Source organism: Scomber scombrus, chromosome 20 (assembly GCF_963691925.1).
Source record: "Scomber scombrus chromosome 20, fScoSco1.1, whole genome shotgun sequence".
Lineage (NCBI taxonomy): Eukaryota > Metazoa > Chordata > Actinopteri > Scombriformes > Scombridae > Scomber > Scomber scombrus.
In genome coordinates, this window is record NC_084989.1 from 12,615,600 (window position 1) to 12,687,688 (window position 72,089).

Here is a 72,089-nt window from a genome sequence, read left to right on the forward strand (position 1 = left end):
GGCACTGATTGATCTAATGTAAATGGGTAGTACCAATATAATTCAGTAGTTACTCAGTGTTGAATTTGGTGCCTAACCCTATTCAGGGGTGAATGTGCTGTCATCCCTGATGCACTGAGGATAGAACTCACCCACTGTTTAAACTCTTCTCATCTTGCTGTGGAAGAACACCTATGGAGGGCTAGAGAGTGTGACTACTGGCAGGGCATGAACGACCAGATCAAGATGTCTTTAGCTAAGTGTGACATCTGCAGGCCAGTGGACAATAAACAACAAAAAGAAACACTACTCTCAAATGAAATGCTGAGCAGACAATGGACAAAGGTGGGCAGAGATCTGTTTTTGTTTGACAACCTCAACACTGTAAATTATTATTCAAACTTTTGGGAAATAAACTACATGTCAGATACAAAGTTCACTACAGTGATTCATGCTCAAATGGTTATATGCAATTTTCAGGAATATTTACTTAGCCAGTGCTTTTGAAATGCTGAACTGTGAGCTGTGCAGGAATACTAGCGGAGACAGGAAGTATAACATTGGGATGTTATAACTGTTCTGAAGAGAGAAATAGCTCAAAAAGAGAAAGGATGTTACAATATTAACTAATGTTTAAATATATATTGCAGTAGCAAACCTAAGTATTATTTGCAACACGGACCTAAGTTGTTGTTGTAAGTTGAATAAAACTACTTACCCAGTTGGGTAGAAATAATTAATTTTGTAGTCCTCATGTGTGTAAAAGGAATATAATTTAACAAACTCAAAGACACAACAGTTGGAGAAATTATTTAGATGGCAGCCGTGTATCATTTTCTGAGAAGTCTGACCCACAGGACTGAAACACTGCATTTACAGTTTGAGTGCAATTCCATATCAGTGCAAATGTCTGTTAGTACTATACTGCCATCCAGAAATGGAGTCCTCACACCAAACCTCAAAAAACATAAAGCCCTCGAAGTGGCCTTTCACTTCTCACCTTGAATATCATGGTAATTCAAGCAGAGAAAAATATGACTAATTCATCTGGACACACTAGGTCCCACTGATTTCTGTGAGACATTAAACTGTCATTTCAACATTTAAATCTGCTTTCACTGTTGCTGAAATGTGAGTTAAACAGACTCATTGTGAGAGAAGTATGACTGGAAACACTCAAGATTTCCATCTTTCAAGGGCTGCAGTAAAACCCACAAATCATATCTCATTATTACTGTATTTTTTCGGTTTAAAAGCCATGTGACACATACAATTCTGTGCCCCTTTCACAGCCTTGTAACCATCCAACCATGCAGTCACTCTCCATCTTTTGAAGTATCCCATACCTTTTCTCTGGCAGGTAGGAGTGGAAAGGAGACAAATCTTAGCCCAGCTTGTTTTCTCTGGAGGAATACAGTGGAGATTTATTAAAAAAAGTGGTAGATCTATAAAACCTTTAATGCTGTCAGAGTGTTGTGTTTTACTCTCTCAAATGAATTGAGCAGTTAAAGTTACTTTGTGGGATGATTTCCCTAATGGCTTTTCTGGATAAGGTGCGTCCCATGTGGCTGTGACATTCTGGTTTTAAATCTAGTTTGGGACGGAGATTATGCAATATATCATTCTGCTGTTTTGCTTCCAGCTAGTCCTGTCTCTATATATTGCATCCATCATTAACATGTAAAAGGAAATTTACAGAGTGCATTTGAAGCAATATAACTCTACTGAAAGTTAGATTATATGTACTGTATCTGCAGTAATTACAATAACATAAGATGCAACAGTTTCCATTATTTATTCATTCACCCTATTTTCTCTGCTGAGATTCTGGCTTTGAGAAGTCAAAGATCAAAACGTAAATGTTAAGTATTGCTGATCTCACTGCCTAAGTTTTGCTTTTGACAACTGTTAGAAAGCACCTGCTGTGAGCGTGTGAAATCATCAGTTTTTCTATCACATTTGATTTAGACTTAATCTCACAGGAAGCTGAGTGGATGAAAAAGAAAATCAACTTCATATCATTCCCCTTGTTTTAATGGAGAGGTTTTCAAACTGGGAGGTGAGAGTTGAAGAAAATATATTGCATGAAGTGGAAGAGACAGGTGCATGTCGGTGGTCAGAAAACAACAGGAAGTTAGTTATAGTTTTGCCTGCTGATTTGGCAACGTGGTCAGCAGTTGCAGCAGTGGCTGTGGCTCTGGGACAAAGCATAAGGAGGCAATTGAGGTAGCTTTGCCATTAAACCTCTCGTTTCATGTAATCATAACATGTTTGTAGAATATTAGCTTATTATAAGGATTGACCTCAGTCACATTCTTTTGGAGCCAGTGATGTGCAAAATGAGAAGCAAGTGTGATGTTTGTGAGTATGTCAATCACCTATTCATTATTAATTAGACAGTGATGATGTTAACTCCACAGCTCAAAGATGCATGCTTTCTTGAGTCTACAGCAGTGTTTCAAATCTATTAGAAACCATAAATAAATACATGTCAGTTTCTGTGGTTGAAATCAGAATCTGTAGTGCTCTAGTGGCGACCAAACAACCATGTAGTTGGGCTCCTTCACTCTCTCCCCTAGAGTTTGGACAGTAACTAAGTTCTTGCACAATGTATCCCAAAACTAATGAGAAGACTCTTAGCTTTCATGACTTGTCCATAGATCCAAGGAGGCTGAATGGCTATAAAATACTTCAGGAGCTTGGGGTTAACTTGCACAATGTGCATGAAAGCACCTTACAGGATTTTTCACCGCAGAATCCCTACTAGTACTTCCCTTGCCCTCATAGAGTCATAGTTAGCACTTCATTTCTCTGGCTGTAGTCTTGAGATTGTGAACTCCAAGCAGTGGAAAAAAATGTCTCTCTACACTTGGCTGGTGTTAATGGGTTCAGGCTACTCAGGGAAAACAGACCTCTCTAATCCTCCATGGATACAGCCATGTCAATAAAACCCTCTGCCATTTAATACCTCTCTTTGTAATGGTGAAATACTGCAGAGATACACAGCCAAACGAGAAACTTTAAAAGACCATTTTATTTTCAGTTGAGACAGCGTTTCTAGCCTTTTTTTTTTTTTTTTTTTTTTTACAAGTCAACAGAATTGAAATTGGCATCAAATAAACAAACACTGAAGGGCTGTGTATGGATCTCTTTGTTTCTGGTAGAAGGGATATTACCATGCAATTTTCCCCCTCTCTTTTCCATCGATGCATTAACTTTGAAAACCCACTGTGTGTAATTACAGAACTGTCTCAGAGATGATATGCATAGAATTGACCTTTGGCATTGCACAAACCCATTCACCAAGCAATTTTGCTTATGCCATGCCACCATATTCAACATTTAGAGGCCATTATGCTCATAAAGATACAGTTTTATGATTTGATTTTGTTATTCCTATTGATTCGCGTCTCATTTATTCTTGGATGATATTTTGTCACACAGAAATTGATCATTTATTCATTTTCTTTCCACAACAGTATATCATTTTGGGAAAGTGCTCAGCAGTAAAGAGAAAGCCAGGTTTCTGGGAAGCAGTTTTGAATGTGACTTATATTGCAGTTGTCTCCCTTTTCATTTTCTTCTCAATGCTTTGTTTTCTTCTCAAAATCCAGTACTGGACACCTCCTGTTCTCCAGTTATGATCTACACCTCTCAGGCATCTACAAAGTACATTTTTATGGGCAATATTGTAAGGGAATATTTCAGTGGCTCTCAGCCAAGGCCACCAAACATAATCAATGATAATGGTATACAGTAAAATGTGAGCTCCCTTGGTTGCTTTTGAATGCTGTGCGGTTTTGGTGGATTGCTCATTTCGAAACAAGTGTTTCTCATTATGCTGAGTATTGTGCTTGGCAAGGAGGCCACAAAAATCCTGCCAATGTAAAATCTGCTTTCCAGTGCCTGCTTAGAATACCATATATAGTTTCACCTGTTATCCTGCTCAATTCACAGAGATAATCCACTCAGTCAGCATGTTTTCACGTCTTTGTTTTTAGAAGTGTGTTATGGCTGATATTCTATGAATCAAAGTATTTCATGCAGTTAATTTAATTTCAATGCCGATTTTAAAGTGCAGTTTTTGCTGTTTTTTAAAGGTAATATTCCGATCATAATCCTCTGAGCTCCCTGGTGTGTCCCCTGTGACCTCGATGATTTGTTGGTAGCACCATCTGACCTTACTTTGCACTTTGGAGCAAAAGGAGCCATGCATGGAACAGCAGGTAGAAATGCTGAAAAGGGCCTGACTGTATTAACAATAACGAGATAAATTACTGTAACATTAAAATCAATCTAATCACATTCTATGCTTGCTAAAAAGCCATTAAAGCTCCTCTTACTCTGCACAACTAATAACTGTAGCAGCAGGGTGTGCATTCATTTTAAGCGATTTAAAAAAATCACACTGTGAGCTTGAAGTTGGGTTTGAAATGCAGTCAGCTTCAATGTTATATGCTCTGTTCCCAGCTTAATGTATTTTCTGGCAGCCATCTTGAAAATAGCATGTTGGTTTGTAACAGAGATGTGGAATTTGTGACACACTGATGAGAGTATTCAAGGTTTGACCCATCTTTGTAAATGGAATGTCTCTTTGAAGATATGTGGGCTTTTAAAGGACTATTCTATTCGGTCTATGTTGCAGACTAAAAAAGGACCCAAAACATTAAAGATATCTGCTCATGCACAACAACCAGGAGAACAATAACAGCGAAAATCAAATCACACAGAAAATGGGCATCCAAAAGTTTGTTTTAAAATCTTCACACTGTCAGAGAAAAATTCCCTTCAGGAGAAAATTTTTGCAAATAACAGAAGATTCATTGTTTTTCTCTGTTGGGTCACTGTCTTGGAGGATAAACTGTTTGGTGAAGCACTGACTGTGACTCAGATGATTTTGATTAATTCAGTTCTTGACATGAGTTTTCCACCCTGATCTTTAATTCCTAATTCCTAAGATTTTGTGTGCATATTCACTTCTAACATTTGAACAGAAAATAGAATCCAATTATAGGATTATAACAAAAAGGAGCACATTTACCAGTGAGATCAAGCAAAGGCCAACTGGCAACAGAACAGTCTGTTCTGCATGCATGCTTGTGCTAGTGTGCAGGTATAGCCATACCTGCTGATGTTAGGGTTAGCTTTAGTTAATTTATCTGTGATTTCGGACAATTACCTTTTGGGTAGAACCAAATTCAACAACTGGTCATTTTTACTATGTTTGTGTCCATCTTGCATATTCAGCAATGGCATGTCAGATTGGCTGTATACGATTTAAACTGGGACACCACTTAAAATTACACCACTCTATATTTTGTGGGTTTTTTTCTCCAGTGTTGGGCAATCCAGCCTCTTTCTATGAAACAAAAACTAAAACATCATGTGATTCCACCAAAAACCGAATCGTCAGCAGAAACTTTACAAACACTGATCACTGTGGATATCAGATGTTTCAGATTGCACAATACATTTTTTAAACCATGATACAGAAAGTGCTATTTTGGTATTGAAACTGAGCATGAATATGAGATCATATTGTCATAATTAGTTATATAGCAATTTACAGTCACAGTAGTATGCAAAATAACCAAGCTCCCATTTAAATGATCTCTATTTAAATCTATTATGGTGTTCTGTACATGTCATGCAAGCTACTGGCATGTAGTAAGAAAGTCACTATAAAGCAGCAATCATTTTAAAATACCATTCACCGAGAGTTCAGGGTCGTGGATATCTCAGGAAGTTGGATCATTTTGCTGATGTTTCCTCTGTCTGCTCACATCAAAGTAAATGCCTGGAATAATCATTTCTGCTTTGCTTGATGTCCCTATGTTACCACTAAAACCACGCCAAAAATGGGGACAAGCTAGACTGTTATACTTGTTATTCTCCATAAAAGCAACCATAGGACCATTAAGTATTTCTTACTTTTGCTCTTCCTGTTTGCTTTGAAATGCTTTTTCAAAATGTTCCAAGGTACAAGCCAAGTAATAGCTACACTACCTGAATAGGACCAAGTGAACCTAAAAAAATTGACTTAAAGGACCAATGTGTAAGATTTAGTGGCATCTAGTGGAATGTACTTGGCATAAATTGAATATTATATACATATATATGTTATAACTAGTCTATAATCCCATTGAAATAAGTATTATTGTGTTTACATTACCTTAGAGTGAGGCCTTAATATCTACGTAGGGAGTGGGCCCCCTTATACAAAGCCTGCCATGTTTCTACAGTAGCCTAGAGTGGACAAATAAAACACTTAAGAGAGAAAGAGAGAGAGAGAGCCTTTTTGCATTTTTTGCAAGTTTCATGGGAGGGTGGGGGCATGGGTATTCATTTGGTTGCAGTCTGCAACCTCACCACTAGATGCCACTAAATCCTTTTTTGAGGGGCTGGTGCTACTTCCCTCTGCCTTTCATCTTTGAGAAATGTGCTTAAAAAGAACAACACAAAATGCCTCTATGCACCACACAGAGGCCTCAAGTAGTGGCAACGTAATGACATGACCTACTAACTAACTTTGATTGATTGAACCCAGACCTCTGCCACAGTGGCCAAGTGCTTTTCCTTAAATGTCATCAATGAAGTCACACAGTCAGAGAGCTATATTAATAGACTTAAATGATTGGTTTTGATAAAGTTTTGATTAAAACCTGAATTTTTCATCAAATGTTTGAAAAGGGCCGACCAGCAATGTAACTTGTAATAATGTGTCTTGAATAAGATTATCAATACATGATATGGTGTCAAAGTCATCAGTAATAGTTTGCTTACTACCATGCCTACTACATGCTGGATTACATATGATGCTTTCTATCATTTTCTTTTATTATTATGCCATCATGATGTTGGATGCCTATGTTAAACATGGTCAAAGGCCCAAAACTTAAGGGTGGACATACAGTATGTAGATATGCTCTATGACAGTCAAAAGCCAGGGTTTCGGCTGAATGCTTTCTCTGTAATGTTATCTCTTTCTCCCTGTGATGACATCAGATTGTTTACACATACCCACAAACAGCTGTCCATTCCGTAGCTTTTGTTGCTAAGGTTGTTACAAAGTGCTCCACAGGCTGTCCACTTTATATATTTCAGATCAAATTTGGGCTTGAACATATAAATGTATGCATAAATGTATTTGAGAAATTTCCTGAGGGAAGTTGCTTACGCAGCCTGTCAAAGTCTGCCAAAAGGCAGTTCCCGGGAGCTGGCCAATCAGAAGAGATTGGAATTACTGGGAGGGAGATCTGAAAGCATGAGGAGCAAAAACAGAGATTTTTAACTGTAAATCATGCAAAGGTATATCAGTAGAGCCCCAGAATAAATATAAACCAGTAAATGTGCATGGTATATCCTCTTTAATGTTGATCAAACAGATCAAACAGCCATTGTGGTCCCAAACAAGCACATGCCACAATCAAATCATCTTTTTAGTTTATCCTCTGTCAATGTGTCTGGATAATTTTAGATTATTATAGCCTCCCTTTGCTTTAGTTGATGATAGGTGTTATGTAACACTTTTGATTCCCTGCATAGAAAGTCAGGCCTTATTGCCTGAAGGGCTCAGGGGGGAGTAAGTATTTTCAAAGAAAGTAGAGAGCTCAGTATTTACATTAGGATATCTGACTATAGGGCCTTGGCAGTATCCAACCCCCTCAATGGTTTGTTCACTCTGATATACACAGCAGGTGGAGCAACCTTTGCCGACCTCCAGGGTGAGACAGAATATACATTAGAGCAACATTAATCAGTGACAGCATTGACGCATGCACTGATAAACACTCACAGACACCAACCTTACTTATGGTCTTTTCTCTGTTTATTATTCAAACAAAAAACTTTCTCAGTATTTTATTTTTAAATTCAATTCTAACACTTTTAATTGCAGTTAATCTGATGACAAGTAAAACATTCTTCAGCTCTCCTGAAATTGTCCTCTTTAATCACATCATGTCAAATTTGCAGTCTTTCCATGCAGACAATGACGAGCTGAAGAAGTTGGAAAAATAATTCTTCCCATCAGATACCCACTGAGATCACTGTGGTTAAATTAGCATGGCAATGGCAAACCCATCATAGACAGAAAATTCATTAAGACAATAAAAACCGGATGGTGTGTTTGACTTGGCCACTTCTGGCCAATTGAACAGAGATTTATAATGCAGCAAGTTCTATCCAAACGGCATTGGGTATCATCTCTCCTGCGCAGCAGTGTTTATGTAGGCCAAGTTTAAATATTTGAGAAGCACATGTGGGGATGAATGGTGGCAAAGGATGTCATCATAAAGCTGTGAAGGGCGAGCTGGCGGGGGGTCATTTTAACAGTAGTGTCAACATCATGAGATCCCACCCCATGTCGACTCAGCAAACAGTATATCGCAGACACTCTGAAAGGCCGTGACGGCTGCTTTCTGGAAAGGCCCAGTGGTTTTCTCAGAACACCTTTTGATGGTGCCAAAAATGTTTGGATATCTTCCCTTGTTGATTCTGAGAAGTGTATCCAAAGTAATCACAAGAGAAGTGAGGTATAAGAGTATAGGGTTGAGGTCTGATGAAACAATGCTCATTGGACAATAGTGACAAAGCTGCTATTGACATTGTAAGACCAAAACAGCTGCTGCTCCATTCACTGAGGTAGTTCATCTTGCCACTTCATTCCTACGTCTACAGTATCCTTACGTAATGTCACTGTAGACAGGAACAAATGAAGCGCATCATCTTCTCCAACATCTTTTCAATTTTTCTCGACCAGTCAGAGGGCAAAGCAAATTGTCTATTATTAGTTTTGCAGATGTAATGGAAGATATTAGATTATATATCACTAAAACATTGTTCCTCTTTTCTCATTGCTTCACTATGTCTCTGAATTAAATCAGTTTCCCTTCCACTCACGACATCACCTGCAGTATCCTCCAATCTTTCTGCCATCTCCCATCTTTCCCCAAATCTACCACTTCTCCAGCTCACAGCCTCTGATTGCAAGATGCGTCCGTGGAAGTTTCCATGCTCCCACTCACCCAGTTGCCGGGACAAGAGCCACATCAAGCAGGCTTAGCTGTCAGGTACTGCTGCGTGGGCTTCTGTTTACCCAGCCTGCCTGTCTGTGGAAATCCTGTGTCTCACACATCACCACTCCACTGTCCACTTGTGTCTTGCTGTCTATATGCAAAGGGTTAGTATCCAGCAAGATTTTTTTCATATTCTTCTCAAAGGATCTGCTTAGCATTGTAAAGGTCCTCATTTGAGTCTTTTGTCCAAATTGTTTCAATGTCTCATTCAGGTGACCCCTTGACCCTTCCCTTCTCACTTGCATCCCCAAGCATATTTCCATCCATCACTCCCAGCCACCCTCAAACTCTCTCTGCTTTCTGTTTGTCTTTCTGTGGGCATGCATGTCTGCTGGGGGTTTCCATGCGAGTCTCCCTTTTCAAGTTTCCCTAAACACACTTTGACACACCTGCACTACTCCACCCAGCCCTTCTGACGTAGACACTCCCTAATGGGAATACCAGAGGAAAAGTTAAAGGGAAAGAGAGAGAGTAAGGAAGGAAGAGAGAGAGAGTCTGTGATGCCTTAGACGCAGTCCATTTTGTTTATTTGAATGGCAGCAAAGAGACTGCATACAGCTCTGTGTTAGTGGTCTGACCCGATGCCAGCCAACATCTCTAACGTGCACCTGGGGGGTTTAAAGACGCTCTAAATGGGAATACAAATAATCTGCCCGTTGGCCTACGTGTTGCAGCACAACAGAAGCTTTGGTACAGAGGTGACTCAACACTACCGCTACATCATCAAAGACGTCAGCAACAGAACTGTGTCTCATTGATCATGCAGTAGCATTTATCATAGAATCAATGACACTGTTAAAGTGATGACCTATGGTTTAGCCACATGTAGGAGTCAATAGGCAACTTCGGGAGGGGACTCAGTTAAAGCTTTTAAACATGACCTAGACTGCAACTCCATCCTATACTTCACCTCATGTAGCCTCCTACACAAAGGTGGCTGTAAGACAATTATAAGCATTACTATTCTTCACAAGGGGCTTGTCAGAGTAGCAATCAGCATCTGAAAACAAACCAAACCATAACCTTTTATGATGTCTAAAATGGGAGGGCTCCAACAACTGTCCAAATTTTTGTTCTTGTTTGTACATTTCACATCTCGCTCTTCAGTATGATGGCAAGCTTTTAAGGGCTTTTCCTTAAAGTGTTGCCAGTGGGAACAGGTGTAAACACTTTTAACTCCAGACAAGTTCGGACAACACATCCAAATATGGGGTATTTTTTCTTTGGTTCCCAGCATATCTTTTTAGCTTCATAGATCCAACTAGCCACATTTTTCATTATCATATTCAAGCTCAAAGTAGGGTCATACCACCTATCAACTGTCTCACAGTTATGGATTTCATAGAACTTGTGTCTGAAATCAACGTATTAATAAAAATAAACGAAGTGTGCATTTATTATTAGAGTTTGGAACATCCCCAGTGTTTGAACACATTATAATAAACCGACAATGCAACACGATATTGACTCTTCAACAAAGAAAAAAAAATCACCATTGTTTAGTTGTCTGAGTGGAGAACGTTGTCCACTTATTGTGAACCACCTGTTGGTTTTTAAACAACTGAATAGCAAGATGTCAGAAACAATCATGTGAGAAATTCGTGACCATGTCCGGCTCCAACAGGAGGATTATTTTGTCAGCTGGATGAATCGCTTTTGGCCACTGCCACAGCTCTAATATAAAGCAGCCCTCACGAAAATTAATTAATCCAAAGGACTACATTGCTTAAACAGCATGCAGAAAGTCTTCCATTTTGTGACGAGTAGACATTTTCTTTGCTTTGAAACATATAGAAGCTGCCCCCTTTCTTTTAAGTTGTTGAGGTTATTTCAATCTCCCTACAACAGTTGAATGTTGTTTGAGGAAGCACTGCCCCCTTGTGGAGGCAAATATGCATGTTAAGTTATTTCTCACCAGGAAAGAAAATGCATTTTCAAGATCTCATTTTATGGCGTTTATGGTATTTCCCCCTTTTCAGTGGTGCACTGTATAGTGTTAAGAAAAGAATTGCTCTTGGGAAAAAACAACAGACAACTATAGGGTTTTTTATCAAATTAATAGAGGCTTGAGTTCATGTTTGTTGTTTCTATTGTGTCAGTCAAAGATTTTAGTTTCTCTGTAATGCAGTTATATCAATGTTCTCATTTATTCATCTTTGAAATAGTAATCCAAAGATTTATCAAGATATCAAAAGTCCAAAAACATTTTGTTTATAACCTGGTACAGAAATACTTTTAATATAGGTCACCAAATACTTTTGGTTGCCATTTGCAAGAGTATGATTTTCCTGAGGTAACACACTAGTATGAGCTTATGGTTCTTTGACAGCTCAGCTCACATGTGGCTTTAACACGTGTGAGGCATTTCTTTGACAGCTACACTACCCAGCCCCTCTGGACACTGGAAACAAAGACCAGACTTGAAAGGTCTTGCATGTGTCTGTTTTATGTGTGGCTGAGCTCACGTGAGGAGGAGTTTAAATCAAAGCTGAGCATATGTTAAATGTCAGTGTTGGCCTGGAGGTTTTGACTGGGCAAACAAATTACTGTGGATGTTGACTTACATCCAGACCCTGGAAAATGTGATTAAGACATTGTCGATGTTTGATATATACCTGTATGATATATGATGAGGTTATTAAATGATGCAGAGTTGTGAATTTATACCTGTGTGATATATGATCATATGATGAGCTTATGAAATGATGCTGAGTTATGAATATTTAATGCCATTCTCAATTACATTTGATTAACAGGAAACACTGGGGATTGTTTGGGAGCAGTTTAATTTCAGAGAGATGCTGGATATGATAGTCTGGAGAAGTAAATGAGATCTGAAAAGCATTCATTCAACTACGGTTGCATAGAGACTCTGTCTTATAATGCGCCATAAGTCATACAGTAAAACATGTGTGCAGAAGTGATGATGGGGGTACTTACAAAGCAAATAAGAATTTGTGAGTTTTTGTCAAATGCTGGGAAGATCAGTATGTTATATGCTGGCAGACTTGGTCACAGAGAGCAGACTGTGGACTTCTAGCATACTTGTTTTTAATTTCCTAACATTCAAATATTGACAACAATGAAACAACAAAGAAAAAAGCACACATCAGACCAAAGATCAGCTATTAGGCTCTTACTATGGTGTTTTAAGTTTACATAAATATGTATTTAAGGACCATATTGGGGGTTTTTTGCACATTTTAGCCCATTTACCATTAATGAGGCCTAACATTATAGCCAGCAACTTCAATTTCTTCCATTTTCATCACAATTAATAAATATGTTGCTTCCTTCTTCCAGTGAGCGATTATTTTCCATTCATTTCATTACATAATGAAAATCTTGCACTTTTTTATGTTTTTAAGTTATGTTATACAGTAGATTATTAGACACATCAGAGGAAAATAGTACATTCATGTGTAATTTAAGGGATTGTAAAAACAAACTTACGAGCTGGAAAATGGCCAGAACAATTTTCCTAGACTTTTAATGCAAAATAAATTCACATTTCTGACCACTTATGGTTCCATACTTGCATGCTTGTCATACTAGCTACCGCAGTGTGGCTTTCAAATGCTGTTTGAAAGCTGACTCTTAACTTATAGCGCTCTAACAACAAACCAGATATAGTACATTTAAGTTATTAAAAATGGGAAAAACCTGTCAAAATGTCCATATTGGTCCTTTCAACTCAATACTTTGGTGTGTAATGCAGATGTCACATAGTGAGTATAACTAAAAGTGCATTTTGTGCAACCAGCAGCTAGGAGAACATAGATAGCACATTGCTTTGCAAATTAAGGTTTGTTTCAATTACATTACTTATTTCTAGTAAATGATCAAGTGTATTTTAATTTTAGACAATTGAAATGTGCTGTGATGAAGGCAATATTTATCTTGGTTTTGATCCCTGACTGCCTCCCACCCCCACAATTCAGTTCCAAACCACTTGAATGATTTCTCAGCTTCCTCAGCTAAAGACACTCAGCCTCTTCTTCATGTAAAGAAAAGCAAGGTAAGTTGCCCCCCCCAAAATGCTTATCAACAGTGTGGTACCAAAAATAACTGGTGCATTCTTCCTGGCCACACGGAACGCCACAGGAAGCACAGCTGAGATCAGGATGTTGTTGACATGGCCCAGAACCCTCCTGAAGGCCGGTCGCTGCACTACTCGCTCATAGTATGTTTCCAGGTTGACACGGTTACCGTTGCCCCAGTAGCGGCGAGAGAGGCCGAGGAACTTGAGGCGGTGTAAGGTGACAGCCAGAGAGACATCAGCCATGCTGAAGAATTCTCCACACAGCCAGGACTGACTGCCTTCCTCTACAAGAGCCAGAAGATAGAGGAGGAGACATGGAGGATGTCAGAATGACAAATAAATGCAAGATGCTGAACTGTGTACTATGAATGAGAATCACCACTGTAGCAATGTGGGCTGACTGGCAATTATAAGAAATATAATCATTTCTACCACTGTGTTAATGCTATCAATGGTACAATGGTTGCTAAGTGACATGTTGCTGTGGCTACCTGGTGTTTCTTCCACCCTCCTCTGCAGCTCTGTCTCTACCTGGTCCATCACACTCTCCAATTCATCCAGAAGCTTCTTCAGGTACTTCATGTTGTCATGGTCAAACAACTTGGACTACAGAAACATTTACATATAGAAAATGCGTTAATTGCAAATTGACTAAACATAACAGAAGGTGAGAGCAGTACAGAAGCTGTGAGTTTAAGGGAAAACAATTAAAGTTCAAGGCTTATCTGTAAACTGCATAACATATAAAATGGTTGTAATGCCTTAATTTAATGCCTTTTAAGGCAGATATTTTTCCACAAAATAACTTCCATACACATAATACCTAATACTGCACTCTTCTGTATTTACAAAGAAAATGTGCTCTAGGTTTGTCCATTTAAACTAGTTTGTTTAAGATAATAAACTTTATTTTGACCTATAGACCATCATTTATAGAGGTTAAATATATTTCTGTTTTGCTAAGTGTCTGTCTATCCATCTACTATAAATACTTTAATTTAAATCAATGTGATACATTAAGTTACACTTTAAAGCTAACTAGCTAGCTAGCTAACACTCAATATAGCCCTCTTTCATTGGCTGTCTCTCTGTGGTGTGACTAAACCTGCAGCCTTTATGGGAATTGTACATTTCTATGGAAGGATACTTTCTTTTAAAGATCTTACTAAGTTTTGAACAAATATGTAGTAGTTGTCAAAACAAGTAGTCACAATAATGTTTGGCTTATTTAGCACCCTGCTAACTTGAATTACTTACTTTTAAGCGCCTCTGTTTTGCAACGTAAGCATCTTTAAGCTCAGGGTTCTGCTCTGCCAATTTCTTCAGCTCTGACTCTGTGTTTCCTATTTGTGCTGTCACACAAAAACATAGCAGCATGATAGAGACAAACAAGGACACCAGGGTTTTCAATATTACAAACCTTGATACATTTCATATTAATATCCGAATGTGTCGGTGTGTGGGTCACATTTTCTACAGGAGACCAACTACCCTCCTCCAAAACAGACAGTCTCACATTAACAGTAAGTATAAGGATGAGAGGTGTTTAACTTAATTATAGAATGGGCCAAATTGTGGGATAGCAACCCACATGATGAGGTAAGAGACTGACAAGTATCAAGCACACAGGGGGCTCAAGTAAACCATGCACCATAGAATAGAACATTTGAGTAGGTAGAGGAAGATTTAAGTATCAAGTAACAGGGTGTTCTGCATAGCCTTCTTGGCATCAAGTGACCCCCATGTGGGAAGTTTCCAACACTTTGTTTAATCCGTGCCTACAACATTTTTGTTGTGTAGGTAAAAGGAGGTCCTATCCATTTCTAGATGTGATTTCTGGTAAATGTATGTGTACATACTACTACTGGAGTGCATCTCAGTGTATCTTACTTCGTATGCTTGTGGCAGCATATGCTGGTATGTGGGAGTCCACAGTGATCTCAGGGTGGAGGATGCAGCCGTGGGTGTAGGCATCCATTTGTAGTGAATCCAACAGCTCTCTGTAGTGCTGCACTCTGTGATAGTATGTACTGCCCTCTTCAGGTATCAGCTTGGGAGTGCCTTCTGGAGGAAAACAATTCATATAAAGGAAGGAACAATGGTGTAAGGTGTCACTTTGTTTCCTCAAAAATGTTTTCCTTTCAAATAAAACAGACAATAGAGAATAAGTGTGAGAGAAAGTGTTGTATGTAAGTTTGTCTTGGATAGAATACACTGGAGTTAGGGTTAGGAAAAGGATAGTTATGTTTCTTAGTGTTGTATAATATAAACATTTTATCAGAGGTTTTTCAAACATGTTATTTTTCAGTAGCGTAGAGTGTTCCATGCTTACCACATTGTATCTCCTTTTAAGCCACTTGGAGGACAAAAAAGCTATCATGGATCAAAGCAAACCAAGAGAAAATGGAAAATAAAATTTAAAAAAATTAAAGAAAGAAATTATTGAAACATTAACAAATTTGCAAAACAAAATTTACAACAAGCATAAAATTCAACAAAAACTGCTGAAAAATGAAGACAATCTAACAAAACAAAAAATGAAATGTGAGTGTTTGGGGCTGCAGGTCTGTGAAATACTGGCAGCCTTTATTTAGTCTTACCATCACTGAAGTTCTGCTCCAGGTAATCCATGATCTGTGTTGGGTCACAGATGACGTTATCATTGTGCACTAAGACCGGCACCTCGCCAGCTGGATTCAGCCGCATGAACCAAGGCTCGTTGTGTTCACTGAGTGGTAGGCTGACGTCATACTCCTCACAGTGCAAACTTTTCTCTGCAATGGCCAGACGCACCTGCAAAGCAACAACTGTGACTGTCAACAGAAGATTAAGGGATGCCTATAAATACTGTGTTGATAAAGGCCATCTAATATCATAGTTACTGACTTACAGAAGATTAATTTACCAGCACATTTCTGGGCACCAAGTCTGCATGTTTTGCTCTCTTGAAACTATTCAGTCTGAACAATTTTTAACTTTTTCCCTTTAACAAAATTTGGATGCTCATGTATTTAATGTTGTTGGATTTGCTCCTTTTGTACATTAAACATCACAGCTAATGAGTTCACAATACTGCCACTTTAACCTTGGCTAGCTTGGCTTAAGCCAAGAGACGCATTTTTCTGTCACCGCCTCCGGAAAATGTTGTCCCATGGAGAAGAATTTATTTGATCTATATTCATGTTTACCACAGACATTATGGCAAAGAGCAGGTGGATTCTGCAAGGTTACATTCTGCATTGGACAAGTACAACAACAACACCCATCACAAATACAACACAGTGGACAAAAATTAAAATATACAGTATATCAATACTATACATGTGTTTTACAAAGTTCAGGGCCAGGTTTTCAGAAAGAAACCCCAATGTTGATGCTTTCCCCTCCCGGTATTTTCAACAGAAATGCAGGTACTGCCCAGTGGTATCAAGGATGTCTGAAGATCTATTCTAATCCTGAGAAACCTTTCAACACCAGATGAATCTTAATAGATATCTCATCAACCCTCTGAGGAGAAGGAGCTGTCCACTGAAATATGGTGCTGAAACATTGGAATAACACTGTTCTGATAAACAACTGATGTTGATAGTTAAACAAACTATATTCCCTTAATAAAATACTTTGAGGGTGTGTTGTGAATCATATTTGAGACATAGGACATTAAGCTAAAGATACAATACAATCAACATTAAGAGACACATTTTACAGATGTCTAATCAAACCTCTAACGGGGAGGAGGAGAAGCAGTCCTTTCAAGTGTGGTGCTGAAAGGCAGAGATACTTCCGGTATAGTGCATCAATGTAAACAAACTATTCCCTTGATGTATGCTGTAGAGATAATGTGTTGAATATATGTGCTTTTAATCAAGACAAATGGTGAAGGAGTTACTGAGTTTAAATCCAGTATGAGTTTTAACAAATGTCGAACCAAGTCTCTGATGAGGAGCTGTCTACAGCACTGTGGTGCTGAAGCGTAATGACACTCACCTTCTGTGAGTTGAAAGACTGCGTCCAGTGATAAAGCGTCAGTTTAGATTCGCTTTGTTTGGCGACTGTGTCACATTGTTGTTGCTCATCTTGCATCGATTCCGTCTCTAAAAGAGCTGCTTTCTCATCTACGGATTCAGAGCTGTTTTCAGAAGCCATTTTATCTGTAAGTATTTTAGGGGACAAGTGAGGGCAGCATACCATATCACAGTCAAGAAATGCACCCCCTGCTGGCTCGGAGGGTAACATTGGTACGCAGTTGGGTTGACATCAGATGACTGCAAAGGCCATAGCATATGATTCTCATCATTTGTATACTCATCAAACCATTCATTGACCCCTCGTGCCCTATGGGTGCGGGCATTGTATTTATTTGAAGTGACCCTTCCCTGTAAGTGGACAAGCATACCCATACCATGTCAGCGAAATGCCCTCACACAGCATAACAGAGCAACCACATCCCCTCACTGTAGGGGTAAAGCATTCAGACCTGTACCGGTTTTTCTTTTAATTTATCACCTATCTGTAGTCTACTACTACTAGTAGGTGTAGTAGTATTAGTAGTAGTAGCAATAGTTGTTGTAGCAGTAGTACAATATATCCTAGTCATAGTCATATTCATCATTCAAATTTCCTAAATATGTATAACTGCAGTATGGTCAAAGCCGGTTGCAAAAAGTTTACAGTAAATGTGTAATAATTAACATTTGTAAGAAAAAAAAGCCACGAATGGTTCTTATATTGCTTCATTATATATTGTACACAATACAGTACAAAACTATAAGGTGTATAACTATTTTACAGTCATGCAATAAGTACATTTGTGCAGCAGAGGTCACTATCATCTATTCGTTTGTTGTGTGGGCTGCAGTAATGTACACCAGGTTTTTGTAGTTGGTACTGATTCAAAAAGTGAGAGCTGACATAAAAAGCCACCGTCTTTGTAGTACTAATTCTTAATAATTGAGGGGTGCTTCCTTCTTAGTATTGTAAATGGGAGAGAATGGTTTCTCATACAACCATGGAATCATGTTTGCAGCCAACGTAAAGAAAAACTGATTTAGCTGTCATAAATAGTTACAATTATAAAATACTACAAGAATACAAACGCAAAACTACAAGCCCTTGAAGACATATCAGTGTTCGGGTGTAAAATCAGAAAATCAGACACCTACGACAGAAACGTGGGTATTTAATATGAATATGAAATATTTAGGGTCAATATTATGGGGAATAATGTTCAATTTTCTATATTCACAGAATCAACTTGTATAGGAGCAATGTAATATAAAAGCTGTAGCAACAAATTAAAGCGTGAGTAATTATACTTTTGATAGCCACAGGCGCCCTATAAAGCCTCCTGGGTATTTTGAGAAAATTCAACTGCAGGAATTTACACATGTGTAAGGTGAGGCGCGTCTTTCAAATGTACAGTGTGGTTTTTCATCTTTTCATTTGGGGGGGGGGGCAGAGTGGGAGGTGCCTTTGGCGTGACGTTTCGATTGGCCCAGTGTCTATCTTCGGCAGGGACTCGACGCCTCTCTCTCTCTCCCTCTGTGATCAGTGGGTGAGAGGGGGGAGACGAGCAACACACAACGAAGAACCCGGCGTGCGCCTCCGGTAAATGACGCCCACCATTCATACCTCTACACTTACCATTACGCATGCCTTTTGCATTATATGTCAATGTCTGGAAGTAACAGCCTACTATCCTGACCCTCCAATGTATATGTACCTCTAGTCACCATCCTGTTGGCTCATCCTTTCCAACACACCACCGGTCCTGGATCCCCCAACCTCGGTCCTGGAGACGCCTGAGTCTACAGCAGCGCACGATCTGCTTTATTTCCAGCCTATATCTGAATGACGGGCGGAAGGTTTGACTTCGACGACGGTGGCACGTACTGCGGGGGGTGGGAGGATGGCAAAGCCCACGGACACGGCATCTGTACCGGACCCAAGGGCCAGGGCGAGTACGCCGGATCCTGGTCCCACGGCTTTGAGATAGTAGGGGTGTACACCTGGCCCAGCGGGAATACCTACAAGGGCTACTGGTCCCAGGGAAAGAGGCATGGTCTCGGTGTGGAGAACAAGGGAAAGTGGATCTACCGCGGAGAGTGGAGTCATGGTTTTAAGGGTCGGTACGGCATTCGGCAGAGCCACAACACACCTGCAAGATACGATGGTACCTGGAGCAACGGGCTGCAAGATGGATATGGGATCGAAACCTATGGCGATGGGGGTAAGAAAACCGCGTCTTATAAATTTGGCCCAATGTTTGTTTCTTACGTGTGTGTCGCTTTAATGGCTGTGACTAGTGATGTGTTATGTAGCCTGTGTGTGTGTGTGTGTGTGTGTGTGTGTGTGTGTGTGTGTGTGTGTGTGTGTGTGTGTGTGTGTGTGTGTGTGTGTGTGTGTGTGTGTGTGTGTGTGTGTGAGGATGCTCAGACTAAAACTGAGGGAGGCTAATGGAAACGCATCAGTGCATGAATCTCCATCTGTTATGATCTGAGTTGAAGCTGAGATTGCGCACTGCGCACCGTGGTCAAGTGCATCATTATTACTTATTACCATGGTTGTGTTAACTTTTTCGAGGCCGTTCAAAATAATGCTTCCTCTTTTACTCCAAGGCGCATCTCATCTGGCAACTACTGGTTGCTTCTCATATGACAGTGGGAGGAGAGTGACTCCTGTTGCCTGTTCAGTGGCACCATGCCCTGTCTAAAGCAGTTTTGAAATCAGAGCAAATCATTCTGTTTGGAGCCAATTATAGCCAGACTATCACCTAAGTCTCTGTCATTCTCACATTTGAACCTTCGCTGCAATAACACATCACTTGAAGATTGTCAGTACGTGTGTCACTGTTTACAATGATAATACACTTGTTTAATACACATTCTTAGAAAAGTTCTGCTTTTGGTAGCAGTTCTGCAAAGTGCCAATAGACTGACACTTGTTTTTAGAAAAAACTGGTGCATTACAGTGGAAACAAGTCAAAGTGCATTTAAACATTGGATGAATCGTCCAATTTCTAAATGACCTTATGAAGTGCTCTAAATACACACAAATCTATCTATGTAGTCACACACACTCTTGGATTTGTTGAAAGTGAGAGGTTAGTGCAAGGCTTCTGTCAGAGCTTTTATGTCACTAATCAGTGCTGCGTTAACAGATTGAGTTTGTCTAGAGAACTGTGTGATCAGGGACAGTGAACATCAAACAGACAAGTGTTTGCAAGCGGCAGTGGAAGTAAGCAGTTCTTTCTGGTTATAAAACAAGTCGCAGGGTGATTTGTGAGCATCATCTCCACTAACCAAGGCCTTATGGTGCGGAATAAATGCCTCACATATGATGGTTACAGAGGGCCGGGCTTGGGAAATCAGCTGATCCTAGAGGATCTACAGAACATCTGGCCATCTGACCCTGCAACATCCTGATAACTTGATCTGCAGGGTCACCGAATTGAACTGCAGCGCAGAGTCAGCCTGTTAATCTCACACTGTTTATCCATCTAAATTCCTGCCCAGGCTAGTATATCATTTCCCTCAGAATCTGACCATTATGGCTTATTTCATTGTCTGATGCAAGTGCTGGATCAACAAGCCTTTCTTATTATTAGGATCACGATTGTAATATGATGCTCTGAAGAATCTACAGTAGGCCAGCACATGCTGATTGGGCTCAGCAGCGCCAAATGGGATTAATGAAGTATTCCTCTCATTATGTGACTCATAGGGACTCCCTGTTGTCAGAGACAAGCAGATAGTGGTGAATGTGCCTACTGTCAGTGGGGGTATCACTACCTTAATCAAATCTCCGTGATTGAGTTAGTTATGCTCACAGTCCCAGATCTGAGGGGAAGGAGAGAAAACATTTCATTAGCTGACATACTCAGCACCCCTTAAGCAAGGCTCCTCTGTGTTCCCATAGGTAATGCTGCTTTAAGGACTGTTTTAAGTACAGATATGCAGATGCAAGGTTCACAGAGAAAATGCTAACACCAAATAACACCATGATAAGACTAACTATTAAATATCAACCAAAGGTTTTATTATTAAAAACTAACTGTAAATAAGATTTTAGAGCCATTGCTAAAATATAATAAGACCACGTCTGATTGTGCTTTATCAAACCCGCCAGTGCCTTATCAAACCAGCCAGTGTTAACTGTCTCCTCCTGGAACTGATTGCTAATGTTTCTCAGAAAATGAAGCATAATTCAGTATACCCAAGTAATGCTTTGAAACATGGATTTTCACCGTCTTAAGCACCTAAAAATAGAAAGTAGCATAACTTTTAATCTGTTTTTGGAAAAATATTTGCTGTTTATAACTGTTGTATTTCTGACTTACAGCTTTCACGTCTTTTACCATCTAACGTACTTACCTCTAATTTTGATAAACACAGTAAAACACAGTTCCGTATAGGATCTGATTTATACAGTAGTTATGACTGGTATGACTAATTTCCCCATGTCTACCTGTTTCTCAGGTACCTATCAAGGCCAGTGGATGGGTGGGATGCGGCATGGCTACGGCGTACGTCAGAGTGTTCCTTATGGCATGGCCACCGTTATCCGCTCTCCACTTCGTACATCTTTGGCCTCCCTGCGCTCTGAGCAGAGCAACGGCACAGTGCTTCAGGACCTCTCATCTCCTGCAGACACGCCAACAGGCAGCCGTGGTGGCTTTGTCCTTAACTTCCACTCAGACAGCGAGGTTGTCACCGGCAAGAAGAAGGGCCTGTTCCGCCGGGGTTCACTCTTCGGCAGCCTTAGGCAGTTGCGCAAGTCTGACTCTCGGACCTCAATCTCCAGCAAGCGCAGCTCTGCACGCAGTGATGCCACCATGAGCCGCATCAGCTCTAGTGATGCCAACTCTACCATATCCATTGGTGACGGAGAGCTGCCAGATGAGGACCTACTTCAGGAGGACCATGTGGATGCCACCACGACCGAGACCTACATGGGCGAATGGAAGAACGACAAACGCAATGGATTTGGTGTTTCAGAGAGATCCAATGGGATGAAGTATGAGGGAGAATGGCTTAACAACAAGCGCCATGGTTACGGGTGCACAGTTTTCCCAGATGGCACCAAAGAAGAAGGGAAGTACAAAAATAACGTGCTGGTGCGTGGAATAAGGAAGCAATTGATTCCTCTTAAGAACCCCAAAACGAAAGAGAAGGTGGATCGGGCCGTGGAGGGGGCACAGAGGGCAGGAGCCATTGCCAGGAGTAAAGTGGAAATAGCATCTTCCAGGTAGCGTGTGTATGTGTGTTCATTCATGCTTCTGTATGTGCGTGCAGGTATCCACTGTGTAAAACACAAAAGAGACATGGCTCTTTACAACTAGTGAACATCCTCAGGAGTTTACTTTCTGTTGTAGCCCATGGTAGAGTGAGACAGTAGCCTGTTTGACAAATATTTTCTGGTCTGATTCAAGGCTCAGTCCTGTGTAAGTGGAGTCCCATGATAACGGCTACGACCTTTATACATCGTCAACAGTCAAGGCTTTTGTGTAGCCAGTGTGATCATCCCTGGAAAAGGTTCTGTTTCTATTCTCTGCCCATATCTTTCATTCCCAGGGAGAGGGGTCAGGCATCTTGTCTGTGTGTGTGTGTGTGTGTGTGTGTGTGTGTGTGTGTGTGTGTGTGTGTGTGTGTGTGTGTGTGTGTGTGTGTGTGTGTGTGTGTGTGTGTGTGTGTGTGTGTGTGTGTGTGTGTGTGTGTGTGTGTTGGTCGGACAGTATGTGAGAGAGATTTGTGTGTCTGTTTTATGTTTATGTGCATGAGCAATATAGCCATACCTGCACCTGTGCCAAGTGCGTCTCGTGTGCCCAACAACGATACCTGCTCCCCCTGCCAAGTATTGCTCTGATGTGGCATCTGCTCTTTAACAGGTGGATGAGATGTGACCTTTTCATTTAAAGTCTCCCCCCGACTGGGACACAGTTCAGGGTATGCAGCGCTTTGACATCCTCTGGTTTCATTGCATCAGGGAATTATTAGGCTGAAGACTGAGTGGATGTGTACAAGATGTAAAAAGGTCTCCAAGCAATCACACTTGTTTTGATTTCTCAAGAAGTGCACTTAAATGTGCATGTATGAACACAGGAATGATTTGCAACAATTTTCAATACTCTAAATCACAGGTGTCTCACACAGACAAACACACTCATCACAATGAAAATGGTCATACTCACATGCAAAAATTAGTAATTCTATCAAAGAATTAAAATATATGTAATGACCTATAATTTAAGTAAACTCCTGCTGGGCACAGTTGCACATAGGCACAGCCGTGGTTTGTGCTAAATGCTAACGTCACCTTGCTAACATGTTCACAATGACCATACGAACATGCTGATGTTTACCAGATATAATGTTTACCATGTTAATTATTTTAGTTTAGCATGTTAGCACGAAAACATTAGCAAATTAGCACTAAAAGAATAATTAGCATATATATATATATATATATATATATATATATATATATATATATATATATATATATATATATATATATCATTTTATATTTAAAACAGAATAATTCCTTTCCGGCAAGCACAGAGAAAAAACGCTTTATTCTGCAGATATTAAGGATATAAGATGATTACATAAGGTGGATTTAACCTGCTGATATTAAAACACCTGCATATGTTTGTTTTATTTCACAGAGAAGACCCATGATATTAAATGTCTGTGTCTGGGAGATTGGGGAAAAGAGAAAAAAAGATAATGAGCCATCTCATCTCCTCTACAGCCGTGCATTAGAGCAACAATTTACACTTGAAGGAAGCACGTGACCTCATGTGTAGCGCCAAAGCAACAACAGTAAAAGCATTCAAGCTGATACAAAGTGTTTATTGCAGCAAACAAGGTCCCCTGTCCCTTGTACTGAATTAAGTGATCAAATTACTGCCTGGTACGTGCTGCTCAATTATGTGCTGATAACCTCAAAACAAGATCCTGACTGAAAAGAAGAAAATGTTATCATGTCCATTCAGTTAAGAGTGAGGCTGTGCTATAAACAGCCAGAATGGTAGACTGTGACAGTTGTAAGCAGGTTATGTAAGTCTCATTATACAGTGCATGGCAAAAGATGCACTCGTATCGATCCAGCTCCAGTCACATGACTCTCTGTCTTTGAATGTAGAGCATACCCGGTGGATCCACAGGGACTGAGGGGAGGGAGACAGAGACAAAAAGACAGAGAGTGAAAATGAATTGAAGTGAGAGAGCCAGGACATAAATGTTGATTAAATAAGAAGTAAGATGTGGCAGGTTTGCTGACCGTACAAAAGCTTTCTGAGGAGTCTTGAGTGGGCGAAAATGAAAGGAAAGCGGAAAAACGGACACAGAGGGGACACACCTACCCCTCCCCTGTGAAATACAGTAACTACAGAAGAGCTATCCCATCAGCCTGGTGGGAAGGGTGGAGCTGATGACCTCATGCCTGTGATAAGCCAATCGATAGAGAGCTAGTGTGATGCAGTGGAGTGGAGTTCTGTGTTTGTCCGTGACCCCCCATTCACAGTTATTTTGTCACCCTTATCTATGCTAAATGGACACACATCACATTCAACACGCTCTTGTGTCCGTTTGTGTAAGTGGGTGTGTGGTTATATGTGTGGTGGGGTTGTGTCAGAAGCCTGTGAGCTGAGATAAGTGAAAAATGTGTGCTGTTGAAATGTTTTCAGCTTCATAATGCTTATTCCACCAAGCCTTTTTTTGTTACAGACCAGCAGTTTATGTATCCTAGTGGCTGAGTTTTGTGTGAGTATATGTAATGTTACACTGTCATGACCTTTGGTACATGTCAAACCCCACCCTTAACTTTCCCATCACTCCCCATGCTATCTTATAAAAGCAGGATTGGGATAAAGTAACCTTACTTTAGCTACAACCAACAGTACTTGCATATTAGTCTAATTTTTTTACGTTTTAGTTTATTCCCAAGTTAAGCTGATTTAGCGCGCTTACTCTACAATGCTAAGAATGTTTTCCTTTTAAAAACGCCAAAACAAACATACTGAAAGCCAACCAGTGAATGGAGGCCAAGTGTGTGTTTCTATTTGATAGCACTGTTTGCTCTGCAGGCTCTAGTGAAAGGTTAACCAACACCTAATATGCAGGTCCTCCCAAACCGGAACGATATTTATGTGATGCTTTTTTTTCCTCCCGCAGTAGCAATCAGCAAAATGCTGAGACTGATAATATCCTGGAATGATTTAGGTGTTTATTAGCATTATATTTTTACCTCTGCCAAGGAAGTTGTTTCTGGCCTGTTTTATTTTCACTTTTATTAATACATTAGACATTTATTGGACAGATTTGGATTTGTCAGATTGATGGCAATTCAGATCTGCATATGTAATTTAAAGTAGAAGTTTTGCACATTTGAGTGTAGGTGGACAAGTTGCTGTTTTTGTGAATTTAAAAAAGTGTACATACTTTCATTGGAATAGGACAGTGGGGTATTTTTATGAACCAAAACAATTAAAGTGCTAATAACAAAGGTTTGTGAAAGTACAGAATATTTCGAATGACAGAAAATGTGTTGTGCTACTCTCACACACACAAAGCTTTTCTCCAATATTGCAATATTTTTACTCAAAATATTTTGCTTCTTTACTCGATATAGGAATCTATCAACTGTGCATATTAGAAAAAATACATGTTAATGTGTATCCATTTACTCTCTCTCTCGCTCGCTATCTGTTTCTCTCACTGGACACACACACACACACACACACACACACACAGACACACACATACTTCAACATATATGCATCCACTCAATCAGAGCCCACCTCTCTTCAGAAACACCTCACACACACACACACTGTTATACAAACCCATACAGTGTGCATGCGGTGTGTGCTACTCTGCTAGTGTGTCAGCAGTGAGTACTGACTAAATAAGGCAAGGCATCAGTTGGCTTATCAGCACCAGCCAGGAATATATACCCATCCCACCACTGATATAGCAGCCCGCCATCTCACTCACACTATCATCTCTCCTAAATGCGCGTGTGTGTGTGTGCATGTGTGCGTGTAAAATGGGAGGGAAAGATTTAAAGAGAATGAGAGAAACTGTTTGTTTGGATACAAGAGACAAGATAAGGTTGCTACCATTTGGCAAGAGAACAGAGAAAGTGTGTGTAGCTTATGTGTTGCGTTTGTGTCCAGGGGTTTTTGTTTATCACCTGCTGTGTGATGACCTCAGCCACTCACCACCTGCCCTTTTTAGAGAGAGTTATAGATCAGGCTGTTTCAACATGTGAACAAAATAATCCCAACGCTCAGTACATCATGTTTTCCATCTCTGCGTCGATGACTTCTTCTGCTCCAAATAGGTGCAATTGGCTTCATTTTGTGTGCATGTTTTTGATCTTAATGCTTGGTGCCACTTCATAAGTGGTGCCACACATCTTTCAAAAGCATGCATCATAGAGTGACAAATTGTACAGTAGCAATGAGGTACAAAGTGTACAGTAACTAAAGGAAGTAGTGCCAGTTGCCTGAATGATGACTTTGAGTAAAGCAAGCCACATCATACAGTATATTTATCCCCCGACATGTACCACTCACCCTGTCTCATATTTATGGCAATGTAATGGTGTGAGCTAATACAACATTTATTGCTGACAGAATCAAATGCCTACACACACACACACACACACAAAGTATAAAATAACCAGCCACGTGCCTGATATTATCAGTAACATTAATAACCATAGTCATTGCCAGTTAATACATATGAAAGAGCTATAAATAATGTAGCTGATGCAACAGCACATGCGTCATGAGCCAGTCCAGCAGTTTTCAAATGACCCAAAGTACAATTAACTACAACATGTATTGTAGTCTTATTCTGTACTATATATTATTCACATAATTAATATATAAAGTCATATTTAGTAGCCTGAACTGATAGATGAAACCATGAATGCAGTTTAGATATGTGATATAAGAGAAGGCAGATGCACAATCCATCTGAGTCTTTATTGTCCTGTTATAGGCTGGATTAATATAACATGAATGAAATCATTATCTCAAAATGAATACAGATATATTCGAATTTTGATATATTTCTCCAGTGACTTTAATAATCAAAGTGAATTTACTCATCATGAGGGGTGCTACTCTGTGAAAACAGTCATATAATGTTTAATGTAGGTCTGAGTGGAGATTTTGAAATCTGAAAAAACAACCCTTATGAACCCGTTCTCTCAGACTAGACTTGAGATTTGAGATTTACAAACAGAAAGCCTGCATCACAAATTAAACACATATGAGAGACAAAAAGTCAGAATATCACAGCCTCTGCTGCTTTGATTTCAACCTTTTTGTCTTTATTCTGGTCCTGTGTCTCTCAACTTTACAGAAGTCCAAGATTAAATCACAACAATACCCACTTAAACGCTAACTAAAAGTAATGAGTTATGCAATGCTGTCATGCATCACACAATACCAAACTGTAATGTGTAAAACAAAAGAAACGTAGTTGGGTAGTTTTCTTTAATAGTTCGGTTGGAAGCATCAATAGTTTACAAAATAAATTTGGATAACAGAAACAACATCATACGATCATATCACAGTGATGTGATTCCAATGAATATATGAAATTATTGCTCAACTTTATCTGTAATCAATCATGAAGCATAAATAACGTTGAAAGTAAATAACATAAACCAGATCGGATGTAACAATATTTTAAAGCATGATTCAAACAGAAGGGAGTGGCCATGTATTTTCCTCATTGCAAAACATTTAAACTAGTTGTACAGGGTTGAGACATTAAAGAGCATCACTTAGAGAAAACCAGTGATCAAAGCAGTAAATTCACAATACACAGTATGATACCATACTTCAGTAAATGCATGATGCAGAAATAAGTGAGATAAAGAAAAGATGAATACATTTTCAAAGTGAGAGTTAACATCTATAAATAATCCACTTCCTTGTTAATATTTTCCTTCCTGGTGGGAGACAGTAGGAAGATAAGTGTAAAAAGAAGATTTTTGGCAGAAATCAATACAAAGCCTCTCAGTCCAGAAACAGAAGTTCGCAATATATCCTAAAACCATGAAAAAAAAGATGTAGAGTACATTCTGTATTTGTGTAGTAGAAGACCTGGATAGACTAAATGTACTGACTTACACTGTATGAAAGCCTTGCTCCTGGGGGAGTAGAGGAGCACAGCCTGTGTGTGTAAATGTGAGTGGAGCGCTGGACCGTGTCGACAGCAGTGGCGATAGGATTGGGTTTCACCGACATGCCATTACACTGTGCGGCTGTGGCTTGTAATCTCTCTGAGAATGGCACATATTTCTGCAGCTTCTCAAGAAATACTGAGATGAGTCAGCCAGGCAGGCGGGCGAGCAGGCGGGTGGGCAGGCACTGGCAGAGGGGGGAATCATGTGGAGTCCAAGGCTGTTGTAGATGTAGTGGTTCACCTGCATTCATTAAAAATTTAAAAGCACACCTTGTTCAGATGGTTTTTCCTACTCCCCCTTTTCCTCTACAATCTTTCCTCGACTTAGTTTATGAAGAATTTGCCACAAGATTGTATCTTCTTCATTAAACAGCTAATGTGATGCACTTTTTCCCTAATGGAGAGCATCTTCCTGTTTCTGTGTTAATTGTGTATGTAACAGAGGTTAATGAGAGTCAGACACAGTGGTGTGAGTTAAATGATTCGAGATGTTAAGATATAATGAACGCAAGCAAATCAGTTTCTGTTCAGTTAGTTAGATCTCTAAGGATTTCTCTGCGTATGTGTTCATGTGTGGTCGCTATCCTCCAGAGAATTCCCTGTCATGTGATGAGATTTTATGTAAAAAATCCCAAATGTCAATGTGCAATCATATCTAACTCTATACACCTGCTCAACAGCACAGTCATAGATCAGTGATTGAAAAATGTGCTGATGAGGAAAATCCAGATAGAAGTTATTGATTTATAGGTGTACGACTATGATATGATAATTCAGTTGATTGCTCTGCTTAAGGTGATGCAGCTCAATATCAGGAAGATGTCGATTCAGTGCAGGTTAATGTTAGCGCCATGCTCTAACTGGCAGCCCAAAATACTATGTTTAATCTGTTCCAGAGGACCATCATTGGTAGAAAATTAAGCCAGTCTTCAAATAAGTTAACAGTATGTAGACTGTGACTGTGACAATGTGCTGGTGAGCCAAAGCATGCTTTAAACCTTAAAACCAATAATTGTATTACCAGTGAATGATAACATACTGCTGTATTTTAGTAGCCTGTCAAAAAGTTAGCTAAGTAGGTGTTTGCATGTTTTATACTTAAGGGTCGGTGATATGAATGACTTCTTCAATCACAGTATTTGTAATTTCATATGTGCACTATTGTATGTTCATGTACACACTATACAGATAAATTGTATGCTCATAGATAATGGGAATGTCTATTTTTGGAGGACAGCAAACAGCAAATCAAGCACTTCCTCACATTGATTCAAAAATCCTAAAAATTCAATATTGCCATAAAGCAAGCCTTTTGATTCATTGCAGTCAGCAATGGACTCCTCCAATCAGAGATGATACTGCAGTAGATACATTTCAATGATCCCACAGTATATCATCATTTCACAAAATGTTATTAACCGGCAGTACATACATATGACAGACGCAAAATCTCAATAATTTATACTATACAAATAGATGATGGTGGCATCATCATGGTTAGATGAAGTGAATAAAAATCTGTCATTTCAGTATGTGTTGTCTGAAGCAATTCTTACAATCTTTCTGGCTTTTGCCTCGTGCCCTACTAAATCTGGTCAGCCACTCTGATTGGCTAGCTAGGCAGCTTTCACTCCAGATGTTCACGGATTGGATTATGGAATTATCACTTCTCTTGTTGATTCAGGGTATTGCTTTTCCATATAGAATCTCTCCGTGACGCATGCAACCGCTCTTGTAATCACATCCACGGGTTATACTGTATGTGCGGCCGTGTTCAAGATTCATTAGGATGTGGTAGAATCAGTCTAACTGTAAACATGGCGATACCATGCAATGAGAATATTCAATTGATTTCTGTCACTTTTTCATAATACTCTGGATGAAGGTATTGCAATGATGCAACACCTGACACACATGTCATAAGAAGAGTGCATTTTTTTAATGTCACTTTCATGGTTGTTTTTAGTCATTTAAATAGCCATAAAACATAGATTGTGTGAAGATTACATCACACTTTTGCAGCTGTGGGCAGATGTAACTTAATGCTTCTGTTGGCTTTGCGCTGAAGAGGAAATTGATGGTTGTGTGTATATTATTGTGTGTTTGTGTGTGTGCACATATAGTCGGGTGAATGGTGACAGGAGATTGGAGGAAAGCACAGACCATAATTAAAACTATTCCTTAAGCTCAAGTGGTTGCCAGGCAATGTGACCTTTACTCACATAGGTTCAGCTTCGGATGTTGAGCCTCGTAGTTAAATGAGTTACACCATGGAGCGGCTGTTTGTGTGTGCGTGTGTCTCTGAGTCTGTGTCTCTTTGTTTTTTCCAAGTTTACAGTGTTTCACTTTGTACAGTGTTTCAACTTGTATTTGTCACATTTGCAAAATCCAACATTGTTTTCCATATTTAGTTACATTGGTAATGAATGCCCATGTGATATGATGTCGGTTTGCATGTGTGTATGTGCATGTGTGTTTGCAAGGGTGTGCAAGATTATACCCATACAGTAGGCTGTAGTGTGGGTTTGTTCATTTGCAAATTCATTAATACAGGCCAGATGTCTGGTTGGACAGCTTGCTCAAGTGTCTCTGGTGGTTACCATGGATACTACCTCACCGCCGTCATCATCGTGTCAGCCATTTGTTGATTTTCTTTATAAAGTAGCAGAGTGAAGAGGCGCTATTCATTTAACATTGTGGGGTGGGGGTTCATCTTTGAAGGCTTGTGTAATGCTTATGGTTCCAGTTATAGATGCACAATAGATTTATTGGCTATTATTATAGGCACATAACTATGATGTAATAATCCAAACACTGTTCATAAATGCTGTCCTTTTTTCACACTTATTCCATGAGTCCCAGTAGGTCTCATTATGGCACGTCTTTCACGTCCTTCTAACTTCTCATGCAGTGAGAATGTGTGTGTGTGTGTGAGAGAGAGAGAGTATATTGAAGTTCACACAGTCCATTTGCATGTGAGGTACCTCATTTAAAAAGCTTTTGTATCTATCAATGTGTGTTTGCATGTGTATGTTGTGTAATGTTTCCATGGTCACGTGACAGCATGTCTGTTGAGCCTTGTATGACTGACAGATCCTGCCTGTCAGTCACACAAAACCCTGAGGATCATCTTGAATTCTGAATACTGACTTAAGTGATATTTTTAATTAGTGTCTTCCTTTATTTCATTTTAGTGCCAAAAACAATTTCAGTCAATTTGTCAATTAGTCACTCGACAGAAAATGATAAACACTAATTCTGCTAAGCTATTCATTGCTTAAGTCCAGCAAAAATGACAAATATTAGTTTTAGATTTGAAAACTTTTGACTCTGGTAAATAGTGGGAAATTGTATGGGGATGCAATGATAAGATTTTTTTTTTCTCCTATATTGATACCCCAAGCTCAGGGTGTCTGCAAATAGCAATGCCCCATCTAATACCAACATTCTATTTTTCCCAAATGTAAAATCTCTATACCTCCCTGTGTTGGACTCATTAGGATTCTTTTTTACAAATTTAAGATAGCATGAGGTCAGGGAATGCTGTTGCACTGAAAATGAGTCAACTGCTTTTCATGACTGAATGAATGTAACTGAGAACCTGGATCAATAATATTGACAAAGAGCATTGGTCACATCCAGCATATCCCAGTCTGCTGAGGTCACTATCTGCATTTATGTGGTGGCTCGGTAGAGGAATCCCAAGATTTTACAGACTAGTGATTATTCAGTAAATCAGAAAAAACTCCTGATAATGACATTTTTTATCACCTTCATTTTCACCTTATTTTACTCAATAATTTTGGATTTGTTGTCCTTCTCCATTCCTTAATAATGTTAGATTTGGTGCTAATTAGGAATGATTCAGTAATTAATTGTATTTTTTATTTTATTTTGACAGGGACAGTGCACAATAAACATGAACCTTGTATAAGACAAGGAGAGATGCATTGCCCTAGGTTTTAGCAAAATTGCTGTTTTCCACCCATAGAACCTGGGCAGGTAGGTGGGACAATAAATTAAATCAATGACAGAATTCAATGTGGATGAAGTACAGAACAGCAATTCATGAAATTTTGCAAACATTGTCATCCCCATATCCCATCCCAACCTAATCACAATAATTCACAAATTTGTGTGTGAAATAGTTTACCCCTTGCCACCACTGCCCATTCCCCCTCTGTGGTCAGCTGTGACCACTTTTCACTATCAGTGTTGACACAACGAGCACAGAACCAAGGTCTGAATCCCTGCCATTACCCTTCAACAAAATCAGAGGGATCATCTCAGCAAAGGGATTCTGTGTCACTCTCTGAACCTTGAAGACTCATATAAATATAGACATACATTATTTACCATGATACAGTAATTCAGTAAGTGCACTCACAGTACTTTGTGAGAACAGAATCACACACTAAAATCCCGAAGCTGATGTGTACACAAACGTATACCTGTAAGCATGTATTTTTGGATGAAGGCCAGGCGAGGTCTCAGTGGAGGGTTCAGCGCAGAGCTCCTACAGTAGAGAACACCAGTGAGAGATTAGGTCTGTTTCTAATCCACAGCCCAAAATGTCAGTAGCGTTTAGGGATTTTTTCCCCCTGTTTAATCAAAAGTGATTCTGCTCATTCTTCTTCCCAGAAGTCTGTGTGTGGAAACTGGTTTTCAATCTGTCTCTACCGGCCTGTCCAGTCTTTATATCATGAGTAAACATCATCATGCATTACTTGAGGGCACAGAGTTTTATGATTGTTTAGGGATTTAACCATGCTAAATATGTTCACTGCATTTCATAAAGAAATAATTGAGCATTTATTGCCAAAAAATAATATGTTTTCAAGGTGCTGGTCAGCAGATTTATGCAAAGTCTTTATGCTAAGCTAAGCTAACTACATTGCTATAGATTCATATTTATCACAGAAACAGTAGAGTGCTATCAATCCCCCATCCAACCCTCAGCAAGAAAGCAAAATAAAAATATGTACCATACATAGCTTTCCCCCTCGGATTCTGTGCAAATAGGCGTAATGACCACTGTGTCTCCATCCCTTCTCTTGTATTCTTTTCTTCTATCTGACAGCACTATTCATTACGAGACACAGCCGTGTGTTTTCTCTGCTTATTGTCCCACCTCCCTGCTCCCTGCCTTATGTTTTCACCATTGCAAGTGTTTTTTTAATATTGTCACGCCATATTCCAGTCACTCAAGGGCCTGTACTTGAATTGCATTGTATTGAATTGAATTGGGATTTTATGCTGGTGCTTGTGCTGCAGTGTCCAGTGTATTCGTATTTGCATACTATGCCAGCTGGGGGGTTTTATACACCAAAACCTGGTATGTTTAGGAGAATGTGAAGAAAAAACATTCAGATTCCTCATTCAGAGAGAATATTAGATTAGCTGATTTTAGTTAGCAATGCTGTGCATGTACAGTATATTTCTGCTTCTACTAAAAATATGTAGATATATGTTTTCAGAATAAGCACAAAGCCCCAGCCTGCCAACCTATTAGGATGCTCTGACATCTAAAATGCTTCAAGTACAGTATATCGTATCTGGTAGACATGATCATGCCCAAATATTCTCATTACACAGCACCGTAGCTCTTTCTTCAGGATAAAGTTAGCTTATCTCATAATAACAGCCACTGTGTCTCCCATTTAAAGCCTCATTTACTGTAGCCATTGTCCCCACGAATGCAGCCCCTGGTAATGTGAGCCCAGACCTCAGCCCAGGAATAATTCCTGAATAATTTTGCTTAGATTTAGCAAACCACTAATGGTCTTAGTCATGCTTTAGTAATCCTGAATTAGCACCAGCCGGGGATTCAATAGCAGGACTGTACGGATATAAGAGATATGTGCAGGGCAAGCAAAGTGCTAATTTGTGCAGACTTTCTATTATGTTCTGTGCTGCAGCTATGGACCCAGGGACTGTTTGGGCGAGATACTTTCTTTTGATACACACAGTATCCTTTCAAAAGCATGTCTGTGCACTCAAAGCAGGAACATTCCTTATCTAAAGGGTTCCTGAGACGTGACCCATGCTCTATAGTAGTACTTTTCTCTTAGTCATAGGCGATGAAAGGGAGTGATGGAGTTTAAAGGAAAACTGTTGAGTGCTGATGTTTACCATGGACAAGGTCAAGACTCATCTTCTACCTTATTATATACTGCTCCAGTCAGCAATCCAGTTACCATGCTTGGACCGGAGGGGAAGGGGGAATGGAGAATGGGTCACTCTGATGGAGGGAAGGAAGATGAGGGAAAGAGAAAGAAGCAAAGGGGGTGGAGGGGACCGAGAGGGGAAGGGGGTGCAGAACTGTGTCAGCATATGTGAGATAGATTCCTCAAATAGGCCATAGCCTGGGGAGCGATGGACTGAAGCTTCACTTAGGGGGAACGTGCACACACAGCACACAGTCACACAGACATTCACACACACAGGGGCCACAGGAATAAGCATACAGATACATGCATACCATATTCTGTGGTATGCTAAACCTTAAAAGAGGATGCACTGTGCCGCATGTGAGCTCGAGTCTGAAATTTAATCCTACAGTAAAATTAGAGAAGCTGAGATGCATACCTCAGCAGTTCTAAATTCCCAGAAGTCTTTGGAGGGGCAATCTGTATATCTGTCTTGTTGTCTCACGCTCTCACTGTCTCACTCTCCTACACCCCTGATAGTCTTTCTCTATTTTTTCATTTCTATATATTTTCCTTTTCCTTTTCTCTGTTTTTTTCTCACCCTCATCCACTCTGTATCTCAAACACACACACACTTGCTCACAGACACACATTGCACAGAGAGAAGAAGCATCCGCCACAGTAGCTGCCAAACTGACTCAACACTTTTCACACAATTCATTTGTCACAGTAATGAAATGGTCATGGCTCTTGCCAGACCTTCATCAATAATGTCTCTCAAATGGTGTTTCAGTCCAAAAGGAGCTGAATCAGAGTTTTTCTCCCTTATACTCTTTGTCCAAAATTCTACAAACTGCTGTGTGTGCTGTGTTTGTGTGATATTTGCATTTGTGCCAGCAGGTGCCCAGTATGACCGTTTATTGTTTATGCCTGTGTGCACGTTGGATTCAAATACCTTGATTTGCTTGGACCTATCCCCAGTACACAAGCAGAAAGGGGACCCTGCAGAGCACAGAACTAGACATGAGCAGGTGTTGTTTTATATTCAGAAGCAGATTGGCCTCACGTAGGGAGGCTGCAGACTGTCTGACAAGTTATAGAACTTAAAACTTTCTTAAAGGTCGATTGTGAGCATGCATGCCGTTGTTTACCCTGACAGTTTTCCTTGAATCTGTGGTCAAAAAGACGATGAGTTTCATAATCTCTCCTGAAAAAATGTGTTTGGAAGATACATTCAGGGGTCAGTTGATGCGTGTAATGTGATAGGGGTCACTCATAGTGACACATTGATAAAACTGCAATTTACTGTAGAGCTTGACAAAGCATTTTATGCCCCCAACTTATGTGTTTTGGGTCGGTGTCATTTCTTTTATCAGCCTCGTCAGAAGCTCTACTAATCACCCAGTACCCTATATGTGCAGCACCAAACAGCAGACAAACAAAGTTGGCAACTAGCTGTTGAACATGGTGGAGCATTTAGCACCTAAAGATCCAGATATTTCCTTGAGGAACCAGTGGAAACAAAGACAGAATTTAAGGGAGTGTGAGTATTGGACTTGCATTCGTCAGATGTACACATACTGTGTATGACTCCAAATGAATGCTAATGTTGCTCTGTATCTGTGTTCAGTTTGTTGCACTGACCCCAGGTGGACCAAAAAATAAATGATGGCAGGTGTGACAGTCCATGCACTCTGAAAGGTGCTGGTGTTGTTCACTAATTTAGTTAAAAGTGTCTACAACTGATGCCAGGAAGATCTTAACCAACACCTTTTGCTCTCTCTGCTCCACACGCCCATGTTTTCTCACCTTCCGTTTCACTCTCCTCTTGTCCCACTGCTATCACACCTCTACTCCCATCATTCTCTGCCTGTCACTTCCCACCACCAGACATCCTGTCTCGGAACAGTCTGCATCGCTTCCTGTGTCTGCCCGTGACTTCATGCCCACTCTAACTAAAGGGAACTGTTAAGATCCTTAGGATATGTCATGGGCATGTTGTATACATTCATGACACATTCATGCCTCCTTTCACTTGGCTGCACATTTCACACATTTCAGAAATAGACGCATGCATGTCCTTGTGGTTGCATATGTGGCAAGCAAATATCTACAGAAGACATGGCAGTGGTGTGATATAACTGGCATGCTTTAATGTCCGTTTTTAACAGTGAAATCTTCTTAAGTAAGACTATGAAGTTACAGTTTACCTGTTTTTAGCAACAGCAGTGTAATTCCTACATGTTTTTACTCAAAGCAAGAAGCAAATCACTGTGTGTTATACTGTGTGTGACTGAGATTCTGTGAAATTCTTATTCAGTGATTCTTACATTTCTATCTGCAGCTGCAGAAGATAGTTTCCAGAGGCTGTGATGTCTGTAAACACAGCCCTGAGTGTGTCCTTTGTCTCTGGGTGATGCTTGGACTTATTTCTGGAGAGGAAATGGACCGTCTCTCCCGCCAGCATATGGCTCTTCATGCATTTTAATATCTCACTGTCCTAGGCCGTCAAAAACAGGACAGCCCAGAGTCCAAGGACAGAGAAGAAGACCGAAATAGAGACATCTGTCCGTTGGGGTCACTCTGACAGAAAGTCAGAGGGAGGGAGGAAGAGAGGGATGTGGGGGGTTGACAAAATGCAACGTCAATAGACAAATGAAGGGGGGATCGAAAAAAACAGGAGCATTGATTGAAAGAAAGATGGGATGGTGAAAGAAAGAGGGAGAGGAAGATGGATGAGTAGGGTTAAGCAGGGCAGCAGGCACAGCTGTCAATACTTACAGTGATACTTGGACAGCCCATCTGCATCCTTGCCTTCCATGTTGCACTGTCATGTATTGTTTGAGCATTTGCTGTGAGGATTCCACTCATACAGTGTCTGTTCATTCAGTAAGACACTAATCCACCAGCTTTAACTGATGCATTTCATGTTGTTGCGTAATTAGGTTTTTTGGAGGGAATCTGGTGGTAGCAGAAGGATACGACTTCCCTACCCACAGCATACATACATGGTCTCCAACAGTCATGGCTCTGAGTATTTGTGTGTTGTGCTTGTGCACTCTCGTGGAGTTTTCAAGGGATTTGTTAAGCAGGTCACCCCCGGCCTCTGTCTGTCTCACCATGGTACGCTCCCATAATACCTCTGAGTGCTAATGCTAAGCTCACATTGATCCCGAAACGTATTACTCTTCTGCCTTTTGGTTTTTGAGTAGATGTGGATGCACGCTTCATGCTCTGAAATAGGTGATGGTTTTAGCGTTAGAGTTTACAGCTGTTTGGTTGCTAAAAACTCTAAAATTTCCGAATAAATAAATGTATTAATGTTTGATAAAAAAAGTGGCATTTTATCATGTATTTTTTTATTAGACTTTTGAAAATGCTCAGATTTTCATTTGTATATATTTATTTATTTGTGCACTTTATTACTGGCTGACTTGGAATCTCAGTGATATGATATGATATAGCATGTATTATATAATATGTGCTTGAGTGCGTCTGTATGTGTGTGTGTGTGTGTGTGTGTGTTTGGGGGGGGCTTTGGGCATTGCTCCCGTGTGGTCCAGCAGCAGCGCAGCGCTCCAGACTGGATTAAGGTCTTGCTTGGATGTGGCTGAGTTCCATTTGGAGAATCAGGATTTGGATTTGAGATAGAAGCATGAGTGGGGTGGGGGTTATGTTATGTTATCCCCAAGAGGGACAAGCTGAGTGATACAGCTCAAAGATGAGGAAAGAAGCAGAAGGATGGATGGGCATGGAGGAGGATATAGAGAAAAGGATAGTACAGGGAAGCTGTTGTGTCAGCGATGATGGTGATGGGGAATGTCAAGTACGCAGACCAATGATTTTTGGTAAAGTTATAATATAAAAATGTAAAATGTGTGCTTGCCTATGTAGTTGCACTACTTAATATATATGTGGGGCAACAGGCATCAACCACCCTTCATATGCCTTACTGTATCACTTTGTCCCTATATATGCAATATTAATGTTGTTTCTCTTTGTTTCTCCAGAACGGCCCATGCCAGGACAAAAAGTGAGGCTGCAGACCAGGCTGCCATCTCTGCTGTGCACGACTCTGAAATTGCCAGGGCGGTTGCCAGGGAGCTCTCCCCCAACTTTTACCAACCAGGTAAAGTTTTAAGAGCAAACTTCCATATACAACACATTTGTAAAGCATGGTCCTAGTGGCAAAGTGCGGGCATCACGCAGATTTAGTAGGGGTATGTGTCTCTCACAGGATACACTCCGACTGTGTGAATGAGAAAGAGAAAGACTACAGGTGCACTGAAGGGTTGAGGAGGTCAGATGTGTTTATTCCACTTGAGATGCAATAGTAGGACTATTTCAAGTGGCAACATTTACACGAATGTCCTCCTAGCTATGTATGTAAGCATGCTCTTAGGCAAGGTTTGGCACGCTATTAGACAAGGGAGCCTTTAACACATAAGTGGTTCACCCAGCCAATATATTCAAACCCCCCCCCCTTCACCTTTACTATCCTTTTTTGAACTGCACCATCCTCAAGCAACAACTTTGTCCATTCACTCTGTGTCTTTGGGAATTGGGCAAACTTGGGTACTTTGTATGAATAATGGTGTTTGAACAGTTTCAGAGTTGTTTACACAGGCTGTGTCTGAGTCAGTAATGAGCTTGTTCTGGGTGGACAAAAGTGTAGGGTTTGGTGTTCTGGGACTGTAATCGAAGACTGGAGGTACTGAGGATGATTTCTAACACCACAATGGAGGACTGTGTTAGTGCTTAGACAAAGCAGAGCCTTCTAGAAGTAGGGTCCTGTATTCTGGATAGAAGCCTTGTATTTGCTTTCAGAGGCCTGTTGTAACAAAATTTGCAGCCATAAACTCTGCCAAAAAATAAGTGAGAAAATGCTTTTTGTTCTTTTAATGGTATCCTTTCATATAATAACATATTAGTTCTTTATTGGAGTGTAGAAATGGCTTACAGGTGTATGACTGATGGTCAAGAAAATCTACAAAGGGCTCCTGCTCTTAATACCAAGTTGTTCTCATCTTCCCTCTGCCGTGAAGTTTAACAGGCACACTTCCATACTATCCAGTAGCAGTAGTAGGGTGTCAACTCAACTCTGTTTAGTTCGTTTACAAGGTAAGCTGAGTTTTACAAGGCAACGCCGGACATATAATAATAGTGAGGGATAGAAATTATTTTTGGTCAAAGAGCTTCAGGTGGGGTCTGAGGTGGAACACAAGGCCACAGAGAGGACAACATCAGACAATGATCTATTAAAAGTATTTGTAATTATGCATTGCTTTATTTTTTCAGATTCTATTAATATTGCCTGAAAACGCTTGAATATTCAAAAGCATATAGTCATATACATGTGCTCACTTTTATTTACAATGTATACCAGCCAGGCTCCCCTCATCCACTGTGTGTAATATTTTTAGGCCCATGAGCAAGCCGACCTTGGGTCCTTGCCAAAAACTACCACAAAATAGTGGGTGACAAATAGATTGACAATGGGACCTATTCAAGCATGTCCCTTTACTAAGCCACAGAAATGGCCCACTCGGGCCACAGACATCCTGCGGCTTGTTTGTGTTGTGGAAACCAGTGGTCATGCTTGGCAGGGTGGATGATCTCTGGGTTCACAAGTCTGTGCAGAGAATGTCCTTGCCTTATAAGTCAGATCATGAATGAGAGAGTGGCTGATGTCATAATAATGTGCAGTGCAGGGTGACATCTGAGCTGCACCGTTTAAACGCTCAGTTACGTAAGCATGGCTGGTAAGTCCAGCTGAAAGCCAGACAGGCACCTGCAAAAAGCCTAACCCCATTTTTTCCATAAATTAGTTTTATTTCTAGTTTATGAAAGTCTGTCTTGTATTATATTAGTCACATTCTCCAAGAATAGAGTAGTTTAGGGAGTCAAGAATGGCCTAGTTTGTTTGTTGTTGGTTTGGGGTTCGTCTTTTGGCAGGTTATATTGTGTTTGAGTGTAAACAAGTTCCCCTATTTGTAGCTTCCTGGCAAAATGAACAACACTCCAGTTAACTTTAAAGAAAACATGATCTGTGTCCTTTCAGTGTAGAATTCATTTTCCCTTTCATGATCACATAGTCTGTCCTAGTGTTACAGTGGGACATCACTTTTAAAAATGAGGCAATATCTGATGCATTAACAGGAACTTGTTTGACTTTACCAAACTAATCTGCTTTGCTTCCTCAATGTCTACCTCTACAGTGGAAATATTCTCACTTACCCTTATCCCTCAGCTTCTAATAAGTCCTCTAGGGTAACAACCAGGGGTCTAAACCCCTTGTTGTTTGTAATTGGCATTTCAGACTCATAGCAGATTATCACCCAGATTCGGAGTGTGTACTTCAAAAGGGAAGAGAGGGTCACAGGGAACAGGACCCTGACCTTTATGATTGGTTCACACACAGCACCCTGGAGGGGAGCAGTGAGGGTTAGCTGGGCGTGGCCTGTGGCATGACGTTAATTGGGCTATATTAGTCACTGATGTATGCTCACTGGGGTCTAATGGAGACATAGCTGAAATCCTTATCCACTGAGAGGAGCTCGGCCCCGCACTCTCCCCTCTCCGAGGGTGATGCAGAGCAGCTGTCCCTTCCTTCAGACAGTCACTTGGGAGTGGGGGGGGAGGGCAGCAGGGATCCTGCTCCGCCCTGTTTGACCCAGTCAAGGTAAACTTGGACCAGGTGGAACCATAAAAGCCTGGACCTGTCAGGACCAAAAATTCGACATGAACAGGTGTTGCTTTATATTCATAGCAGCAGTTGTCGTGGAGTTAGTTTCAGGACAATAGTTCCACTGACGTTTAAAGTTATTCTGCAACTTTTTTATGATTTTCAAGGATATGCCACATAAATTATGTAAAGTCCTTTTTCAAACAGCTTTGGCGAACTTTCAAAAAAACATTTCTTATTTTTCCCATTTGTGGAAATAGTCATTTTAAAAGTATAGGCAGGTAGAACATTACATCACTGTGATGATATATTACTGATATTCATGATAGAAGTAAAACTCAAGTCCACTCTTCTCCATCAATCACATGTCCATGGTTATAAACAGGTTCTACATTCTCCTTTGCATTTGGCTACTTACAAACAAAGCACAGCGAGCATGACATTTCACTAAACCAGGTGCCTCAGACAAAGGGTAATTGTTTATTTGCAGGTGGGAGCAAATGTATATATGTACATGCATGAGTGTGTGTGTGTGTGTGTGTGTGTGTGTGTGTGTGTGTGTGTGTGTGTGTGTGTGTGTGTGTGTGTGTGTGTGTGTGTGTATGTATGTATGTATGTAACACCAGTGGATGTAATCTGGCCTCACAATGACAGCTCCCCCTGCCCATCTGCCAGTGTGAGTAGGAGGAAGAAAGAGAAAAATCTAAAAAGCCACAAATTGAGTCATGAATCATAAATATAACTGTGTAGAGAACATGCTTAGACTGCAACCCACAGACCAGACTAATACATATATACTACAGTATATCAATATCAGAATGTGAAAATGTAATTTCAGTAGCAAAAGCTAAACAAATGCATCATCAACTAAGAAAACAAACAATTTCACAATTATTTGGAAGATGTGTTATTTTATTTGACATGTACACACAATGAAACACTTAACCAAACAGCTTGCCTGAGGAAATATACACTTTTGTCTTTGTTGACTGCTCTGTGTATCTGACAAGGATTTAATGGCAGGCAAGAGCTGTCAACATTAATATTGCAGCAACAGCCCTGAGTCAGTCTTTGCTTGTCAGCCAAAAACGGTGGATACCCTTTTAACTCTCAGGTTTATAACACTATATTGTAAACTACTGCCCCCTATGAATCTTCTGCTGGAGCCAGTATGATGCACACTGGCAAGAGACATGATTACTGCACATGCAGTACTGTACTCCTTCCTGCCCATATACACGCCTACACAAATCCACATATGCACACACATACCCAAGCCTCACTGAGGCTCCCTCTCGTTACTGCTGTTCATCTCATATTAAGGTCAGCAGGGGTTAGGCTGGGTCTTACGCAGCCGATCCGTTGTGTTTTATGCGAGTAAACGATTGTGTGCGTGCTTGTCAGCGCGTGTGTTTTGCCAAGAGTGCACTGGAGCAGAAAATGCACCGTGGATTAACATGAAAAGAACTGGCAACCACAGCTTAAACAAAAGCTTGTATTCTAATAACGTCAAAGAGACAGTGATGAACTTAGAAGGAAAAGACACTGTAGGAGATTACAGTTTTTGATCAAATTGATCTTAAATTTGACAAATAATCCATTAAAATGCTGGAATTCTAGTCTTTATTTGTGCTTTTTTGGGGCGGGTTGAGTTTTTTTGACTATATTTTATTGGTTACGAGTAATACCATGGCCTACTTTAATGACCTTCTTCAGTCCAGTTGATCAATCCTCAGATGAAAGAAACACCATGGCCATTTGGGTAATTGAGTCCCAGAACATGTTCCTGCTGACCTGGCAGGATTCCTTGGTGGAGCGCTTCTAATAAATCTTGACTCACTCGTCACGAGAGGATCAACACATGCGAACCACACGATATATCAACTGATATGGCATTTTCTGACAGAATAATAAAATAAAAATCAGAATATGCCGAAAGACTTTTAATTGACTGCATTAATTCTGGGGGTTTGTGAAATTGAAAATAGCTGCAGAAGTGTAGTGGAAGTAATTTTTGCTGACTGCAGGTGTTTTACTTCTAGTGAGTGTGAGGCTAGGGTCGCTCTGGTGACAAGAACCACTCAAAAAATGCCTGGAACCCCCTTCAGAGGAATCTGTCCCTGCACAGCACAAAACTGCTCAGGCCCGCCCACGAAGCCTTAACTCTTATTGAGTTATGGTGTGAAATTAAGCTTGGCAGATACATTAAGCCCCACAGATGTTCAAATGTGTCCCGGCTCTTTGTAGTGGGTCTTATTGGTTGTGGTAGTTATGAAACAAATTAGGAATGTCATGCAGCTGAAAAATACTTTGGGCTTATGAGTATGAGTATGAGTATGAGGGCTAAAAGATTCCACCATAAGGCCCTTTATGCTCATGTGGGATTGGATACACTTGTTACTTTCTGGATTTGATGTTCCAACCCAATAACTCAATCAATACTGAATGCAATGACACATGAGATCACCTTACACTGAGTATATGAGATGGTTTAATGTCTTAGCATTTGGAAGTGAGCTGGTAGGGTACAAAAACAACCAAAAGAGTTTAGGGTTAAAACTCAGTAAGCTGTCTTCAAAATGATTCCTCCTACATACCTACAATATAAACCTCTTGTTTCTAGATTCATTTTTTTCCATTTAAAATTGGCTATATGGGATGCGGAGGATCCTTTTCTGCTCATACCATCTGATGCTCTCCAAACAAAGAAGCATTGTCCCTATCTTAGTCACTCTGACACAGTCTAATTTAGGCAAAATGGAAAAAACAGTCAAACAAAGAGCCCGATGTCTCTAATAAGTAATAATTCAGGACAGAACAAAAGGGACAGATACATTGGGATTTTTCCCATATGCAAAAAGGCACATACATTCAGATTCAAGTTTTATTGTCCTTGCATTTAAGGACATAATGTCCATAATGAAAATTTAAAATGCATATATAGTCAAAAGAGGAGTGCGCACTCAGTCTTGATGCAGTAAAGAGTAGTGCCGTTGCACTGTTTGTCATCACTAACCAGGACCTCTGTCCATACACTCCTGGTAGAGAGACAGGAAGTAGATTGCAGTAGATTGTTGTTGGGATCAAAGCACAAAATGGAAAAAGGGGGCATCATTGCACCTTAGGGTCAAGTCTCTTTATCTGTACAGCCGTGTTGTTTGGATTAGATGAGAATTAATGTGACAAGGGCCTTTCCAGGAAAACAACACGCTGATAAAAAAGAATGACTGATGATAAAGATGAGTCTGCAGAGGAGGCTTCCTTTGTGAAATGGCATTTGTGACCCTGCATTAATCGGTCTATTTCTCCCTCCCTCTCTGCCTCAGAATGATTGCATATATAATGTTGATTCATGAATATTTGATTTGGAAGTTTAACTATGCTTAGGGGCAGCTCTGGTTTAAATCTAGCTCACAGTGAAGCTCTCTGGTGAGGCAGGAGTAGATAGATAAGAGTGCTCTGTTCTATTCATCTTAATCATCAACGAACTATATCTGAACCTCAGATAATGGGGTATTTAAATGTTGTCGGGCCTGTGTGTAATACTCTCAGTATATGTGTGAGTGAGAAAGGTATTAGACCAAGTTTTTGGCTCTCATGATGTTACATTTGTCGCAGAACTAAGAACTGCTTCCTCTGAAAGCTAAAATCCCTGTGAACAAGAAGATAGCTGTGCCCGAAATCACTTATTCAATCACTCATTTACTACTCTATATATAATAGACACTCAATAGTTTTGTGAGCAGTAAATTGACATTGAGTCATTGAGGCATGTATATAGGTGTATAGGTGTGTGTGTGTGTGTGTGTGTGTGTGTGTGTGTGTGTGTGTGTGTGTGTGTGTGTGTGTGTGTGTGTGTGTGTGTGTGTGTGTGTGTGTGTGTGTGTACATCTGTGGATTATCTGTTAATGTGTGTCACGTCTCTCACTTCTGCAGGACCTGACTACCTAAAACAACAGTTGAAGGAGCCTGTGGAGATTAAAGAGGTCCCAGTTGAAAAGAAGGAAAGATCCCCAAAAGATTCTCCTCACTTTTACCGCAAAGGTACCACTCCTCCCCGCTCCCCTGCTACCAGTCCTGGAGGGTCGCCTCCCCCCTCGCCTCACTCCAGCAAGAAGAAAGGCAACAGCTCCAGCCGCAAAACCAGCAAAGAGGAAAAACCTTCTCGCAAGACAAGCAAAGAAGAGAAGTCAAGTCATAAAACTAGCAAGGAAGAACGGTCTAGCAGGAAGCTGAGTAAAGAGGAGAAGCTGTCCATCGTTGATGGGCCTAAAATGCACACTGAGGCTCCACCTAAACCCGCTAAAGGTCAGCAGTCTGCCCCAGCACCTACTCCTCCTCCACAGCCTCCTGCAATCCCAGTCAATGGCCAACTCCACAGCGAGTACCACAGTTACTACGTCAAAGCCCCTATAAGGGCCCCTCCACCCCCAGAACCTGAGGAGGATCCAGAGGAAGAGCTTAGTGCCCTGGCCCTGGCACGTATGCCTCCACAACCACCCAAGTCCTACGGTACCCCCACTCCCAAGCAAGGCTCCTTACGGGAGAGCAAGAGTGACCCCAAACTCAGGAAGCAGGATTCCCTAAAGCCAAAGAGCCTCGCAGACACAAAGAAAGCCAGTATGGAGATTGCAGATAGCACGGAAGAAACAGTAAGTATCAACGTTGGGGTAGGAAAGGTGTTTTTCAGTACTACCAAAAACTCTTGATGTTGATTTTAATGTGATATCTGATCTTTATCATAATGTTATTTTTTTTTCAGGGTCCTAACTCAATCCTTGTTGCTATGGTAATGCTGTTGAATATTGGCCTTGCAATTATATTTGTCCATTTTCTGACATGATGATGCTGTTTCTCAGGTAAGTTTACACATCTACTCATCAACAAAAATGTAGGAGGAGCACATGAATGAATATATTTCTTCAAATGAAATTGCCCTTTTTACTCTTGTGTCCTGTGTATGGGCAACAATCTGTGTGAAAAGTGACAAGCACCCAATTAAAATCCAAACAAAATCGTTTTTATATTGCAGTGAAACCATGGGAACCAGTACAGTTGCATCGCCGGCCTTGAAAACAGAAAATGGCGCCAGTGAGACATGGGGGCAGCTGTAGGTGTTTAGGAATCAGCATGACACCGAAGAGAAAGGAGGAAGGCATCACTACCACCAACCTGTCATGGGCCTTCTTGAGGCCAGCCCCATGAATTAGCTCTCCTCTGGCTTCTCTAAAAGCTGAGGGGCAATGTTGTGTCTAGTGAGATTTATTTAAAAAATTTAAAAAAGTTTAAAAAAGCAACCAATCATACAAAGTCAGAAAAAAAGAAGTAATTAAAACCCACATGTGTACTGATCCAAGCACTGGTCTCTGTAGCGCACTCCCACAGCTCAGCTCTGGCAAAGATGGCGGTGGGCTGACGGACTTTTGCTGGACGAGAGTGGAGATGCACTTTTAGATGACAGGAGCAAACAGCTGCCTTTCTATTTTGCCATCTGACGTTTTGATGGGGAGATGTGAGCATGGGGGGCCGGGGGGGGGGGGGGGGGGGACAGTCACAGCGGGAGCATGCTCGAGTGTTTGGAGCGTTTTCTGGGGTTCACACCACTCTTGCAACAGGAAACTGGGCACGACCGTTGCCAGCAGCAGTCAGTGCTAGCACGGTCACTAGCCAGTCTTACTCTGTTAAGCCAAGCATCACCGCAGTTTTCTCGAGCGCCGTCTATTGTTACCCAGGATACACTGCATTGAAACACTCCCCGTGCATGGTACAGTTTTAACATTTTGTTTTTGTTTGTTTGTTTTATTGTAGTTTATCTTTGTTCATTGTTGTTCTCTGAATGTCGGTTACCTGCAGTCATACACTTGGAGTTGAAAAAGACACATTTCCTCTCTTCTCAGAATGAGTAAATAAATTAGTTTTCCCTTCTATTTTTGAACTATTACTCATTTCTAACAATTGAGTTGTAATTTGACATTACACGTTCATGTTACTGAAAGTGCAATATGTTTTATTTTTTCAAAAAGAAAGCTTATATTATATTTTGCCAAATTGTACCATAGTAACAAATCTTATGTTCCACTTATTTTGTCAAATTCTCATAATTTGAATTGACTGGAATGAAAAAGAGTGTTGTTTAAAAGCTGGTATTGTATTTAAGAGGGAGGTTCATACTTTAAAAGCCAGCTATCTCTGTGAGAGTGAAGTAACAAATGTCTTATGTTATTTATTAAATCAGAAGTAAAATTATCTCATTGTTTTGCAACACATGCCTAGACCATTTTGCTTGAATTCCTTCATTGTAGTCTCTTCTTTTGTTGTTTCAATATACAACTAAGATGCAATGACGCAGTTCACACAGCTGCTTCTGTAGGCCCAAGAGTGCTTGCATGCCTATGCGACTGGATCTAAACAGTCTTGTGGACAGTGGGAGTCGGTGTTGAGTTTTTTCAGGTTGAGTCCATGGGGAATGTGGCACCAGGGGAAAAGGAGAGATGCCTTTAAAAAGTCTTTAACAGTACTACTGTTTACCTCAGAAAAAGATGAGGAAGGGGTTGGGAGGGAAAGAGATGCCATCCTTGTCTTAATTTTGTCGTGTGTGTGTGTGTGTGGGGGGGGGGGGGGGGGGGGGGATACTCTGACTGTTGTCATCACCTGAATCATGCTTTCAACTTGCCTCATTGTAGCTGTTTGTAGCTGTTGGCATGAGTTTCTTTGATTTTAAAAGTGGTTATTTATATGGTTGACTTTTACTGTCATCTCTAGGAATTATTTATTCATTGTACAACTGATGATATATGTGTTTGTGAACATTGGTCATCATAAAAAGGGCTTTAATATGGCTAGATTTTCATTGCTGCAATTCAGTTTTGAAGTTCAACTTAACTATACAATATTGTCTGTAATAAAATGTGCAGCAGGTTATTTGGGGAATGATTCAGCCTCTTAAATGTTTGCAAACCGCCCATATAACTACTGGAAAGCTAACTACTGAAATGTATTCAAAACTGACAATAAAAGCAGAGCAAGAAACAATGTGATGCAGTCATCTGCTGTCAGACTGAACAACATAAAAATATGACTCTTCACCTTTTCTTTATTACGCCCTCGTTTTTTGTTTTATCTGTCTTCACAGGGTGCATGGTGAAGACTGGAATTTAGGAGGGTTTAACAGAACAGCCTGTTTATGGGATATTTTTTGAAAAGCAACATTGCATGTTGGAGACATTTATATACAGATTATTATATACTATTTGTAAGGATTTTTACAGAGCACAATCCAGAATCTGGTATGAGTTGGTATTTTTCTAACAATTTGCACACCTGTATTTTGACAATGAATATAACTTGTTTGTAATCAGTAATGTAATGCACATATGATAATGTTTGACAGTGGAGACAAAATGCTTTATTTCTAATTGGTTGTACTGTATGTACCATTTGGGGATGTGGAAGGCAGATGTACTTGTTTGAGTATTTTAAGAAATAACGCGGAACTGCGGGAGACTTTTGATATCTCAAGGTTCATGTTACCCCACTGATTTCTGCAAAGTCTTTGGAGATGAAGTTATGTGTATAACAATAAAGATGTTATGCCTTGTTAAACAAGATTTTTCTGTCTTATGAAATCTTTGATACCCTAACACCAATACACATCATAACTTTCAACTGTGTTTTTTCCCCCAACAAACCAAATAAATCTCTCACTAAAATCAGGACTGTGGTGTAAACATTAACAATGCAAAATAAATCACAATACAGCACACTGTACAGACTTGATGAATGCAAGGATTTGTTTTAAATTCCAGTCTCATGTTCACTTCCATGTATCTCCAAAATTTATAATCTCATCTGTGTGTAGTCTCCTAGCATGATGGCCTCATGGTGACCCTCCCATAATGAGATCCTGGGGGAGAAGACTAGGCATGAAATCAAAGTCTCCTTGTCAGGGTCTCACATTAGTGGTGCGAGTGCAGGCAGGTGCCCCCAGTTTGTCTCGGGTCATTTTGTACTGTTTCCACTGCTGATCAGCCTTGGATTAGTGTAGTGTTACACCAGAAGCGGCACCTGCCTGGAATCAGCAACACTATGTCATGCACTTGCTGTGCACTGTGTCCTGACGCCAGCAGACACTGTAAGACCTACAGTTTTGACAGCTGTTATATAGTGTTAATGCTGGTTTTCCCCTTAGCTGTATTTTTGAATTCTTAACTCTCTCATATTGTTTATCATAAGTGCACATGACAAATGCATATGACATATATTTGTTTACTTTCTCTTACACTTGTAAAAAAAAATATCAGGTGTAGTTATTGGCACAGACAGTTATAGCATCATAGACTCACTAAATGACTCAGACTGTTTACCTTTGAAAGGAATATTCTAAAGAGTGCATAATCTTGGTACTTAAAAACCCCTATGTAAAGCTCAACTTTTCAGTAATAGTATAGAATATCTCTGTTACTATTCTGATATGGCACAGCAAGCTGGACAAGATTTGATAGCACAAGCAGTCCTGGACAAATATAAACCAAAACCTCATAAGTGTATCCTACCTTCATAGAGGCCATTTTAAACAGATTACAGTGACAGCTATGATCCTGAAAAAGTGGGAGGATTTACAATAATTTTGTTCATATTGAACAAAAGTGGATGTAGCATGTACAAACAATACCCTCCATGCAAATTCTCTGCAGCTTCACACTTGCAATCCAATCATTTTACCAGCCACTTCATATCTTTTCTTGAGTTTTAAGCGCTTCCAAAGCTAGCTCATAGAAAAAGTTTGGATGCAATGATAACATATTTAGCAACCAGTGAAACTGAATACTATGTTATAGTAATACAGTGTTATAGTAATATTACTAGATTATGTTATAAATACTGAGCTTAAGGTTACATTCAAGGGCCAGAAATACTCTGATCCTTGAGAGATCAATAGAGATAATAGATCTGTTAGTAAAACTTTATTTTAATCCACTTGTGTAGCATTTATAAGCAATATGTAAACAGATTATATAACACTATAAAGTTGTTGTTGTTGTGTATAAGTCTTCTGTCTTCTGTCTACAAAACAACAATGAATGATTTGTACATATGTTTAAATGGTTAATACATGCTTTCTAACACACTGTACTGTAATATTTGTTAACATGTGTAATCATACGCATTGTGTATGATTACAGTTATGCTTTACTGTGCATTAGTTACGGATGCGTCATGGGAGGAGTTGTAGTTGTTGACAATTACATAAATACACACTTGCAATACAATACAAATTCTTATCTTTACTTACTGATTTATTAAGTGTTTATGTAGTGCTTGTGAATGCTAAATAGGGAAGGGTTGAAATAAACTGTTACTGATTTGGTGCATCTTGTGAGTTTATTGCTTTTATTATGAATAAATAAACTGAGATTTCAAGAATATTTCAAGAATTTTTCATGTGTGTTGGGATTAGTTTAAGCATGAAGTCAAACCTAAAGTTTGTAGTATATCCACTTAAATGAAAGCAAGAGTGTATATATTTAACTTCTCTCCAAGACCAACCCTCCACCTACTGACTAAAATGCGACTTGGTTGTGCTTCTAAAATTGGATTAAGGCTTGTAAGCAGGGAGGGTATATCAGTGGCCAGCATTTTTCAAAACTGCTGCTAAGACATCAGTATTAAGCAGATCCCCTTTCCATGCCGTGCATAGCTAGCTTAGCTTAGCATCACTTCATCTGTTATAACTACACAAACAAACCTTAATTATAAAACCATAAAGCTATCACTCTGTCATCTAAAGTAAACTAATATCCATGTCTTATTTAAACAACCAGCACATATGCTTTTGGGTCTTTGTTCTCACATGTTTTTTATGGACAAGCCCATGGATGACAGGAAAATAAACACAATTCACTTGTATGTAATTTAAGCACAATACTTCTCATGTCCTGATTATCTACTTTTTAAAAACTATTTTTATCATAGGGGTCTGTAGGGTGAATCATTACAGTTCAAACATGCAAGACCTCAACACAGCACATTAGCCTCAAGCTATTGAAAGTAAATGGTTGTCACATCGTCTTATATGCCTGTTATGCATTTTGAAGCGTTCATCATGTGGAGGGTTTTATATCTACGGGGGGAATAAACTTGTTTTGTGGAAACAAGCATGTAAAGCAAGAATATTTTGAGAGGGACTTTGAATAATTTCCTACCCCTCATCCTCTGCTTGTGAACAAATTATGAGCAAACCATTAGTTACATTAGTTGGTGACTTTGAATCATCATTGTGTTGCAGGGTGCACTGCTAATGACTGGATCATAATAATGATGACTCAGTGACTCAGAGTACATTGTGCTACTACTTTAACTGCGGCTACTTTTAAAAACATTTCATAATACAGAAGCCCCTGTTATTCAATGGTTTTTCAAGTTTATTTGATAAACCACTCTGCTACCTGTGCATCTATCAAAAAACGACATGATTAAGACTAAACTATTGTATTAGTGAGCAAATAAAACCCCCAAAAGGGCATCCCACATTTGGAGCACATTTGTACGGCTTATGTAAAGACCATGGAGATGTCTTTTATCTCAGTGATATCAACCAACAGTTTGTTATAAGATTCCTGTTGAATTTAATGAATTAACAATTTGCCAGACATTATGTCTAACCAAGAATCGCCGCACACAACAGCTGTGTGTGTTGTGTGAGTTAGTGTTCAAACTATTACCAAATGATACAGGTTACCATATTTTGATAGGGATACACTACTTTAATGAAATAAAGTTATACATACTAAATATATATACAACAATTATTTAGCCTTTCAATCAATGAGACGCATGGGTTTCTGATGCTCCTCTCCAGCTCCAGAAAGAAGCTTCATGAGATTAAGACCAACATGGGAATTGCAGGGCACTGTAACTCGCTGCAGGCAAAAGGGACAGTACCCTCAAATTCATTGTGACAAGCCTTTCCTTCTTTTCAGAGAAGAAATGCCCAAAGACATTCCTCCCCCATCTTTCCCTATCATGATTAAAATTCTGACCTGGTTTTATTCAGGGCTCCTTTAACAAAGCCATTGTGCTGTTCACAAATGACTCTGTGTATTGACATTTGACCGACTCTGTCAAAATTAAACTTGTGGTATTAAGAGGTGGAAAATTATATCTGCTGTCCAAGTCATTGTGACGCATACTGAACCCACTCTTATATAATATTTTATCTTTTATAATGATGAGAAAGAAAAGAAAAAGTTTAAACCACATATTTGTACCAGGTAAACATGTCTGTTTATGCACATGTTCTGGTTTATAAGACAAACCACACTCAAAGTGGCACATTTGACTGTCTAAAAGAGGTCAGACAAACATTTAATGAGCATAAAGGCAGACAAGTTCCTTCTCTACCAAGTTAACTGTGTCCCACCATTCCCAGAATGGGATGTGTGTGCGTGTGTGTATGTGCAAGAAAGTGTGATCTGAGAAAGCATAAGAGTTGACGTGTTAAAGGGATGGATGATGTCACTTGGCATGACATGAGTGTTTGCAGGTATTGTGTGTGAATCTCTGTGTGTGTATGTGTGTGTGTTAAAGAAGCTCTGTTCTAAGGGCCCACAGCAGCCTCCCTAAAATAGAGCTGAGAGCAGCTGCAGTGGGGTGGGTCGTATCAGAGGGACATCAAAGCTGCTGCCGCCACCCGCCCGCTCTGATCATAAGCACTAATGGTGTAATGGGGGACTGGAAGGTCAGTGATTGTTTTTGGTTGTGTGTGTGTGTGTGTGTGTGTGTGTGTGTGTGTGTGTGTGTGTGTGTGTGTGTGTGTGTGTGTGTGTGTGTGTGTGTGTGTGTGTGTGTGTGTGTGCCGGGGGGGGGGGGGGGAGAGTCTGTCATGTCAGAGTCAACAGACAGGACACTACTCGAACTTTCTGGAACTCACACTGACAGCATAGCTAAACCTGGTATTACTGTAAGACAAATACCAAGTCAGGTGTCACCTCTGCAGAAGTCACCACAGACATATGTGGTAGCAATAAGCACAGCCAAGTAAAGAAAACTGCCCTGGACAATCTGGAGGAACCTTTGTTCCACTTCTGCGGCAGTTGTGGACCTTATATCTTAGTGTGAAAGGATATCAGTATGGGGAATTTACAGGCACGTTCAGTGTTCCACTCTTAGTGTCACAGCTCAGATAACTCTGCGTCCATTTGGAGGACTCAGATTTCAACAGTCATCACTTTTCTGCACGAAAGTACTCCAGGCAGGATCAGGGTAAAGTCACATTCTGACCCTGACCATGACAATCCCCCCACTTTTGACTGTCTCTAATCCCTGACCAACAACCCTTTACCCATTCAAACAGACTTTGTGAGCTCTAAAGTGTTTTTTTTTTTTAATCACTAGTTATAGTTGTGAATCTACTTAGAATTTTTAATAGAATTTTTTGTGTGTGTTTTTCATAGATCTGCAAGATAATAACATTTTTCAAACAGGTGAATACTGAGATTAGAGTAAACGTTTTGTAAACTGAATATTGTTGTGTCAGTAGGCAGAACTGATTAATTTCAACTGACTGGACTTTGGAAAGTGTGTGCTAATGCAGAGCACATGCCTTTTCTGTCTCTTATTCTTCCTTGAATCCAGATTTATGGGCCTGCAAGATGTCTCTGTCGTATTCGTAGGCACCTGCTCTCCCTCATCACAGAGGAGACAATCAAAAGCAGTACTCTAAAACACAGGCGCCCCCTATAGGTAAACAGCACAATCTCATCTCCTCAAGGATGGCCTGTACACTAGTGTAAATCTGGCAAGTCATCTAAGCTCTTTTTTCAAATTAAAAATGTATATTATTATTTACACTCTCTTATCGGAACTTATTATCTGGTGACACATACTTATTTTGGACAGCAGAAGTGTAAATGTTCATTATCCAGAAATAGCATCTTTTTTATTATGACTTGCACAAATAATTGCAAAATTCTATTATATAATTCTATTATATTCTATTATATATTATTTGTGCAAATACAATAAAAAAAGAAGAAGGCAAATAGTTTATTTCTCTAATCCAAGTACATTGTAAATATCCAGTCAAATTTTACAGGGCATACAATCTAAAACAGACCTCACTTTATGTTTTAACCTTATTATTATTTATCACCCGTTAGCAACATTTCATATCAATTCAATTTTCTAAAATTGGTTGGCCGGATCGGTTCTCTCTGCATTTGAAACTCTACGGAACACATTTTAAGGCGGACGGGTGCTCCTACAAATTGGTTCCGGATATCGACAGCCTACTGGCTACTATTAGCAGGAACGCAATCTCCACTCCACATTCACCTGAAAGAGTGGTAAGAAACACTGTTACGTTTCGATTACACGCTGGTTTATTAAGTGTGTGTTTGGAACTTTATACGGCAAGAGTTTTAAAAGACTGTACAACCGATTAAAGGAATGAAATCGTCCGTCTGTCGAGGTTTTAGCTTGTTAGCAGCATAATTTAGCCGACGCTAGCTAACGCCGACAGCTGCGAACTCGGTTAAAAATACTTTATTTAGTGAAAGAAATGACACATCCGTTATTTGACTTAAACTGGATTTGAGAACAATATTTATACTTGTCTATATTCTGGTTTATCTCAACAATAACCCTTCTGGTAATATCATGTTGTCAGCTATTTTATTAGATGTTTGTTAGAAATAAGATTAAAATGTTTAAGGCCTAGCTAACGGTAACCTTAATGTAAATGTGATTGTTTAACAAAACTGCATCATTACAGTGCCCAGCTTGAAATACGATGTATTTTAATGATCAGCATGTTATTGGCCTTATTAAGAGTGTTTTTGTACGTTTCTTCTCGTTAGGAACAGAAATATCCGGAACAGGATGGGTGAGTTATTAACTGACTTTTATTTTACATTTTCCCAGAATTAAATGTTGTTTGTTCGCCCAAATGTAAAAAAAGAAATGTATGTGAATGGATACCTTGAGGGTTTCTTACAGCACCAATATCTAATCGCCTTGCTGCTGTTATTACTGCCAGATGTGTGGCTTGTACCTGAGATAAGATTAATCTTTATTGATAACCCTTGGGAGCAATTGAAATTGACACAAGCAGTATAGTGCAATAAAAGTAGCAGCGTAAGAGTGAAAGTGATCAAATAAAATACTATACAGTAAATCATTTCTGTGTAAATAAATCTACAATAGATACATGTGCAATATGGAGAAGTTCCTGGGATTATAAACATGTGTGCTATGTTCCTGTGATTAACATAGTAAGGACAGCATCAGTCTTTTTTAGTAAGTCCTGTCTGAGCCTGTCAGATGTGTGTGTTGCTTCACAGATGGTGAAGAGAGAACCTATGGTGGCTGCGAAGGGCCAGATGCCATGTATGTGAAATTGATTTCATCAGATGGCCATGAATTCATTGTGAAAAGAGAACATGCCTTGACGTCTGGGACTATCAAAGCCATGCTGAGTGGGCCAGGTGAGGATTCAGACAATGACATTTAAAAAAAAATATGGTAGTTATGTTCTTAGAATTTATCATGTCCAGAAATGTGCATTAATTCTCAGCAAATTTAGTATTTATTGTTTTAAATTGTATTATATCCAGTGGACCTCTGATACTGCAGTCACATTTAATATTAAATATAATGTAGCACCTTTGACAATCTGGATTAGGTCATGGTGTTTTTTATTTAGACTTTTAGACAACAACCACTCTTTAATTGGTTTATGCATTATAAGACTTTACAAGACATTCCTCAGTACCAAGGTTGAATATGCCGGTATGGTTAAAGATGGGATTATACCAGCCTGGAGTGGTGGGAAGTTGCTTTTGATTGATTAGAAATATGAAAAATGTTAGAGGTTTACTCTTCCAAGAGTCCCAATGACGGACAAGTAACTAAACTAAGTATTGGTGCTTTCGGAGAGGTGTGTTTGAGGATGAGGGTGTCATGCTTTTTTTTAAATTATTGGTGCTGCTCTGATATGAATTTAATATAAGCTGTAGATACAACAATGATAGTTATTACCCTTCTAAAACTGTTCCGCAAGAAGGGCAGCCAGCAGACTGTATATCTCATGGAGTGGTGTAACCTGAGGCTATTTTACTGGCCTTTTAAAAGTAGCTAAAATATACTGGAATCTTTATTGGTGAAGGAGTGCACAGTCTGTAAAAATTACTGACCTATCCAATGGGCCAGATTACAACCAGAGCAGCTCTTCTGCTAATGTTAAGTATGAACCAGGTTTTATTTTGGTATAAATAGCTGTACTCATGTGTCAGCCTAGTTAACATATATGGTGTAGCATACAAGGTATAGCATACAAGGTATAGCATACAATAACTTTGCACCCATATTGTCACCCTATTAACAGCAGTACTGGCGTGTGTGTAGGGATTTGTATAGTCTACTGGTGAGGCTTTGCTTGCTCACTTGCTTGTGAAAGAGAGAGATTGAGTCTGCTGGACTTAAAATTAATTTGTTGTCCAGTTGGTGGCACTATGCTCCTTCTACATAATGATTTTGTTATCTGCTATTAAACATGCAAGGTACTATTAACATACTACTTAATGCATATCTGCCATGCTCTTGTTTCTTATTTTATGATGGGGGGGGGGGGGGCATCTTGCACAATATGTATAATAGCTGCTTAGTAAGTTAGGATATTCAAAGATCAAAGAGGTCTCATTAATTGTGAGTTCATAATTATATATGTTTCAGTTTGTTTTGTTTTTTATTACTAATGACACCCTCTGTAACCCACCCATGCAGGACAGTTCGCAGAGAATGAAACCAATGAAGTGAACTTTAGGGAGATTCCATCTCACGTCCTGTCCAAGGTCTGCATGTACTTCACCTACAAGGTCCGTTACACCAACAGTTCCACAGAAATACCTGAATTTCCCATAGCCCCGGAGATCGCACTGGAACTGCTCATGGCTGCAAACTTTTTGGATTGCTAAAGTTACAGAGATAATGTAGCAGCTTAAAATACTTTTAGATTGTTTTGACTATTTAACTTGTTTTGCTATGTACATCATATAAAACAAAAATGTGTATGCCACCAGAAGATGTTTCTTAATTTCTTTTCTTTTCTTTTTTTTTTGCACCTGTATTTCTCTCTAATTTTAGTATTAAAGGATTTCATTTTAATATAATGAATGAATATGGCACGCTAAATCAGAATGTGACAAATGTGTTCCCTTGCCCCAAAACTCTTTCCTCACCTCTCCATCATAATAAAGATCTGTTTGGTGAGCACTTTGATTCCAGTTGCTACTGTGTTTCCTGAGGAGTACGTCTGACTTTTAATACCACTTTCAAGAAGCACTTGCACTGTGCTTTATGTATTTTAGTGTAGTACAAGTAAAACAGTACAAAATATTTGACTACAAAAAGACTGTATACACTTAAATACATAACCCAGTGTTGTACATTATTGGTTAGACATAACAAGGGGTATGCTATTAGGGAAAGCTAGTAAATTTGTTTAATTAGTAAGGACAATAATTAAATAACTGGGGAAATAAAATTAAAATCCACAAGCTTGTACAGCGTGAGTAATGTATTGTTGTGGTCCTCATACAGTAGGGTCAAATTAGTGTAGGTCCTTCCAAACAAAATGCCAACTGTGGGATGAAAATTGATTAAAAGAGACTGATGGTAATTTAATTTAATAGAACATTTTCCTGGGAAGCGTACTCTGTTTGTGCACTGCTCCAGTGAACCACTGATATGTCCCCCAGCAAAGGGTGTTTCTGATTTTCCTGAATGATGATGGAGGCTTGTTTATGATGTGAGTAAATTATGACCCCATTAACAGCCAAATGTTTGGCTCAATAAGAGAGTGTAGGTTACATGTTCAAGTGGTTAAGTTATGGCTGTTTAGTATAAAATTTACAGTACGCAAAGTGCAAATGGGGTCATGATCCATCAAAGCTGGCATCATACTAAGTGCAAGATGGTTTGACATGATCTCATAATTATTAATAAATACATCTGTTGTAAACATTAGCAAATCTTCAGTGTGGTAACATATTGCAGCATAATGTACTAAAATGCTTAATGATAATGAGAAATATTAAAGTATTTGGAGCTGTTATCTGGCTTATTAAGTTACTCCTTGTGCCAACCATATCAGATTAGAGCTCACATCACCACCACAGTTCAACAATGGTTGGAAAGCGATTATTTTTTTCTGGGAAACTTTACAAGGTTTAATCAAATTTAAAGTTCAGTTTAATGAAATGTTCAAAACTTTGCTGACATTGATAAATGAATATGCCTACCGGGCTTTAAGCAATTTCCATTTGCATATAAAGAAGAAAAACAATTTGTCAGGTTTTAATATGATTTTTGGACATCAGAGCTGGGCCTTCCTTGTAGTTTTAATGAAACTGAGCTGTAGATAACAAAGCAACAGTGGTGGAATGTAACAACATTTACTTGAGTCTTTCCATTTTATGCTACTTTGTGTTTCTGCTTCACTACTTTCAGAGGGAAATATTGTATGTTTAACTCCACTACATTTATTTGCCACCTAGGTACAGTTAATTCTCAGATTAAGACTTTACATACAATGATATATTTTAATATTGTAGTTGTTGTGTAAATTGTGTTGTTTTTTGAATTGCTATGCACATTGAGCTTCATTAGTGTGTGAAAGTTGATATATGAATAAAGTATAGTATTGTTATCATTATTTTTAAAAATGGCACAATAATATGATGCATTACTTTCAATCTGCCAAACGTATCCAACATTGGCTCCACAGTGATCTACAGCATTTGTTACTGATAAAACAAACAATATAATATCCTAGAATAATATTACACTCTAAAAGAAGCCTGTCTGTTTTTACTTCCACCCAAACATGTGTTTTTCTTCTTGTTTCCTACAGTGTTTGAGCTTTGCTGTGAAGAATGATGTATGTGCAGTTTGACACTAGACAGCTGTTGTTACATTCATCTGCTGAAGGTTGAAACTTTTTCGGAACTCATTGAAAAAAACAGCACAGGTTTGATACAGACCTGAATCATGTGTCCAGCATTTCAACTATTGAGTTGAAAAATACTTCTTTTTTTTTTTTAATGAGGGAAACGAGTACATACAATTTTATTTTTAATGAGATAATTGAACTTTTATGGGGGGGCCTACTAGACACAAAATATTCAAAGTAGAGTGTTTTTATATATCCGGGTCAATGACGTATAAGGATTTTCAACAGGTCAATTTTAAAATAACTAAAATGGGAATATCTATTGCAGTAGTTCAAACATTAAGAATGTAAAGTACACATAAATTCATATTAAAATAGTAAATTAGGTGTTTTATGTGTTTTTTCATCTCAATGAATTAGAACTGACCTTAAAAAAAGTCATGTGGTGCGACCATGATCTATCTTAAAATAAATTTCCTTAACATGCTTAAATATTTTTTTACAAGTTTTGAGCAATATTAAGTGTTTAGAAACAAATTATTTGCATGTCTATTGAGTTTTTGTAAATAATAATCTCATATTTATGTTCTATAATGACACAGTTGACTTCTCAAATGTATGCAAGACTTATTTTTCCTGTAAATTGCTTAAAAATGATTTTAAGAATTAAAAAATACAATTCAGTTAAGCATACTGTATCAGTGATTAATATTACTGCCACAGAAAAGTGATATTTCACTCTGACTTTAATACAGTTATTGATATTATTGGTCGCACCACATGATGAATGGTTGCACTAAATGACATAAAGACCTCATAGGTCAATCTTAAAAATCTATTGAAAGAAATAAAAAAACAATGACTTTAATACAAAATAGAATTAAACCAGTGGTTTTATTACAATTTCACAGAATTTTAATAAACTCAAACATTTCATGAACATTTTTTAAAACATAAGTGCAGCACGCATTCATGGCTTTGTCATGAACAAACTTTTCATTTAACTTGACAATGGAATAAGTCAATTTTGATTATTGAATCATTTAGATCAGAAATATTTATTATCTAGTCATCATCAAGCTGACTTGATTTTATATACTGAACCTTTCCATACTGTTTTCTTCATTGGTAGCTGAGACAGAAATGCAAAGTCATGCCATAAATCTATGGTGTATAATCTATTTTACTTTGGACTATTGATATATTGTATCTGCAAAAGTATTGAGATACACCTCTTAATCATTGAATTCAGGTGTTTCATTTAGACCCATTGCCTCAGGTGTATAAAATCAAGCATCTAACCATGTAGTCTGCATTTACAAACATGTGTGAAAGAATGAGTTGCTCTGAAGAGTTCAATGAATTCAAGCCTGGTAAGTTAGTTTGTGAAATTTGTTCCCTGCTAGATATTTCACTGTCAACTGTAAACAGTATTATTGAAAAGTGGAAGTGTTTAAGAACAACAGCAACTCAGCCACGACTAGCGTCTAGTTCATCACAAAGATGGGGTTGAGATTATGAGCCAGGCCTTCTCATCCAACATCGATGTCTGATCTCAGCAATGCTCTATTCCCACAGCCACTCTCCATAATCTTGTGGAAAGCCTTCCAGAAGAGTGGAAGCAGTAATAGTTACAAAATTCCATTTTAATTCCTGTGGATTTAAAAAGGGATATCATGAATGCTCATGTAGGTGTAATGGACACATGGCCCGATACTTACTCTATACTCTATATAGTGTAGATGAACATGCATACAAAAATTACAATCCCTCCAGGTAATGAAAAACATACAAGAGTGATATGTACTTCATGGTGCTTTATTTTTGGCTTTCATTTTTAACAATTTTTACCTTTCTCTTCTCCTAGCAGGGTACACCGCTCTTGCTGTAGGCTCAGAATTAACACAGTGCCAATGGCAAGCAGTTTTTACCTTGCATGGGAGTGCGATCTGGTAAAATAGATTATAACAGTTAGAAATAAATAATGCATTACAAATAAATGAATAATTGCCAAAGTGACATTGCATTTTTCTCATGATATAAAAAACAAATTAAACATAAACTGTTGCTTCAGAAATCTTAGAAAAAATGACTCAAATTGCATACAAATATATTCCAAATAATACTAAAATAAAGGAATTAATTAAATAAATCATTGACTGAATATAAAAGTTTCTAATCTAGGACATATCTTTCATTGAAAACACTCTGCAATGGTCGCACCACATGATATTTGGTCGCACCAAATGATATTTGGTCGCACCAAATGATATTTGGTCGCACCAAATGATATTTTCAAGTTCAGTCAAAATTTACAGGCACATAATTGACCACCAAAATAAAACAAGCTAGCTTGCCACAAAAGGTCACTATGAAATTTATAATCAAAATATATATTTGTAGAAATAACGTAATATTTATTGTTTTCTTGAGGTCATACCACATGATATCCAAATATGGCAACTACATACCAGCCATTGAAAAGCTTAATTTTTTCCATATTTTAGAAAGAGTTACAAACCTGCTTGTTGCATCCATGGGTCCTTGGCAAACTAGTGTATGATGCAGCATCCTGCCCTGTTTCTTGATGGTCGCACCACATGATATTTCATAAAATCATCATCGTCAGACAAAGTTTGTTTTTATCTTATGATGGAAAAATAAATACAAATGGTTTGCAATGTTGTACAGTACTGTACAACAGTCTGGAAATCATGCCAAACAGGGCAGAAAATACATTTGAATAGATTTGGAGTAATTTCAAATAAGTTTTCATAACAGCAGTCATGGCCAGACGGTCGCACCACATGATATTTAATCACTTTAAATAACAGAAAAATTACTAATAACTTGTGGTTTTTGAAAACTTAAAGTGAGTACATATAAAGGAAAGCTACTACATATGTATGGGATTTTTTTATCCATTTAAACCTTTTTCAAACTGAATAAAATGCAGTCGGACTGAAAATGTAGGCGTCACGTCATTGACCCATCCACAAACATATCTGGAGGACATCCTTAAGTACCATTTTAAATTCAAGACTTACTTGTAATTTTTTTTACTTGTAATGGAGTTTTTTTTTTAAATTAATAAAGTATTTTATGTGTATTTTAACAATGGATCCACTTATACTAATACCATCACTGAGCAAAAATAAGAAATTGATTCATCATAAAACTGTGATAAGAGGTCTTATGATAAAAGGCATAATCCATGTATGCCTTAATTTAGGAAGAATGTATCATATGAGTAATGTTTATAATATTGCACATCAAGGTGAGTACCAATTAAGCCCATGCCAGACTTTTGACTTTTTTATATATAATATCTTTATTTTATATTCAAAAATCTACATGAACTAATGAATACATTTTCAAATGAGAGATAAATATTTCTTTTAAAAGGAAAGATCTCCCTTACACATCATGTCAGTATCCATGATAAACACCTGAACTTAGATTTTGGTGGGCTTAATGGGTACCCTGACAGTGTAGGTAAAAACAACATGTTTTTGATAAAGAGAAGTGATACATTCTTGCTTTCCCTGGTCATTAATATCACATATACTAGTCCCTAAACTGATTTTAGCATTTCTATCAAAGTATAGGCCTACCACAAGCTTCAATTCGACCAATTCAAGGCACATACAACTGACCAACCACCTTAACTAATCATACTCCTAACAGGGTGCTAAAGAGTCTGTATCTCCTGGTGCACGTTGCCTGTTTTAATGGTTAATGTCCTGTGTGAGTGTGACTTCAACGGATTTAACATAATCGTTTATTTATTTATTTTTTATTAAAATTAGTTGTAGAGATGCCAAAATAGACGGCACAAAAAGAGTAACAAGGAGGGGGGGTGGGGGGGGGGGGGAGAGAGAGAGAGAGAGAGAGGTTGGCTTTGAGGGAGCACGTCGTTGGATTGTTTTCTTCTGTCAAAAACAACTCTTGTCATGTGACCTGCTGACGTTCCCTCCTCCACTGTGCGCTGGTGCAGGGGGGGGTTCCATCATGGCGTCGATGCAGGTAAGAACACAATTGACAGCGATCGCGAATTTACAATTTACCTGACCTTCAACGCGGTCTTTCCCCGGCATTTTATCAACCACTTCATTAATGTTCACGCGTTGCTTCGATGTAGTGATGACATTAAAGTAAAAAGCGGATGGTGTTTATCCCAAACTGTTAAAAAAAAAAGCCTCAGCGCTTTGGTGATAGCTAGCAACACAACTAGCCCACCATCATCATCAATAGCAACCAAGTCGAGGCTAGGCGTAGAAACCACTTCATAGAGCTAAATGTTTATGTCTGGATCTGTTTCTTTTCTTAGTTAGACATCGATTATAACTGAGGGGATGTAATAATGTCGTGTTGAATTGTAGTTGTGTTATTTTTGGAAATGAGTGCTGGATGTCATTTGGCCGACGTTGAGGTTAGCTTGCTAACGAGGCAGTGCGCAGATTGAACAGTCTCTGTTAGCTCTTGGGGCTTGGAACAGGTGCATCGCTTCAATAACGATACGTGTCGAGTCCAGCGAGATTTTTTCCTTTGTTGCCGAGTTCATAAATAGGTTTGTTACTTATGTCAATTTATTGTTGAATCCGCCACTAGTTTTTTTGTTTTTTGTTTTTTTGCAGTATACAAGCTACTCTTAGCGAGTTCCAATTAGTCATTTCTTCAGCGTCCACCCTGGATGGTTTTGCTTCTTTTTTTTTTAATGTACTATTACATGATTATAATCACACTGTCATTACATTATAGTTGTATATCTATATATATATATATTAAGGTGGCTTGTTCGTGGACTTCGTGATAAAAAGAGTGCAGTATTTTCCATGAGTACATTTGTTTTGATTTAATTTGCTGTTGTTCATTCTTAATTATGATCTTTATATTGTTATGACGCAGTATATTAATGTTTTTGAGTGTTGTAGAAACCCCAAATTCCTTATTTTTTTGTAACAGAAAAGGCTACAAAAGGAATTATTAGCCCTGCAAAATGATCCACCCCCAGGAATGACGCTCAATGAAAAAAGTGTACAGAACACCATAACACAGTAAGTATTTCTCCTTTTTTCAAATTTCTTATGTTGTTTTTTTTTTCTTTTCACCTTCATGGCAGCATTAAAGGTGCCTTTCAAACAGAGAGTGAACTTAAGGACACTATCACTGACTCCTAATAGTTATTGAATGGGGATTACACATAGTCAATAAATACCACAAATCCTGTGTGACGATGCAAATGGGCTGTTTCATCACTCTTGAGCAAAGCACATGTAGTAAAGGTAGCTGCAGCAGTTGTAGGTGGTATTAAAGACACAAAGCTCTTGTAGCCTCAGCAACGACTGTCGGGGAAGAATCAGGGTCATTCTCAGTGACTGCCAGCTCTGGCCCCTCAGTAGAGTGTCTCTAATGCACAGTGTCACTATTCGTCCTCATAAAATATTTAACGGTTGGCATGCAGGAGTTGAGCTAGGATAGCAAGGAACCAAGGCTGCTTAGCTGACCTTTCTGTCTGGGTGTCTTGGCGATCCCTTAAACACCCTATGAATACTGTCTTTGTCAGTCAAATTGTGTGTGATAAGCAGTAAGGAAGTGAGCCGAAGTTGTGATCCTGTAAAATGATTCGAAACAGGATTCCTGGACGTCATTCAAATGTCATTTAAGCGGCGGGCTCTCAACATTGACTTTGGGAATTGTTGTGCTGTTCAGAATGTCCTCTAGCATCATTGGCTCTGTCCAGAATCACTTCCTATTCACTGTATAGTGCACTATATTTACCCTCTGCTGTTTTATCGGAGTGTCCGAATGTCAAGTGTTTAAATAGATCTGCTGTGTAGTGCCCTCAAAAATTCGAATGGAATGAAAAAAGTAGCGTCTATGGCATGTATACTACTTTCAACAATGACAATATCGAGGGAGTAGTGAGTGAGTGAGTGAGTGAATAAGGGTCTGATTTCAGAAATAGCTAGAAAGAAGGACCAAGTGGGGCAGTGCTGTGATTTTTAAAAGTTTAGAAAAGTCTAATGACAATGAAATATGCACAATGTTGGCTTCATCCTCATTAGATAACAATCGCCCGGCCAAATTCAATGAATGTTTTGTTTTTTGCATGACTGACAAGTCTCCCAACCAGTTTGGCTGGCTTGTGCATTCACTGTTCATCCCAGGTTGGAGACGGTATGTATGGGTGTGTCTTATTGTCTCAGCTGTGATGACAAACAGTCTGTGTAGTGGAGCCTGGGTGTGTATATGTCATGGTGATTGACATTAGTGGGGATTTATCCTTTTTTATCAAGTGAGTCCTAATGGTGTAAGATGTGAATACTCTGTTCCTGCTTGAAAGACAAGCAACCGTATCCTCATTCATGAACAAACAAAAAAAGCACACTGTGGACAACACTGTGTGTGTGTGTGTGTGTGTGTGTGTGTGTGTGTGTGTGTGTGTGTGTGTGATGCTGATAAGGTGTCCATGTGTTTTCAGTTTTATAGCTTTTGTTTATACAGTACACTGTGTCTCAGTGCTGCTCATTGGATTACAGTGTCTTTCAGTTGACTGATCTGCAGATGGTTTTGCTTGATGGCAAAATGAGTCAGACATCAAAAATAGGGAAACTCCGGCTTCAAAGCACTGCAGAGTCAATCATATACTGTATGAGCTCAGTTTGTCCCTTCCCCTACTTTCACGATTGCTCAGTGTTTTTTATTTGGTTTCAATTTGGTCTGGATCATATAATCACCAGGCTGAAGGCAATCTGAGCAAGATGAGCGAAATGTCCTTGGAGTGCTTTCCTGTAGTCAGTGGGTTGCATCAGGTGTAGCTCAGGCACAATGTACAGTGATCCTGCCACCATTATTAAGCTTCACTTCTTGAAGAGCTCCTTTCAGACGCTCTGACCATTGGACTTTGTAAGGGTGAAGTTTTAAACGGGGCTGACCTCATATGTTGGCCTAAATGATCATGTGCCCCAGGCTAGATTTGACACAAGACTATAAATCCTAACAACAGCCACAAGTCTCCTCGGTGTCCTATCTGCACCGCTTGCCTGGAAGAAATTAGGTCAGAGATTGTGATGCTGCCATCAGTGTTCCTGTTTCATCTCCTTTTGAGGTTTCTTCTCTGAGCAGGCAATCCCCATAAATGTTTCTGGACTTTAATATTTGGGTTGTTTTTTTTTTTGTTAACCAGTGAAGCTACATGTAGATACAGGCATAGATGACTACAGCGAAACTAGACTGTCCTTCACCCTAAAGTTCCCAGATCAACCCCCTGAGTTTGCAATAATCTGCCATTCAGAGCCGATTCAAGACATTGAATCCCCACCAGCTCAGTCAGCACAGTTCTGCAGCCAGGCTACACAAGCGAAAATAGATTTAGTCCACCGGATCAATAGAGTATCACATTATTACTAAACCCCTGTCATAACCCAGCAGAATATTGAATGTCACGGGAATGAGTCAGACTAAAAGCTTTTGATTACAAACTTGCTGCAGCGTCGGCAGCTCGAATTAGGTTTGAATCCTTTTTTTTAATGGTAATGAGATGTGATCCGTCCAAGTTATTCTGCGCGTGTTCCCAACTAATATACTCCAACAGGATGAGGACACAGAGTACATTATTAATCACTAGTTTAAGAATACAAAAAACAGAACAAGTTATAACCAAAGCCAATCCCTCGCAGGAACAGTTGAGTGTTAAACCTGATACTGTTGACTTGACAGGAGGAATGTAGTTTCTTACATTTTGTAACACTTTAACAGGAAGGTTGTCACAGTGTTTAAAACAAATGGAAAAATTTCGACTGAAGAATTGGTTGTTCTAGAAATAACATCTTGCCAAAGTTTAACATTTGTTTTCAACTAATTGATGTTTAATGGTGTTCACTTGTTTTGTTTAAATGAGATATGTAACATATTTTAATATTTTGCCTTCTTTTAGGTGGATTGTAGACATGGAAGGAGCACCTGGCACACTGTATGAAGGAGAGAAATTTCAGCTGCTTTTCAAATTTAGTAGTCGATATCCTTTCGATTCACCTCAGGTAAGCACCAGTGGCTCGTGTGTGTGTGTGTGTGTGTGTGTGTGTGTGTGTGTGTGTGTGTGTGTGTGTGTGTGTGTGTGTGTGTGTGTGTGTGTGTGTGTGTGTGTGTGTGTGTGTGTGTGTGTGTGTGTGTGTGTGTGTGTGTGTGGAGTCCATACCACCTGTCTGCTCCCACCATCGTGTGCAAGCTGCTTCACTGGATACCAATAAACAAACTGGCCTGTAGTCAGGTTCAGTTTAGTTTTGACTATGCTGTTTGCTTACCTGGTTAAATACATTCTCAGTGATTGATTGTTGAAAGAGTTAAATCAACAGCGGAAGCGGTTACCAAAGCCGAGTCCTACGCTGCAGGTGTGATGGTAAAGTGCACAGAGACGCCACTTTTAAAAAATAAAATAAAAGAATGTGAGACCTGCGTTAAACAATCCTCTATGTCCACCGTCCACATGCCTACAATAATCGCATGAAACGCATCAGCTCTACAGTTGTTAGTGGAGTGAATCTCGGCTTGGAAACACCCGAGCCAGGAATCACTGACAGAGACGCAGCGCTGAAGCCGTGTTTGAGGGGATTAGTTTAACTCGCCAATCTTATTTCACTTATCAGGAGGTGGCCCACCTAAAAATAGAGAGTGAGGCGGTGTAGAGAAAATTAGATAAACGCAGCTACTAAGCTATCATCCTCTCAAAAAAGCCATGCTGACCTGTCAAAGTACTCCTCTGTTGGACTCTTCTTGAGGGCCCCTGAGGGAGCTGGGGTGATAACTGCTGAAATGCGCTATTAGCTGTGTGAGGGGCTTCAGTTGTTGCTGTATTACATTCTATTGCATTTTGGAAAAAACCCTCATATTGAATGCTATCATTATCTAGAAAAAACTGTGTTGGCGTTGGCCCACTCAAACTGTAAATACCCTCTGCATTAACAGCATGTAGCTTCTTTTTTTTCTACCAAATAATGTAATGCCAGCTTTATTATGTTTTCGACACTGTATCAGCTGGCTAGTTGAATTGGTTGAAATTTCCACACGGCCCTGTCCAGCAATTTAATAAACACCATGATGTCACATGATTGGTCGCAATTTTTATTTGTCTTGTCAGGTTATGGGTTTTTTTTTCGTTTTTTTTTTTCTCCACCACTTTATAATAGATTCTTTGAGTTTATCCCTGGCTATGTAAAGTGAAATTGATTTTTTCCCCCCAAGTATAGTGTCGAAAATAAGAGACCCAAGAGTGAGAACCAAAAGAAAATGTGCAGCTTGCTTGCAAAAATGAACACATTTATCAGTATATATTTATATATATATATATTATGATTAGAAGCTGGTGTTGCACAGAGAAGGATACAAAAATACAAGTAGGTGGAATATTATATTGAGACAGGAAATCAACAATATATTGCCTTCAGTAGCTGTTCGCTCTAATGGCGTGCTCAGAATACTGAGCTGGAAATATGTTACCTGCGTGATATTCCACAGCCACTCATGTGTTCATCCTTTGCAAACTTTTGCTTTGTATAAGCAGTAAATATATTGTGTTTTTTCCAGCACTGAGTTTTCAGTTATCTTTTATGTTTTCACTTTAGTACAAGCTCCTACCCCCACTTCCCACTCCCCACTCAGCCCTGTAATGTAGAGGCTCCCTCTCCTCTCCTGTGAGGCCCTGTCTGGTGCCATACTGCCTCAACCCATTGTTACCCTCCATTACCCTTTTTACCCACTCAGGCTCCCTCCTCTCTACCCCAGCACCACTATCTTGAATTCCTCTCTTCTCCTCACACTTGCCCTATCTTCCTGTTTAGCCTCAACTCTTTCGCCCTCTTAATGGCGAATACCCTTCCATCCTTTTTATAGAACATGTCTCCATTTTTTTTTTCCTCTTTTACAAAACATGTCTCCTCTCCTAGTCTCCAGTCCCTATTCGCTCTTCCCCTCACTCACCCCATCTCGGCCCCTCTGTCCTAATCCCAGAGCCTCATTTCCCTGTAGAGGGCTAAGCCTGGGCTTATACAGCAGGTCTCATTATTTTCTGTCATTAATGAAAGTTTTTTCATACAACTACTCCTCCAATTTGTATCTTTGACCACCAAAATGCCCTCAATTTAGCGTGAAAGATGTTAGAGGTTATTAAACTTCTTTTTTTTTTTTTTCATCAAATACTCACCACCTTTAGGCTTATCTATGTATCTTGCGAGTGACAAGTACAAACTCGAGCCTACACTCGGTAACTCTGGAGCTACGATCAATGTATCATCTTCATAACCACTGGTTTCTTTTTCTCTTGGTTCACATTCGCAGGTAATGTTCACAGGAGAGAATATACCTGTCCACCCTCATGTGTATAGCAACGGTCACATCTGTCTATCTATTCTAACGGAAGATTGGTCGCCAGCCCTCTCAGTGCAATCAGTTTGTCTTAGCATTATCAGCATGTTGTCCAGCTGCAAAGAAAAGGTAAGAATTGCAATTGATGTAAACTAAAGTGCCCGTTCTTACACATGTTAAGTCAAAATGTTAACGCAATTACGTTTCTCTTCCTGCAGAGACGACCGCCTGATAACTCCTTTTATGTAAGAACGTGTAACAAAAATCCAAAGAAGACAAAATGGTGGTATCATGGTGAGTATTTAAACGCAAGAGACACAAGTAAAGAGAATTGTCACGTCATGTAATTTAATAACTTTGCTTGTCGTTGCCTTCACAGATGATACATGCTAATGTACAAACTTTGTAATAATCGTAGAAGAAAGAAGTCCTACTGACCTACGTAAAGCACTTTTTAATCATTCAGTCTCTGAACTCTGACCTTTGACTGGAACAATGGACACCATGCGCTGGAGGCTTGACTGCATTTCCCCCCTCCCCCGGGCAGTTGGATGCATGTTTTAGTCGGTTGTAATATAGAGAACGAAAAACAATGGAACATTTTGATGCACCCAAGATGGATCGTTTTTGGCAAAAGGGTTGTAATGCAGCAAGCAAGGTGGATTTGTAGTGAGATAATTATATTTCCTGTTTTCAGATTATTATTATTGTCCATTTTTTGTTTGTGTGTGGGTGCATTTTAAGGTCCTTGTGTTGTGCAATAATAACTGATGGATGCATGCTTGGGCCTACAAAAGAGAAATCCAAATCTAATCGTTTTCTGGAAGGGATCTGAACATCACAACCCCAAGAAAATGCTTCATCCGTTTCTTTAAAAAAAAATATTATTATTATATGCACTGTGAAAGTATCTAGTTAAAAAAGGCACTATTAGTACATTATTCCCAACTTGCAGTTGCGCTGTAAGCAGTCCTCCACTTGTTTATCAGGTTAAAGGCTTTTTAGTTTGTGACCATTTTATCAAGAGTGAACAATTCATCTTCCATTAGAAACTTGGTTGCAGTTCTTCCTGCTGTCGGCCAGAATGTCGGTACAGATGGGAATAAAACAGATGTGTGATATTAGATCAGACGACCTCATTGTACATCTCCTCATAACGTTGGGCTGAACCTGTGTAGCGTTCGCTAGTCCAGCCTCGAAGATATGCAGCGGCCTCTCTCTTCCATTTAAAGAATGTCTGCAAGAGAACGTTGTGGCATGATCCATTTTTGTTTGTAAGGTACATTTATTTTTTAATATCATGCTTTAATCTTCTAAAAATGTCTGATTTTTAAATGTCTTGAGTTCTTTTTTGTACTGTTTTTCAACAAACTGATACTTTGAAAAGGGGAGGGCAGGGTGTTTTTGATGGGTCAGTAAGTTTTTTGATTTTTTCTTTTCTTTTTTGTATTATTTAATTTAAATCTCCGTTCGATCTCCATGATGGTAGTGAATGACGAAAAGGAGAGTCTTTGTCGAAGTCGTAAAGTCGAGGCTTTTGTGATTCCCCCTGGTCAGAGTTTTGGCTCAGGTACTTTTTCAATAAAGAGATCACCTCTAAAAAGATACCTATCAGATATTTTAACTATATTTTCACCAAAAGAGACTGTTATGTTGTAAAATGATAACATGTCTGAAACTATTGTACATAAGTCTTGAAATTGTTGGATGATGTGAAAGACATTAGCAGTTGATGCATTTACTTTATAGCAGAATGATAATAGGAGTGCTTTATTTCATTGGAGGTTAGTCTGCATCTTTTGCTAATTAGGATGTGTACAGTCAGCATTAAACACAACTGTTGGTTAAGAAAAAAAGAAAAAACAAGTTGAGTAGTTTTAAAGTGGGGATGCATGCAATTTTAAAACCCTACTCTTTCTTATTGGCATCAGACATTGTGACAGCTACGAGTCTTTCCATAACTTTAGGTAATGGTTTATGGGGTATTACAAACCCTCACCTCCAGAGACTCTGTGGCTTTTTTTTTGTCATTTCAGACTGTAATCACTCCATTCCTAAAGAATTGTTTATCGCCATCCAGTCAGAGATACTTGAATTTTCCATCTTGGGTTTGTATTCCATTTGGGTTTTTTTTTTTTTTTTTCAGGGTCTAGCTGAGTTTCTTGAATAAACTTGAGTGAATGTGATGATACTCTATACTGTAGAGGAGATTACCACGGCACACCGCTATCTCAAAACTATATTGATAACTTAAAAGACATCTATTTAACCAATGATTTTTATTTTCTTTTTCTTTTTTTTGTTAGCTTCATTGTAATGGTTTTCTCTGCTGTCACTGTGATGTGAGGGGAAAGAAAAAAATAGACGATGGGACTGAAACGATTGTGTAAATGCAGTCACAACAGCATTCGTGTGGGGACTAAAAACCTTCACCCAGTGAGCAGTAGATCAGTAGAGATTTGAAAAAAACTTGCGAGTGAATATGTTACAAGGGTTTGGATGTGACATGTTCTATTTTTATTTTTCTTCCTAGGTTTTTTTTTGCTCTTTTTAATGTGGTTTGAACTCTTAGCTTGCAGATTGTTGTGAGTGATCAACACTAATGAGGGTGTGTTATTTATATTTGAAATTTTGTTTTG

The 72,089-nt window shown here is 39.2% G+C and overlaps 4 protein-coding genes across 4 annotated transcripts in view; 3 read left to right on the forward strand and 1 right to left on the reverse strand.

The window, feature by feature from the left end:
• Positions 1 to 13,029: 13,029 nt before the first annotated feature.
• On the reverse strand, positions 13,030 to 17,244 carry gdap1 (ganglioside induced differentiation associated protein 1). The gene is made up of 6 exons (XM_062441728.1): positions 17,086 to 17,244; positions 15,699 to 15,891; positions 14,989 to 15,162; positions 14,356 to 14,450; positions 13,590 to 13,704; positions 13,030 to 13,382 (listed from the first exon to the last, which is right to left on the reverse strand). Exons 1-6 carry the CDS (start codon positions 17,242 to 17,244, stop codon positions 13,030 to 13,032), a joined length of 1,089 nt encoding a protein of 362 aa, XP_062297712.1.
• A 1,540-nt stretch (positions 17,245 to 18,784) lies between these two features.
• On the forward strand, positions 18,785 to 46,610 carry jph1a (junctophilin 1a). Its single transcript, XM_062441171.1, has 6 exons — positions 18,785 to 19,327; positions 21,576 to 22,344; positions 38,467 to 38,585; positions 45,078 to 45,793; positions 45,904 to 46,000; positions 46,174 to 46,610. Exons 1-5 carry the CDS (start codon positions 18,949 to 18,951, stop codon positions 45,982 to 45,984), a joined length of 2,064 nt encoding a protein of 687 aa, XP_062297155.1. The 5' UTR covers positions 18,785 to 18,948; the 3' UTR covers positions 45,985 to 46,000; positions 46,174 to 46,610.
• Positions 46,611 to 54,392: 7,782 nt separating this feature from the next.
• On the forward strand, positions 54,393 to 57,416 carry eloca (elongin C paralog a). Its single transcript, XM_062441172.1, has 4 exons — positions 54,393 to 54,484; positions 54,998 to 55,023; positions 55,481 to 55,624; positions 56,922 to 57,416. The coding sequence occupies exons 2-4, from the start codon at positions 55,020 to 55,022 to the stop codon at positions 57,110 to 57,112; spliced, it is 339 nt and encodes a 112-aa protein (XP_062297156.1). The 5' UTR covers positions 54,393 to 54,484; positions 54,998 to 55,019; the 3' UTR covers positions 57,113 to 57,416.
• A 5,677-nt stretch (positions 57,417 to 63,093) lies between these two features.
• Positions 63,094 to 72,089, forward strand: part of ube2wb (ubiquitin conjugating enzyme E2 Wb) — a 9,070-nt gene continuing 74 nt past the window's right edge. The window contains exons 1-6 of the mRNA XM_062441173.1: positions 63,094 to 63,114; positions 64,054 to 64,145; positions 67,028 to 67,130; positions 69,424 to 69,579; positions 69,669 to 69,744; positions 69,830 to 72,089. The exon at positions 69,830 to 72,089 is cut by the window's right edge and continues 74 nt beyond it. Coding sequence (XP_062297157.1) covers positions 63,100 to 63,114; positions 64,054 to 64,145; positions 67,028 to 67,130; positions 69,424 to 69,579; positions 69,669 to 69,744; positions 69,830 to 69,843 — 456 coding nt within the window. The 5' untranslated portion in view covers positions 63,094 to 63,099 and the 3' untranslated portion in view covers positions 69,844 to 72,089. The remainder of the gene's footprint in view (positions 63,115 to 64,053; positions 64,146 to 67,027; positions 67,131 to 69,423; positions 69,580 to 69,668; positions 69,745 to 69,829) is intronic.

What these genes read in the sequence shown, in the direction of transcription:
- gdap1 (XM_062441728.1), bottom strand. Translation starts at nt 17,244, where the DNA reads ATGGCTTCTGAAAACAGCTCTGAATCCGTAGATGAGAAAGCAGCTCTT. An exon ending in GGAGCAGAACTTCAGTGATG is followed by an intron (nt 15,163 to 15,698) that starts GTAAGACTAAAT and finishes GTTTTCCTCCAG; the next exon opens with AAGGCACTCCCAAGCTGATA. An exon ending in CAAAACAGAGGCGCTTAAAA is followed by an intron (nt 13,705 to 14,355) that starts GTAAGTAATTCA and finishes ATGTTTCTGTAG; the next exon opens with TCCAAGTTGTTTGACCATGA.
- jph1a (XM_062441171.1), top strand. Translation starts at nt 18,949, where the DNA reads ATGACGGGCGGAAGGTTTGACTTCGACGACGGTGGCACGTACTGCGGG. An exon ending in CCCCAACTTTTACCAACCAG is followed by an intron (nt 38,586 to 45,077) that starts GTAAAGTTTTAA and finishes TCACTTCTGCAG; the next exon opens with GACCTGACTACCTAAAACAA. An exon ending in CAGATAGCACGGAAGAAACA is followed by an intron (nt 45,794 to 45,903) that starts GTAAGTATCAAC and finishes TTTTTTTTTCAG; the next exon opens with GGTCCTAACTCAATCCTTGT.
- eloca (XM_062441172.1), top strand. An exon ending in AGCCATGCTGAGTGGGCCAG is followed by an intron (nt 55,625 to 56,921) that starts GTGAGGATTCAG and finishes CCACCCATGCAG; the next exon opens with GACAGTTCGCAGAGAATGAA.